We start from the raw sequence: 71,020 nt of genomic DNA, 5'->3' as shown, positions 1-71,020 counted from the left end.
TTGTTCTCCCTATCAGTTACTCCTATGAGATAGAAAACTCTCTCCTATGAGAGTGGAATTTGCGTGGCCCTGGGGGAGGAAGGGGGTTGAAGCCATTTCCCCAGGGCTGGGCAAAGGCCCAAATTAGCCCACTAAGCCAAAGGCAATAAATAATCCAGGGACCTATGAGGTCAGGGCCCTGGCCTCCTCTGGCAGCCACCCTGACCTGCATAATGGGCCATAGGCAGTTATGATTCATGCAGACGCCGGTTGGGCTCCTGCCAGCCTGGCCTGAGGAGGCTCCACAGTTGGAACTGGATAGATCTGAAAATATGACCCCCCGGGGACAGTGGAGGCCACGCCCTGGGGAGCTGGGCGGGCTGGAGGCCTGGAGGTTGGTTTCTAGAATCGGGAACTAGAGACACATGGCTGCCTCGGCCTTCTCCTGTCTGTACAGCTGGAGCCCCAGGGAGAAATCTACAGCCATTACCCAACCAGACAGAGCAAAAAGAAATGAGTTTAAAGTATCAGAAGGAGGACTCAGATAATAATAATGTAGTGAGTGGCTCGGGCAGCAACTGTTGCAATAATATTACCTCCCATTTGTGCAGGACTTCCGCTGTGCACAAAATGCTTTCACATATATTATCATATTTGACCCTCACAACAACCCTGCGAAATAGACCGTTTCCACCTGAATTTTCAAGGGAGGAGGCTGGCACTCAGAGTAATTCATTTGCCAAGAGTTGCACAGCCAGTGAGAGGCCAGTCTTCCAAGTTCACTGTGCGCAAGGAGGCCCATGCACGTGAGTGAAAATACTATGCAGCTCAGTGCTAAAGGAATGCCGGAGGCAAGAATAGAGGGCTCCTTATGAGTCTGAATGAAATTTAGGGAGAAATTTCAGGGGGAATGAAAGGACCCCCAGAAGCCTCAAGTCCACACCAGGCAGGAAGTCCAGAACCATGGACATGGAGTGTGGTGCTCATAATCAAACACTTACCCTCGTAGCACAACAGTGATGGCAACTTCGCTCCTATTTTTAGACACCAGTGGACGAGGATGATGGGGGATCAACAGTAGAATTCTCTGCCCAGGTCTCAGACCAGTCCCCAGGGTATATGCTTCTGTTGAACCAGTCTCCTGAGTAAAACCATTTCTGTTGAAATGCCTAGAATGGTTTCTGTCTTTCTAACTGGGCCCCAACACCTCAAGGTCCCTGAAGCAAAGTTGTCCCAAGCACAGAGTGCGCCATTCTCTCTTGTCCATGAGGCAAAGATGATGCAGACCAGGGCTGCTGATACATGCGGAGCTTGATGGAGGGGCTCCAAGGCTCAGAGCCATGTGACCCACCGCTGCTTGTATCTGGAGTTCGGAGAAGGGGCTCTGCAGAGCTGAAACTTCAATTTCCAAGAAGGGGCACTGCCTAGCAGGGCTGGGGTCTCAGAGGGGGTGTGGTGAGGCTGGTACTGAGAGAGCCAAAAAAGCCTGGAGACTAGAAACAATCACGTTCCCAGGGCCACACTGGCAGGAATAGCAAGTGAATAGGAAGGATCAAACCCCTCCTCCCTTTCCCTCCAGCTTTCCAGTCTCCGTCTAGCGCCTCTTACTGACAGGACCAGACAAGACCCTGCCCACCAAGGAGAAATGCAACTTGCAGAGTCCCCAACCCAGCATCACAAAGCAAAACATAAAAAAGTCGGTTTGGAGCTTAATAACTGGCATGGGGTCTTATTCCTAGAGGATATAGTAATGGAGGGATGTTTTCCAGATAGACACAAGGAGCTGCAGATGGTAGTTTGGACTCTTCTTATAGCCCATGTGCATGGCCAGCTCCTTGCGTCACCATCTCTGATTGCCCGGTTCTTTGATTTCTATGATGGGTCCTAGGGCCTTCATACCTGGAGTTCAAAAAAAAAAAAAAAAAAATCTAGGGTGGACAGATTATCCCTTCACCTTATCCTTTTTGGGATCATCTTGATCCTTTGCCCCTTACCCTAGACTGAACAAAGCTCACTTCCAAGGCATAGGAAAAAGGGAGATTCAAGTGTCAAACAATAATAGCAAGATATTATCAATGTAGGCCTGTGATTGTGTCATATAAAAAATAAAATACACACCAGTTAATCAAAGCACTACAGACACTTTTAAGTAATCCCACTTTGGCTTTGCATAACTCCGTATACCGCCGGCAGCGCTCTTGTCTACCACCAGAGACCATAATATACATCAAAAATTCTCCTTTAAATTTATTTTCAGTAAAGATTGGTCTTTTGAACTGCGGCCGTGGAGGCTTAAGGGTACAAAATCTTTCTCGCCTTTTTCTCTTTCTTTTTCTGTCTCCCCTGTCTTTCTCTTTGGTGGGGCGGTGACTCTGGGGCGGGGGATGAGAGCAGCAGTGGGTTCCACACATCTTGTCGAACCTTCTGTCCTTTGCATGGATCAGTTCCTCTCATCTGCCACTTGATTAAGACATTAAAGCAGGAAGGTGAAGGAAGGTTGAGCTGCAGCAAGGGGGAGTGAGAAATAATTCCCTCCGATCTCCATTCGCCTTGGAGAAAGGCTCCGATTGCTGGACCCAAGAAGGTGTGGGGCCAATCCAGCAGCAAAAGTGCAAACCTCAGCGCTTTCCTAGAACCCCAAATTTTGTGGAATGCACATCACCAAGTCCCTAGGGGGTACTCACCCCCCCACACACACCAGTGCTAAATTCCACCTTGCTGCCCTCACCCCTGGGACAGCAAATGGAAGAGGCTTCCTAACTAACGCAGGGACTGGGGCTGGTCATCGTGGTTCCAGTGGCTAAAGCTTAGTCCTAGCTTTGAACCGAAATTTATTACTTAATAGCTATGCGACCCCATGCCAGTTTTTGTTTTTGTTTTTGTTTTTATTGTGGTGAAATGTACATAAAATTGACCATTTTAAGTGTACAGTGCAGTGGCATCTAGTACTTTCACACTGTTGCGCAATCATCCCTACAATCCATCTTGACCCATCTTCGGAACTCATCCCTGTTCCCATCGAATACTAACTCCCCCAAGCCCCTGGCAACTACCATTCTGTTGTCTGTCTTAATGAATTTGGCTTTTCTAGGTATCCATACCAGCAGAATCCTACTGTATGTCTCCTTCATAACCGGCTTAATTCACTTAGTCTTCAAGGTCCATCCATGCTGTAGTTACATGGCCCTATTGTCAATTTTTCTTGTAAGTATACTGAGCATTGCCAGCTCATGCACAGCTTCCTTCCTGCCTCAGATGAAGAGTGGTTAAGTGAAACCGATGGGGAAAGATGAGAATATCTTTATGGACTCTAGGAGCAGGAAGGGGTCTGAAATATCATCTGGCTCTACCTTCCAGCATTGGAGACACTCTCTCTTCCATCTCTGTGTGGAAAGGTAGGCTGATAAGAAGATAATTCTCCATATTTTTAAATGTAATTTACCTTTTCTCCCAAGATGTTTGTCTCTATTATCTTACTTGACCATAACAACAGCTATAATGCAGGTCCAGGCAGGTCTTATTTTTCCCCATTTTTTTAAGGGGTATGCCAAAAGGTGAGACGGTAGAGATTAATTTGCTCCTGACCCATCATGTGGAGTCTCTTTTTCCACTCTCCTTACCTGTGTCCACGGTAACCCAGGTTTGCAGTCTTATTTCTATCAAATTCCTTATCCAAGGTTTCCTTATCTCCTTCCTTTCTTCTTGGGATTATCACCTCAGAGCCCCAAGTCAGCTTTTTGAACCTCTGAGATGACGTCCCAGAAAAGGAAAGGGGCTGGTTAGGTACTATTAGATATGAGCTAAGGTGAAGAGAAGAGCTCAGAGCGAAAGGGCCAATCGCACTTGAAAAGATTCTGCAGCCTCATCAGGCCGCCATCTTGGGAGTTGGGAGATGCTCTCTAGCATCTGGTCTAAATCCCCTCTACAATCATCATCCTTTTCTTCCCTCTTGTCCAGAGATCCGTAGGAACAGAGAGGAAGTTGTCATTTATGCTGTAAGACACAAACTTCTCACTGAGCCTCCTTTGCCCTTGGCCAAATCTCCCAATCCTGAGAGCTTCCATGGGGAGCAAAGAAATCCACAGATGGATTTTTCTCATCACCTCCACCGGTGGCCAGTGCTGGAGTGTGAGTGTCAAGGTGCCACGAGGGTCATCCCAAGGGCTTTCTCCCCAGGGGTCTCCCAAGTGTTGGGTGAAATTTCAGAAGCACAAGCTGCCTTCCATCTGCCAGTGCAGGTGTCCCCAGATGGTGCAGGACGGGTCAGGTCAAAGGGCAAGGGGAAGTGTGTCCAATGGAACATCAGAAGAGTGTAAATAAGAGCTGTTCTGTTCTGTTGGCCATCCATGCCTTTCTTTTGATCTCCTGAAAGGAAAGGGACCCTGCAATAAATACTCCAGCCTTATGTAAATAATGGCCAGCCTTCTATGGCCTCTTCTGCTGGGCCCCTGGATTCCTGAGAAGGAAAACACAGGTACAGTCCCTAGAACGGTGTCACAGTTGGGAACAACACAGGACACCCCGCAGTGAAGCAATGGGGTGGGCAGATAGATGGTGTTGAGGTGGGGTGGGCAATGGGGGTAAATACTCCCGCATCGGCTCCTCTGGACACAGGGAAGCTTAGAGAAAGTGCTGGCTTCCAGGCATTCTAGGTGGCAGCAGATGAGGCAGTCTTTGTCGGCTTGAGCAGCCGAAAGACTCTTCTGGAAGCGTGGGTCCCAGCCTCTGAAGCTTTCTTTTCAGCTGCTCCAGCTGCACATTCCTGAGACGCCGGCACTTGTGAGAAGCATCTCCTAACTCAGACATGAGTCACGGCAGCTTATTTTAAGTCCTGACCCCTTCCCGGGAAGGGAATCCGGCGTGGAAAGCCACGTGCTGGGAGGTGACCGTGGACCTGGGCCAAGGGAAACAGGGCCCCCCTACTGCTCCCCGACAAGCTCCTTCCCAGAAGCCCAGTGTGAGCAGAGGTGGGGACAGCTGTCGGCATGACACCCACTCCCCCTTGGGGGCAGGAAAGCAGGGGTCCCGCTGCTCATGTGGCCACTGAGAGCCTGCAGAGGGCTGGGGGCAGGGGCAGTGGGGCGGGCACAGGAGGCCCTGTTTCCCCTTTTGCTAGGGCTCATTTTTAAGTTCACCCCAAGTTATCCTGAGACGCTCTTGTCATCCTTTGGGGATAAAAGGACGGAGGGAGCACAGAAGCTCGGGCTCCCTCGGCCAAATGTAGTTAAGCCTTTTAATAATTCATATCCCTATTTCCATACACAGCGCCTCTTAAAGAGAGATCCCAGGGAAACCTAAAAGCTTTTCTGATTGCACAGCCTCATCCAGCATCTTCGTCAGAGGTCCTCAGCTGGCCCTCTCGGAATCGACGGCATCAACGCTTAGGAAGAAAACCTAATACTTCCAGCTGCTAGTCATTGAAAAGTCACTTAATATTTCTCAGTGCAAGGAGCTATACTTAATGGGACACAATGTTTTTTTCCCTAAGCAGTTGGAAAAAAACCCTTGACATCATATTAATAATGTCAAGTCTTATTGGCTCTCTCATTTGACACGATATTAAACTTTTCAGACTCCATCTCGAGTGAGGTACAAAGTTGTTAAAATGCCGACAGACTGGAGCCCTACAGAATGTGGCGCACAGCAGGGCCTCCTGGCCAGGTGAGCCGAGAGAGGCGGGGAGGGCCGAGACACGGGGCTCAAGGGACAAGTTGTCCTTGGTGGAAAACCTCTGAGCCTCTCCCCCCTTTCCCCACACCGTCTTCTTTCTTTTCTCTTAAAAAAAAAAAAGATTTTATTTATTTATTCTTGAGAGACACGACACATAGAGAGAGGCAGAGACACAGGCAGAGGGAGAAGCAGGCTCCATGCAGGGAGCCCGACGTGGGACTCGATCCCAGGTCTCCAGGATCACGCCCTGGGCCGAAGACAGACGCTCAACTGCTGAGCCACCCGAGCGTCCACCTTCTTTCTAACACTGAATGATGCCAGCATCTCAGGGCAAGGTGGGGGTTCCAGAACTATATGACATCAGGCCAGCTGTCATCCTCTGCAAGTCTCATTCTCTGGGTACTAGAATGAAGTGAAAACATCCGTTTTGAGGCACAGACCTGTCTGTGGAGAAGCACAAGGCCAGCCTTGCTGGGACAGGAGACTGCTGGCCTCCTGCTCAGAACCAGGAACAGCAGTGACAGCTGACGCTCACAGCGCCACCACTGGGCGGACACCGGTCTAAGCGCCTTACCGCCTTAACCCCGCTCTGCTTTTCCCAACAGCCACGTGAGATCAACGGCAATCCATCTCCCCGTCACGCCCATTTTTAAGATCCAAACCTGGGAGGAAAGATTTGCCCAAACTCATGGGCTAATAAGAAGTAACACATCCAGGAATCCCATCCAAGCAAGGCTGTGGCTTGGCACCTCTGTGCTGACCACTCTTAGAGGCAGTGGCACAATCTCCGAAGTGGGTCACATCTGCAAAAAGCTAGGGTCCCCATCCTGGCTCTCAGCCCTGTCTCTAGCCCCGGCACCCCTCCTCTTCCCACCGTTTCACTGTGGGTGCCTGACATGACAGCACGTGGGTTTCCAGCAGGCAGGCAGCGTTGACTTCGCTTGTCAGGCGCCAACACCATAAATAACATATTTTAAGCAAAGAACACCCCAGCAACCCAATAATGCATGTCTAAAGCCATTTTGATGTTGGAGAGATACAGTAATACTTTTATGCTTTGTTTAAAGAAATTGTTTCCAGCATATTTGTAGTGAAATCACTCCGAAGAGTTTATTTTGGATGATTGATTTATAGGAATCCAGCTCACACGCCCAGAGGATGACACTTAAATCATATCTTCTTTTCATTTATAATAAGGAACAAAATGATCATATTTTGACAAGTCTGATCATTTTGGGGGTTGAGCAGGTTTCCTCGGTGGGCTCCGTCTAGAGCTCGCGGAACTGAGAGACTATTATTACGTCTCATTAAAATCAGCTGCAGCTGCTTCGGCTGGCTGCCCCAAAGAAAACAAAGCTATTGGCAGTTCATCCTGGAGTCATCTACCTGCTGGTTTTCAAGAAGGGCACAACTGGAAGTATCTGGAGTTGTGATTGTCAAAGCCTGTCCGTCTTGGGTTTGAAATGAGAGCACCCCTAAAAGCAGAGCCCCTCCCTCCCCGACAAAGGGGTGATTCACCCACTCCTAAGCCATTCTGCACCCTTGCCTCCACTGCCCCAAACTTGATGCTGCTGCATTCCCTCCTGCTGACCTTCCCACCCTCTGGCCTCACACAGGCCTCATTGCTTTCCCAGGCCTCGTGGGAATTTTAACTGCCTGGGTGGTGGTGAAGCTGCCCTGTGCCCCGTTGGCACCTGTCACAAGTCGGCGATATGGCCTTCATGTGTTTCCAGATTCATAGCCAGGACAGAAGCTGTCTATGTAACAGCCCCAAATCTGGGCTGCTGCTTCTGCGTTCTTGCTTAGCTCCCTGGCGAGGCTCGGGGTCCCACTGAGGCCCTCCTGCCCAGTGTGCAAGGGCACGTCCTTCCTCTCATCCTCCTGCCACCGATGACAGGCCCCCTTTCTCCCGGTCCCACCCCCCTACCTCTGCTAGGGATCTGGCCCTCCACCACTCCCGCTTCTTGGGGAGAAGAGAGTTCAGTCTGTGACAACCACACAGTGAGAAGACCGGGAAAGTTCTCCCGGAACAAAACCTCACCAAGTTCTCAGGGTCCGTGGCAGTCTGTGTAAGAGCAGTCCAGCGAAAGATCTTCCTTCTCTCATCTCCCTCTTTCATCTTTCCTAATCCCCTCCCCTCCACTTATCTTTCTTTTTCCCTCTGCCCCCAGCCCCCCTCCTCTTTCTATTCACCATCAAGAACAGCCAATTTAGCGGGCGGCCATACGGCTCCAGTGCAGTCCCCGGGATCAGTGGCTGTAGGGAATGGCACTGCCAGAAGGGAAAATCAAAGATGAAATGAGCATTTGGATCTTGCTGAAACGGAAGCTTAGCACCCTCTATGCATTATTCATGTGCGACATTGTCACCCTGTTCTCTACACTCTCCACTGAGCTACAATAGAGCCCGGAATCCTAGTAGCTTTGAAATACTTTGCACCGTGACACAGATCTATCCCCAAGCCTGCAAATGGCCCAGGCAGGGCTGTATCCTGGTCTGGCTCAGGTGCAACTGCAGGCCAGGTGGGCATGAAGCGTCGTCTGTCAGGCTCCTTTGGCAAGACGCTTCAAGCGGTGGGTAATGGTCCTTGCTTGGTGTTGAGTGCTCCACGCTTGAACCAAACGTTCAAAAATCTTCCTCGAGCTACTGGCCTCTATGGGATTGTTTTAAAATGTGAATCATTGACCTTGGGCAAGTCATTAGATTTCCCGGAGTTTCAACTTTCCTTGAGGGGATGCACTAAGAACCGAAGCAGCTAATGTATGTAAAAGTGCTTTGTAAACTGTAAAATGCTGAATTAATATCAAAGCAGTTAAGGAAGGCTTTTAATTGTATTGGGCATTCGTGATGTGCTGGCCATTATGTGATGTGAGCTTGCTCGTTTAATCCTCACAGAAATCCCAGGGAGGCTGATAACACTGTGATTCCCTTGCGTACAGAGGAGGAGTCTCAGGGAGGTCGAGGGAAGGTCCAGTGCATGAGATGAGTGGCAGAGCCAGGATTCCAACCCAGCTCTGTCTCCAGAGCCCCCACTCTCACGATCCCAATAAGGCTTGATCGGTACTGTTATTATTACCCTCATCACTATCTTGCTCTTCCCGACCGCCCTGCAGGTACCCACTCCAGACCAAGAAGCAGGTTATTCTCCTGGCTTTGAACAGTAATGCAAAAGTTGATTTTACACCTCTTAAATATTTTCCTCTTCCCAGAAAAACCCCTGGACCAGAGACAGATGCCCTGGGCTTCTTGGCTTCTCGATTTGTACCGGTTTTCCACGCACCTGAAGGAGTGGGCCAGGGGCTGTTTGCAACGCGACTGGGAAGGGTTGACTCTAGCCTGGGATTCCTGGAACAGAGAAACTTTTGATGCCTTCCCTGCCCTCACCCCCTGTGGAACCTGGCACCAGAATTTTACCCATTTCCTCTGGAACTCATCTATGGGAACTATTCTCTTGGCAGGAGTAAGCCACTGTCTCCAAGAGCCAGCACAGAACTTCAGGAAAAGCTAAATGTAGAGAAGAAGAGGCCGTATGTGCAACCCCTTTGATGGAGCCAATGAGAGATCTTTCCAGAGGATTATAGTGACACGACACTTAGCCCTCTTCACGGGCACGAGGTAGGAATAATTACCCAGGGCAGACTCGCTCAAAGAGTCAGTAAGCTGGCTAAGGCTCTTAGAAGGCAGCTTGATGACATTGTTATGTATCCGTCCCAAGGCTCAGGACGCTGCAGGGTCGGGTATTAGCTGATTATCTGATTTTGTCAGCAGAGAGCTTTCAGCGAGTCCAAAAAGCCAGCCCCCAGATTTCCTCAGGGAGACGCGAAGCTTAGACACATGCAGTGGGGTCCTTATATGGCATTCGGCCCCGAGAAAGCCTTCCTGGTACTTCTTGCATCTGTGTGAACCGGGAGGTGGAAGTGTCGAAATGTCCTCTAAGCTCTCCGTGTTCCTGGAGATTAGGGGATGGGAATCTGTGGCTTGAGCCACAGACTCTCCTCTGAGCACCTTTTCCCAGGCTGATACTGGCTTCAGCTGTCAAAAGCTTCCCCCTTCAGCTTCACTGGGGGCTGTTGCTGAACGGTGATGCTGAACGGTTGGGTAGGACGGGGATGAGCTCAGGTCCAAGGCAGGAAGATGTGTTGAAGGATCGAAATCCCTATTCCTTCTGCTCAGGAAAGGCTCCAATGGCCGAAGGAGGGACTACGCTTAGCTATAAAGAAGAACTTGCTTGGTTTTGAAGGTAAGCCAGGACGCCTCCTGTAATTGCATTATAAGAACTACATTTTATTATTTACTCTATTTATTGTTCTAACAACTTTCTGATATTATCTCATTTAAGCCCCACTCCCCCCGAACCCCCAGCTGAGAGTCGTAGGATCATTAGTTTCCCATTTTACAGCTGAGAAAGCTGAGGTTCAGATGAATTAAATCAAGTATCCAAGGTCCGTGGCTAGAGAGGGATGGAGTCAGAATTTAGACCCAGATCCAGAATTTAGAATCCGATGCCAGAGGCTGCATTCCTAACTGGGGCTTTCCAAGCTGCCTCCCTGCTTCGTGTTCAGAAACGCTGGAGATAGCGCTCACTGGCCCTGCTGGACACACCCCGGGGGGCCCTGGGGTGGGTACAGGAGGACCCTGGGCATTTACCAGACTCTGATGAGAGTGGACATTCAGGCTGCCGTGGCTCCCTCTCCGCCTCCCCACACAGTTTCTCCTGCTCCGGCCTTTCCCTTGAGCTGGGGGAGGGAGGTGAGAATGAGAGAGCCCTGGGGAGGGGGTGGACTGAGTCTAACCCCGGGTACCTCTGCCCTCACCTCATCTCCCTGCACAGCCAGCCGCCTGACTCGCACCTGTTGCACCTGTTGCGTTAGGTCACTGACTCCCTGGGCCTGCCAAGGGGTCGGTCACCTTTCCCATGCACCCTCTGCCCCGATCTGAGTTATGTTGCACAAGTGGTGGCCCTCGCGGGTCCCGGGGCTGCTTGGCCGGGTTTTATCTGGCTCGAGTGGCCTTGTCAGTTTCAAGAGCCCTCTGACCTTTTCATAGACATTTCCTACGTTATCGCAATATTCCCTAATTCATTCCCTTCTGTCCCTGAAAATCTAAATCCTATTTAAGTTAATGCCCTTCATTTTCATTTATAAAGACAGATACAAAATAATTATTTCCTATCTCTGTGTTTCCTTATCTCCAGTCTTAATAATGCCTTCGGCAGGCGCGCACTTCCCGTCAGTTGCAATGGTTTGTTTTTTTTTTTGTTTGTTTGTTTTTTGTTTTTTTGTTCTTTAGGGAAGAAAAATAAAATGCTTGCTGTCTCTCGTCAGCCTCCCTCGGTGCCCTTCCTATCCGTGTCCCTGTCCCCCTGTCCTGTCTCCCGCTGCCAGGCCCTGGCCCCCCTGGCTCCTCTCACTTTCCTGGGGTGCAGCCTCCCATCCGAACATCCTCAGTCCCAGAGCCGGCCTTGGGGCTCACGTCCCCCCACCATTTCCGCGAGGAAAATTGGTCGGGATGAGCAGACACAGTCTCAAAAAGAAACATTCTTTGGTTTCCTCTCATGGAAACCAGTGAGCGGGGAATTCACAGTTCTCTTCTCGGGGCGTCTCTTTGAAGTGTTTGATTGAAGGCAGAAAGGATGAAAAGGGATGGGAGAGGGTGGTGGGCAGGAGGATTCCAGGTTTGAGCGGCAGCTCTGAAACCGGGGACCCGGACTTCAGGGACCCCCTCTGTCCTTTGACGTGTGGGCGGGAGCAAGAGTGACCGTTATCTTTGGTTGTTCTGTACCCGAGTCAGTCCTCTAGTCTCCTCGCTTTGATGCTGGGATCAAAACTCAACACAGATGACATCTGGGGTTTGGGAGAAAGTTATTAATGGAAGCAGATTGATTTTAAGGGGATCCATTCTCTTCTGGGAAGAGGGTCCCTCAAACCTAACCTCTGAGCGTCTTCCATAGGCCAACCACATAAATGATCTCATTTATTGCTCAGAACGACCCTGGAACCTAGCTGCCATCGTTTCTCGGTTTTACCTGTAAGGCACTGAGGCTCAGAGGTTGGGGACCTCCCGTCACTCGGCCAGCCCGGGGGCCACTGGGCTTCGTACCCAGGTCTGCCTGACTCTACAGCCTGTGCTTCCTCCTTCTTGCCCCTCGATCCCTAGCACCCAGGCCTTTACCAGGAAGAATGTCTGTCACTCTACTGCCTTTGAAGTCTCTGTCAAGGCCAAGAAAGCACCCTGAGGATCTCTTTTGTGGAGGTATCTCATGAACAAGCCCTGAGCTCTGTTATGATTCGTAAGAAATGCAGGTTAGGAGGCCCAGGGAGAAAGGTGTGAGAGAAAAACATCCGAAGAGATTGAGGGCCATTGGATGGGCACCTTAGACTTTCTCTAAATCAAGTCTCTCTACTGTATAGTCAAGGAAAACTGAGGCCTAGGAGGGGCGGGTCTGCCCTTTGCCTTCACTTGGCTCAGCAGCTAAAACATACTGATCTCGCCACAGCTCCAGGGCGCTCTATTTCATCTTCTGGAGGGACACACAGGAGCCACATTGGGATCAGTGGGGCAAGGCCAAGGAACTGGGTACTGCCCTCTGTAAGACTCAGACTTGGGGTAAAGCAGGGGTCTTAGGGAAGCCAGCAATGGCCCGAGGCTTCTGGATAAAGAAGGAGTAGTCACGGGATTAACACTACAAGAATCCCAAACTCTGAATGGGGCAAGTGTCTCTGAGGCCTCAACTCCTAAAAGGAGTGTCCACTTTTGGTGAGGGGCTGACCAGCCAGTGCCGTTTGTCTTCTGGTTCTTTGGAAGGTCCTGGCCTCCCTGGTGACCTGGCCACCCATGTTAATAGGGCTCAGTGACACGTGTAGAAACCATACAAAATATCAATACAGTCTTTGTGTACATCGGGCCAGAGGGCAGGAAGGATAGATAATCTCAACAAGGAGGGTCTCCTGGCTGGAGACAGTTACAAAGCAGTGTTAATGAGACAACTGTTTCTTAGGATGGGGCAACTGAACCTAAGACTTAGCCAGCTGAGATAGCATCTCCCAGTTGATATATGGTAGGTGAGGAGGCCCTCCTATCTCCTCCTCTGGGGCTACTGCCATTAGAACCATCCTCTCCCTCCTAGGAAGTACTTGTAAAAATATACATGTGCAACTAGCAAGGAGAAGCATATTAAACCACTGGTACAACTGGTTTGGAATGGGACCAGGAGAGGATGGAGCTCTGGGACAGCATGGTGTGGTGAGTGGATGCATTGCCAGTGAGGGGCAAGATGGCGCATTGGGAAATCTGAGCGTAAGTTGTCTCTGGGTGATTAGGACCTGGGAGGTGAAGAATGGGAGAGAGCTCAGGGAAGAGAGGGGGCAATCCTGAAACATGGCCTCCTGGATGCAAAAGGAAGTTGGACAACCTCCCCTTGTTCCTGACAGCCACTCTGGGTGACAGGAGAGGCCACATGGTCTGGAGGACCGGAAGCACGGTCTGGGGATTGCCAGTGCTGGGTTCTTTCCGGTCTCAAGAGCTGCCCCTCCCGGCTTCAGGTTCTGGTCCCCAAAAATGAGCGTGTGTGGCCCTCGGTATCTCCCAAAGCTGACTTCATTCCAACACTTTTTTACACAAGTTTTGTCAGATCTTCAAGTATTTTTCTTTCAATCGGCTTGCTTGCAGAATCTGTCCTTACTCTAAACGTGCCATCCGCAATACGTGGGTTCAGCGTGCAAGTCATATTGTTTTCGAATGTATATTAGAATCGACTTAACTGTGAATTTTCTTCAAGGCTCGTCTGCGTATCGCCTGGAATTACCTTTTGTACTACCCTCGGAGGAGCTCTGGGCCAAGCGATGGCAGGCTCCTTCCATCTCTGCGAGGCCATGATGCGCTCCTCGAGGGAATACCTTCCTCTTCCCTCTCTAAATGGAGAACAAGATTTGCAGAAGCTCTGAGCCCCCATTGGGAGAGAGAAAAGATCTGCATGTTTCACGGATGCTGAAGCCAGATTCTGAGAGGGATGACAAAGTCATCGCTAATTGCAGCCAATTACTCTATCGGGTGGTACTGGTAAAGAAAATGACTGCAAGCCCAGGAAAGAATTACCATACTGGTAAATAATTTTGACTCAAGTAATTTTTAATGCTGAAATTTGCTACAAGTACTTAGAGAATTAAAAAAAAGAAAAAAAAAAACACCCAATGTCTCCATTAGAGCTTCGTAAGACAGTTTTGTAATAAATAACCCACCAGTCACACCTGTAATTTGGGGTATGAAGAAGAAACATTAACTATGTTTTTTTTTCTTTTTCTGAAGGGCAAAATTACTTTACCTCAGCTTCCTGGGGCCCCGAGAGAACCCACTGGAAGGCATCTTAGGTTATTCCAATTTATCCCTTATCTACAGGAACGAAAATTCATCAAGTGGACTGCACGCTGGGTATCTCTACCTGGGCCCCTGATTCCTTCTGGGTTGTTTCCTGGCCTCTCTTTTCTCCATGCCTCAGTTTTATCATCTGTAAAATGAATTTGAAGTGCAATGGCTCGAGGGCTGTAATGCTCAATCACTGTGTATCTATCTATCTATCTATATATGCTATAAACTACTGCTGCGTCTTTAAGCAAATACTGAACCAAATTGCTTGGAATAATTTTATTAATTTATCACTTTATTTATTCCCATTCATTAAGTACCAATTAAACACTATCATTCATCACTCAGTCTATCCATCCATCTATCCATTGATCTACATTTTCAACAAATATTTAGCAAGCATCATTTACGTGCCATATCCTGCGGGAGATATAGAAGAGGTGTAAGGGAGTGCTCCCATCCTTTGAGACCTGGAATCCGTTTCTCAGAAAGAAATTGACAGATGATAGTTAACTAGCAGTACAACCTCGCAGGAGCTAAAGAGATTGGAATGATGCAGGGGAGAAACATTCTTTTTTTTTCTTTGATTTTTTTTTTTAATTGGAGTTCAATTTGCCAACATTTAGCATAACACCCAGTGCTCATCTCACCAAGTGCCCCCCTCAGTGCCCGTCACCCAGTCACCCCAACCCCCGGCCCACTACCTTTTGTTCGTTTCCCAGAGTTAGGTGTCTCTCATGTTTTGTCACCCTCACTGATATTTTCATTAATTTTCTCTCCTTTCCCTTTATTCCCTTTCACTATTTTTTATATTCCCCAAATGAATGAGACATATAATAATGTTTGTCCTTCTCCGATTGACTTATTTCACTCAGCATAATACCCTCCAGTTCCATCCACGTTGAAGCAAATGGTGGGTATTTGTCGTTTCTAATGGCTGAGGAATATTCCATTGTATACATAGACCACAGCTTCTTGATCCATTCATCTTTCGATGGACACCGAGGCTCCTTCCACAGTTTGGCTATTGTGGACATTGCTGCTAGAAACATTGGGGTCCAGGTGTCTCAGTCTTTCACTGCATCTGTATCTTTGGGGTAAATCCCCAGCAGTGCAACTGCTGGGTCATAGGGCAGATCTATTTTTAACTCTTTGAGGAACCTCCACACGGTTTTCCAGAGTGGCTGTACCAGTTCACCTTCCCACCAATAGTGCAAGAGGGTTCCCTGGGGAGAAACATTCTAAGCAGTTTAAGGGTTTTAAGAATTCAGAGAAGGGATGGGAGAGATCTTTGCAGGGTGGAGGATCCAGATATGTGTTTGAGGTGCAGGGGACCCTTGGGCAGGGTATTGAAAGATGATCTCTACTTGGGTTGGCAGAGGAGAGTAAAGGGCACTTTAGGGGATCCACTCTGCCATCACTTGCTGTGGGACTTCTGGCAAATCTCTTAACCTCTCTGATTCTCCCTGTTTTCATCTGTAAGAAGGAGGGTTCGATTGGTTGCTCCAAAATGTTATGATCCAATGAGATTCTGGACAGGGGAAGAGCAGGAGTGATTTCAGTACAAAGAAACAGGGAAAGCTTAATGACCTTCGAAAGACCTTGTCTGATTTGCCCAGAGTGACTGTTGTGTATCAAGAAGAACAGGCTCTTTTTGAACTGAGGGCCATAGCCTGGAGGTCTGATCCGAATTCCCTTTCCCTGGACTGGAAGAAACACAGTCTCACTATCTTGCCAACAACTGCCTGTGGCAAATTCAGTATCCTGCTTGATGCAGCATTTGGAGGAAATTTTTCCATGAAAACAAAAGTTTTTTGCTTAATTATTCAGCACACTCATGCGTTTAAAAATACTGTCCACTCTCTAACTAGCTGTCTTTTTAACAAAGCTTCTTGGCTTCTGAGGAGCCGGCCTCCATTGTCTGAAGCTTCCTTATAAAGAACTCAGGTCCAGGCGTAATCCCAGCTGTCCCTGGGCTCTGTGAGAAGCTTCCCCAGGCAGAATGAGGTGTCTAAAGCGCCTTTCTGCAGAGATACGAGCAAGGCACATCCAAGCTCCCCAGGGGCCGGTGTGGGCAGAGTGTGGATGGGGACGACACAATAAGACAAGGTCATTTGGCCCAAGTGTGGATGGTGAGTTTTAGGGGATCAGAGAAGTCTTTCTCCACTCTGTCTCTTGTTTGAATTTTATTTATTCATTCATCTAATTCCATCTAACATATTTTTGTTACCTGCTCTGTGTCTCACAGTGCTCTAGCTCCTGAGATCCCCCATGTATAGAAAAGATTTTGTGTAGGAGAATTTTCAAGGGAAATGGGGAAATTTTCTAATGGCCTGGAGGAAACCTTGCAATTTTTGCCTTGCCCGGATTTCATACCTTTGATTTCTTTGGAACTTTCTAGTTTTGTGGCTTTTGGAGGAAGGTTGGCTCACTTGATGGAGGTTTTCTATCTTGAGGAGGGGTCAAACCTCAGCTCCCAGAGGGCAGGACCATGTCTGTTCCATATGCAGTTCAGTGCAGCACTCAATCAGCAAAATTCCAGTGACCAAAAAGTTTGTGTGATGAAAATACTATTTGTCAAAACAGTAGCCCATTGAGATGCCATGATACAGCATTTAATGTCATCACCAGCCTACGTGTGTCCCCTTAATATTCTAGCCTGCTTCCCCAGCCTCCTTGAGGAAAATGACGGGAAGAGCAACATCAAAAGGGAAAATGCCTACAGGTGGAATTGTGAGTCATTCTAGAGAAAAGCCAGAGGGTCAGGAGGGGTTGCCACTTTGCCTGTGACCCTGCCAGAGGGCCTTTTCACCACCACTCACTTTCTGGGGAGCTGCCTTCTTTCCATCAGGGGTGGGGGTGTGCGTTGAATGATGTGCTGCTGGGGTTGGAGGGTGGTGGGGATGAGGAATGGGATTGGCAGCCGTCTCCAACCTTGAGCCACAGAAGGCAGTTCGAGCTTATTAATCATTTGGTTTCCATAACTGGACCAGAAGACAATGAGAGGAAGGCAGCATTAAGAAAGCATTTAGGGAGGGGTGCCTGGGTGGCTCAGTCAGTTAAGCGTTGGGCTCAAATTGTGATCTCAGGGTGATGAGATGGAACCCCACATTGGGCTCCACACTCAGCATGGAGTCTGCTTGAGATTCCCTCCCTCTTCTTCTGCCCCTCTTCCTGCTTGTGCTCTTTAATTAATTAATTAATTAAAATCTAAAACATTTAGGTAGACATCTGGTAGGACTTCCTGAGTATTAAGCTCCCCCCAAGAGACTAATTATTAAATTAGCCACGACACTTTCCTCAACAGTTTCCTCAACTATTAAATTGGGTTAAGAGTACCTGTCGTGAAGACATTTATGATGATGGGATTTATTTCTTTTAAATTTTTATTTATTTATGATAGTCACAGAGAGAGAGAGAGAGGCAGAGACACAGGCAGAGGGAGAAGCAGGCTCCATGCACCGGGAGCCCGATGTGGGATTCGATCCCGGGTCTCCAGGATCACACCCTGGGCGAAAGGCAGGTGCCAAACCGCTGCGCCACCCAGGGATCCTGATGATGGGGTTTAAAGAGATAATGTATATGAAGGTAACTAGCACGGTGGTGGGTACATAACATGCACTTCCTATCTGCTGCTTGAATCTGAACTGGAACCCTAGAGCAGAGACAAAGTCTTCTCAAAGGAAGTGCCTCTAAGCTGGACTATATAAACTCTTCAGAATATTTTGGTCAAGAGGAGGCTGCTTTTCAATGATTCCCCTCATGGACAGTCCATCTTACAAATGGCTTTTCTGATATTGACTTTAAAAACAAAATGATTACCCTGAGCCCCTTTTGGAAACATAAAAAATACAGTGCAAAGAGATCCTGCCTTCCTCAGATTCCAGGCAAGAGCCAGGAGGTCTCATGGGCCATTGGCACTGAGCCCTGGGCGTGAACAGGTGGGGAGAAAATAAAAGTCCAGTATTTTGTCAATAAGTGTCTCAACTCTGTATTGCTGAGCTTATTCTTGACAATTCTCCATTCTTTTCTTACATCAAAAGGTGAGAGGGCAGAGATTCGCCATCCTCACTAAGGACAAAACAGTAGAGGACTGGCTGACACTGCAACAGCAAGGATGTAAGGTAGATGTTGGCAAGCACTTCCAAATAGAAGAAAAGGAATTAAAATTGGAATGGATAGCCAGGGCCAGCCCTAGATTCTTTTCTTGGCATCTCCAAGAATGGAAGAGGCTACCAAATACTGTCTACTGAATGCAGGTGCATTAGAAGACCACCTTATAAGATTTCTTTCAGATTCGGCCAGAGACTAGGCTGGGAAGCAGCTGTCGTGCTTAAGAAGCTGCTGAGTGTGGTTGGGGTCAGAGGCAGTCCCTTAAAAAGGCTGCTTTTCGCTTCTGCTGCCATTTGGTAAAGGAAGGCACTGGGCCAGGAGATTCATTTGACAAGAGAGGTCAGGAAAGTGGCAATTGTTGATCCCAGGTGGCCAGAAAACCTCCCAGTGAAGGTAAACAGAAGTGGAGCTAGATCCAGGGGTGAGGGGGTCACCTTATTAGGAGGCAGAGAGGCCAGCTGCCTTCTGGAGTGTCTGGAGGGATGGGCACAGGCTTGATGGGTCTCAGTCTCAGGATGGGGCGGCGGGGTGAGGGGCCAAGGCCAGAGCCGCAGGTTGCAGGCAGGAGACCCCAGCAAGAGTGAGAAAGGGGCGTCTCTACCCCCAGACACTATTTCTGCTGGAAGTATGGATGCTGCTAGCTTTGGGCAGGTACGCCTTGTGCTGCAATCGTGCCAAATGGAGTTGAGTGGTTGGCTAAAAAAAAACTTCCACTTACTCATTTGCATGCGGTTTGCATCTCATTTGCATACTATCCGTGTAATGTCATATGCACACACTTCCAGGCTCCAGCTTCTTCTGCTCTCCAACCCCCCACCGAGCTCTGTCATCTCCTTCCTTTCTCAACACCTCTGCCCCCATGGTTTTTCTTCCCAGTTCATGCTCTTCGTCCTCCAAAGTAGTAAAAAGAGCAGAGGCTTTGGGGCTGGGTAAGACCCACACTCTAATCTGGCCTCTATTCATCTATGTTTTTGAGCTTCAGCAAAGCTGTAAGGTCTCTTGCTCTCATCTGTAAAATGGGAATACTAATGCCGCTGCCACCGGATTGTTGCAGAGGATAAATTAAGCTAACAAGAGGCCTGTGGCCCTAGAGGAGGAACTGGGTGAGGTATGCCGGTGCTTTTTCTAGCTGTTTTTTTTTTTTAAAGATTTTATTTATTTATTCATGAGAGACACAGAAAGAGAGGCAGAGACACAGGCAGAGGGAGAAGCAGGCTCCCTGTGAGGAGCCCGATGCGGGACTCGATCCCAGGACCCCGGGATCATGCCCTAAACCGAAGGCAGACGCTCAACCGCTGAGCCACCCAGGTGCCCTCCAGCTCTGTCTTGATACCTTCCACATCAGCTTGGGAAAACTATTTGTGCCTCCGGAGGCCCTACTGGCTGTATTCCTTGGAACTGATGGCTAAGCCAGTTGCTTCTTCAAATTCTCCTCTTTCCTGGTCATGTGTCTGAGTTGTGCGTAGGGCCAGGATGAGGGGAGAGGTTTTGTGGACACCAATATTTTCTGACATTTTCTAGCATTCTCCAGCATCCTCTGATGGTGGGTTTTTCTCATTCATCTTCCCCAGCACTCCAAGCCTGAGGATGCCCTGGTCACTAATACCCAGGGCAGGCTTGCTTTCTCCATAGCTTCTACCCTGGCCTCACATCAGCCTGAGCCCCAAAGCCTGGGGCCATAACCTCCAATCCCTGGCTCCACCAGTGTCCCTGATTAGACCCCCTGTCCTGGCCTCCTGAAGATGCCCAGGTTAGCGTCTGAGAACCCCTTGCCTCTTTGTCCAAACAGCATCCTGGCTTCTCTCTAGGCATTAGCTTCAGAGTTTATATTTTGAGAGATACGCAGTGAGGAGAGAACTGTTAAATCTCCACTCTGCATCCTGAGCGGTCGCTTCTGTGAAACCCTTCTCCCACCTCCTCATCACTTTCATTTTCTCTTTTTCTCCAAAAGCAAGTGTGAGAGGCTGTATGGCAAAACAATTAAGGGTAGCTTACCCTCAAGTGGCATTTATTATGTGCCACGCAATGTTCCAAGGACTCTGCATATGATTTCATTTGATGCTCACCACGACCCTATGGAGTAGCTACCCCATTTTCCAGGTGACAGGGAGAAGTTAAACAACCCACCTGAGGTCTTGGGCTACAGAGGGTGGAGCCAAGGTTCTAATCAGGTCAGCAAGCTCCAAAGTCCATTCTCTTGGCCATTCATCATAGTAGGTCAACAGAGGGCAGATGTGCGGCAGACGGAAAGCGATTATCCTTGATGCTTTCCAAACTGGAAATGAGAAAGAGCAGGCTTGGGGCACCTGGGTGGCTATGTGGTTGAGCATCTGCCTTTGGCTCAGGTTGTGATCATGGGGTTCTGGAATCAAGTCCCATATCAGGTTCCTCACAGGGAGCCTGCTTCTCCCTCTGCCTATGTTTCTGCCTCTCTCTCTATCTCTCTCTCTCTCTCATAAATAAATGAAAGAAAGAAAGAAAGAAAGAAAGAAAGAAAGAAAGAAAGAGCAAGCTTTTGCTGTCCCAAGTGGCATTAGGCGAGGCATCAGGTGGAACTACCTGTTTCAAAGAATCAGCAGTGGGGCGAGCGCAATTGTATACATGAGATCACCATGTACCAAATGGGGACTCGCTTGGGGTCTCCAAAAACCATGCATCTCCCAGCATGGCAGAGACTCCTGAGTGAGAAGTTGGGCCAGGGAGAGGAGGAAGGACTGCTGAAAGGTGCCTGGAGCATCAGTCCGTCAGTCACTTAGTGGGTTGACGGATATTTGTTGAGTGTTCTGTAGAAGGTGCTTTAGGAAGAATTTGCTGACAGCCATATCCCTGATCAACTTCCCCAGGTTCCCTCTGAGGGCTCCTCTAAACCCTGTCTAGTCAGTTCCTAGGACAGTTGAGTGTCTGTTCTTTCTGACTCTATCATCCGGTCATAAGTTTACAGGGGAGTCACGCATTCACTCAGCTATTGGTTCACACTCTCTACAAACAGTTATTAATAGTCTCACATGTGACAAGCCCTGTTCTGGGGCCCAGGGATATAAGGATCAAAGAGTTCTGGATGCTCCTGCTCCCAGAGGCCTAGTTGTAGTGGGGGAGACAGAAAACTCTGGAACTGGTTGCAGCATATTCCCAGATCCATCCTGGCTTAGGGTGATGAACTAGAAAGTCCGGCCCTTGGTCAGGGTCCCTCACCTCTCCTGTATTTTTAGTATGGCTGCATTTGCCATCCATCATACCAATTAATTAATTAATTGCATTTTATTTTATATTCTGGGAGTTTGGGTGTTTTGAAGGCAAAAATGCAAATGTATGCAAATCAGCACAGAAATTTATGCAAAGACAACATGGAAATGTGTCCCCAGATTTCCTGGGAAAAAAATCTGGAGGCCTCAGCCAGTCCCTCAGCAGTCTGCTTGTCCCCAGGCCCGTCCTATCTTCCCTTTTGTTTGGGTTCTTAATCTGCGCTAGGCTCCCTGCCTGGCCACTCTGAGGTCAGTAATGCAGGTGGGCAGGCGGCGGCCTGGCCATCCATTATCCTGAAACCTCTCAGCTTCCCAAGCCACCAGAAAACTCCCTCACTCCCTGTAATCGGCTTTCATTTGAAACAATCAAGAGATTTCCTACCACTTTCCCCTATGACCAGATCTCATAAAACACCCAGATGCTGAGTTTCAGGTTTGGAGCTTGGCTTGACTAAGGGACTTTAATGGAAGAGGTTGGCAATGTCTGCTTGTTGTTATTGAAAAATAAATCCAAACCATTTTATTGACCATCTTCCGTCTGCACAGCCTCGGTTCCCTGGAGAGCTGGGAGCTGATGTTGAGTCCGGGAGAGGCAAGGGATGGGGTGGTGGGGGTGGTAGTGGCTGCAGAGACCCAGTGGCCGTGCAAGGTAAGGCTGCCCAGCAGGTGTCATAGTGATAAACAGCCTGTCTCTGACTCTGGACAGAAAGCCTCATGGAAGCTGCGTGCTGGGAGGAGGGGCTGTAGGACAGAGGCTGACCGGGACAGCACGAGAGGAGGATCAGCCTTGTCAACTTGCAAAGTGTCATCAGTTTGGCCCTGCAGCCAGAGAGCAATGGGAGCCTGACGAAGCAGGCTCGGGGCAGCCAGGGTTGGAAAGGGCAGCGGGAGGAGGGCTGGCCAGAGGGATGAGCGAGAGGCTTCTGGCTCATGTACCCAGCTCTCGCCAAGAGAGAAGAGACACGGCCCTAGAGCCAGGTCTTCGCTTAGGCACACAGCAGCTCACATGCCATCAACCTCCCAAGCGTGGCCAGACCCTCATGGAGACGTGGAAGCTGAAGACCGCCTGGAGAATCTGATTTAGGCTGAATGCAAAGAGCTTCCGGAGGGTGGGCGTCATGAGACACTGGAACAGATGACTAAGAGAGGATGGGAGACCTCTTCCTTTGGAGAACCTTTGAAACAAACTCAAAACCCATTTGTTGTGTGGGAGAGGAGACACAGCTCTGTCTGGAGGCAGGGGGATGGACTAGAAGATTTCTCAGAGTCCAGGGAGACTATGGTTAGATCCACCCATGTGGATGTATGTCCGGTATCAACTTGCCTGCCACGCATGGCCATGCCAACAGATATACTCGGTGTCGCCCTTCTTCCCTCCCTCCTTCCATAGAGAGTCTACACAGATCAGTGGGTCCAACCATCCCCTTCAGAGTGAACTGGAGCTCTGTTGCATTTGGCCACTTGTGCCCTTTCCCTTCTCTGTCTGGATGCAGAGCCTCTCCCGTCTCTGGGGGAGCTTCCCTCTGGGCAGCGTCGTTGCCATTCCGGCCAGAGCCTAGAGCTCAGCCCTCTGGAGGGGCACAGGGCAGCGTTCTGGCAAGCAAGCATGTCAGAGCAGCTCTGGCGTTTCCCTAGAACAATTCAAATTGCTTTTTTTACACCTCACTGCACTATGCCAACCCTGATTCACATTATTTGTGCACTCGCTAAGTGTACATTATCTGATCCGTCACCCTGTAAAACGCTGCAAGAGGAATCCGTGGCTCCTGTCTGCTGCTGACTGTGGGTCAGGCACAGAAGTCTCTGTACAAATATTTTTGCAAAATGGGAAGGAAGGACTAAACCCGATGCCACCACCACCAATAGCCCACCATGACCGTGGGCTGGGAGAGAACGTTCAAGCCTCCTGCCCCAGTTACTCAGACTCTCCTGGAAAAGACAGCTCAACCAGAAAGCTCCAGCACCCTTTCTTCCCATGGCCTCCTTTCGGTGTCACATTATTTAACAGGAAGAGACAAGCAGGAGGGGAAATAAGTCTTTGAACCTAGCTATGCAGATTTCCTCTGACTGGAGCTAACAGTCTGGAGAGAGCTGAAGGCAAGAGGTAGCTTGGTAGGGAGCATGCATGAGGAAGAGCAAGAGGGACGATACTCTCTGTCTTGTGACTACCTCAGCTTCTCTGGGGGTGAATCAGGCTTCCTGTCCATCTCAGCCCAAAGTACTTTGAAAATTGATCAAAGACCCTGGAATCCTTCCATCTGAGGTCATCTGGTAGCTTAGCTAACTGATTATCGGGTTCCTCTACCAATCCCTTGAGATAACTTATTTCTAGAAAACCCAAGTCTCATTAGAAAATGAATGGATTCCTACCTTTGACCAGATCATTCCACCCTTCCCTCTCCTATAATCTGGGTAAATGGGATGCTTTTCTTTGCCCTTGGAGATCCCTCCCTGTCCCAACTGGTCACCGGAACTTTGACAATCCATCCCATGGCAGATCAGGGTCTTCTTTCCAAATGGGAATAGCCAGGACTTCCTTGCCATAGCTTGGATGGGAGCCCCTGTGCAAATCTGAAACTGGGTCCCTCTCTTTCTCTGAAGAGAGAACTTCAGGTTCACCATGTATTCAAGATGAGTGACTTTCTTTGTGAGATCCAGGTTTCCCACACCATGTGAGCTCAGAGCTTAACTCACCGCATGCGTGTGGAGAGCACCCAGGGCCCACGGGATGGAGTAAGGAGAACAAGAGAAAGACCTGGTCCCTGCCCTGGGGTTGCTTATGATCTGGTCGGATTGACAAATAGCTATCTTTCCCAGCTGTTCCTGATTTGGCTCCAGCCCCAGGGCTCCTGAAAGGCAATTGTGCAGCCATGAAGCCCAGGGGTCGCCCAGCCGAGAACCACATTTGCTTTCTTTTGGCAGGAGCCAGCAGCTTCCACAAGGGAGCTCACATCTCAGTGAAAACAAGAAATCTGATGCCTCCCTGACAACTCATTTTCTCAACCTTCATTCTGGGGAAAGGCAACTTTGTGTTTTAGCTGCCATATTGTAGCCGCAACCTCTGATGCACCATCAATTAAAAACAGCAATAATTATGCATGGGGAAAAAAAGCCACAGATAATAGGCTTCCATTAGATTAAGTAGTTATATGAATAAAAAAAATAAAACCTATACTTCGGCTAATTAAACCCACTCACCATCTGATTAAGATGTGTTGTGAGACCATGGAAAAGAACCAACCACTAACTGTAAGTAATCCAGCACAGATGGGAATTAATAGTATATTCCCTGGCATAGAGATAATGGATCTTCGAAGAGGTTAATCAGAATCATTAATAAGCATTGACAGGATGGACGGTACCAAACAGCTGGTGCCTAATGATGGGGTCAGGGTGGGGGGTGCTCCTGAGAAGAATGGCTTCTCAGTTCCTCCCACGCCCCCTACTGAGTTCAGGTGCTGGGTAGGGAGAGACATGCTGACCCCTTGAGATGCCATCAGCTTGGAGGTTCTACTATGGTCCTGCACCTGCTGCCTGGCCTCAAGTGAGTGGAAGAGGAATTGTGACTCGACCAAGAGCCTGGTGTCAGGACTCAGTTGCCCACCCTTGCAGGGGTCTCTCGGCCAGACCCTAGTGCATCAAGGAAGACGCAAAGCAGGGGGCACCCCTGGAAGGCAGCAGCCCCCTGCCCAGAGCCACGGTCTTCTGGGGCTTGCCTGGGTCAGACTGGGGAGTGGGCCCTTCGCTGGCCAAAGGCACCAGAGCCTGACTTGGATGACAATAGCCCAAGGCCGCTGTTTTGGGGACTGGGAATCGAAGACAGACCCTAGAAGCAGCTGTGGGGAGCAAGAGGAGCGCGTGTGCCTCGTGGGGACTGCAGCGGGGAGCCGAGGGGCAGGAGGTGGCCGCGGAGACCTCTCTCGGAGTGTGTCCAATTCCCATTTAGCAGCTACTCTGGAGCCTTCCCTGGCCTTAGGAGCAGCTGTGAGGAGAGCGCCAGGGCCTTGCCTTCTAATTACCACTAATTGAGTAAATGCTGAGATGATCTCTCTCTCTCTCCCTTCCCCCTCCCTCCCTCCCCCCAGGAAAGCAAGAGAGAGAGATCCAGAGAGGTCAGAAAGAGACTTTTCCAAATGGAGACAGGCAGGGATGACACGGAGTGAATACCAAGCAGCCACCGCCCCAGGGAAGGGAGAGAGCACCGGAGAGAAATGGGGCTCTGGAGAGTGGGGCCAGCTTCTGGGGGGGGCCCTGACCTCCTCCCTAGGGAGAAATGGGGCAAGGCGTGGGGGCTGAGCTCTCTCTCTCTCTCCCTCAGCCTGGCTTCCTCTCTCTGCCCCATGAAGCAGCAGTGATGTCTCGGGCAGGTGGGAAGTGATGTGATCCGTCTTGGGTGAGGGTCTTGCTCCTTTAAAAATCCTCCACTCCGTGAACTCCAGCTTTCCAGGGCTGGTTCTTCTGGCGGTGTGGATGGGAGAGGGTAGGGGCCTAGCCTGCTCAGGCTTTGTGCAGGGTCAAAAGGCACTGTGATCACTAATGGAGAGCCTCGGGGCAAAACGGTAGACACTTTTCCCTTCCCCGAGGCTTTGGGTGAAGCAGGCCAAGAAGCTCAGCATTTTTAAGTTTGAGGCAAGAGGTTAGTTTCAGAAAAGATGTTGTGGTTTGTCTTCGTTTTTCTTTGTAACAGGGATCCCTTCTTCATCTTCTCCGCAGGCTTGTAAAGCTGGGAGGCAAAAGAGGGGCTTTACACCCATTATACAGAAGGAAAAACTGAGGTCATGAGTGCTGTGGCTGGGTAGCTGTTCATTTCTACTTCAGAGCCAAGGCAAGAGTGCCAAGTGTTCTCAAGTTCCAAGACAATCCACTAATAATCCAGAGTGTTGAGAAAAACGTTGCTTTCGTTTTAAGTGATGCAAAGAAATTATGCTTGTTTAAAAAAATAATTATTCAAATAGTACAGAAGGGTTTAAAGTAGAAAGTAAAAGTCCCCCAAGCCCACTCTTTCATCTCCTAGGTCCCATTAGTTATTTTTTCAGAAATTTCCCTTGCAAGATAAACAAGCATGTTTATCTACATATTTTCCTCTTTTCCACAAATTAAAAAGAATACTTGAACAGTGTCGTATGACTTTATTTTTCCATCTGTCTATTCTAATTTATTACTTTACAGTTTTCAAAGCACCTTCACTGTCACATGAATCTATCAGAGTAAGTGGGACAAGCATCATTGTCCCGGGTTTTGAGACAAAGCCACAGATTCAGAGATTGAGTCATCTGCCTGCTGTTGGGTGGCTGCTTATTGTCGAGGGCAGAATTGAACTCAGTTGTTCTGGACTAATGTCCAGTGCTCTTGCCACGATAACAACAGCAGCACGGACTGATACGGGACTTCAAAATAATGATAGGGAACACTCACGGAACCCTCACCAGGTGCCAGAGACTTCTCTACGTTCACGGCATCTATTACCTTGTTGACGCTCCGTGACACTACGGGATAAGCACGATTACTATCCTCAGTTTACAAATGAGGAAACCAAGTCACAGTCACCAAGCTTAAGTAACTTGCCCAGGATTGCACCTCCAGGAACTAGCGTGCTGGGGTCCAGATCCGAGGTTGCTCCCAGGGTCTGTATCTTTCACTTCCACAGCACACCGCCACTTTGTGCTAGATGCTCTTTACATATGGAAGCTCGTATAATCCTCACAACAACCTTGTATCAATTATTAATAACAACATTGGGCCATTGGGTATTTTCCAAAGTTCCGAGCTCAGAAATAGCACATCTCCCAACAGTGCTGGGAAACTTCTAGGGCTATTTGACTACCTGGAAACCAAACAACATCAATTAGTGGCCCAAAGAAACATCCAAGCAGATCTTAGCTGGAGACCCTAACAGTTATAGCAACTATCATTGATTGAGTGCTTGCTCCACACCAGGCCTATATGAGGGGCTTTCCATACCTTTTTATTTCATTTTATAACAGCCTCATGGTGGAAGGATTGTCACCCTCATATTACAGATGAAAAATCTAAGTTTCAGAGGGATTAAATTATTTTCCCAAAGACACACAGTCAGTAGAAGAGCTGAGATTGGACCCAAGCCTATCCGATCTTGAAGCCTGACTTTGTTCCTTCCCAGCCTTTATCTTGTGTTCTAGAGTGACTAGGGGCAGTATCTTCTTTCTTTGCCATTCCAAGGCTTGGGGCAGCCCCAGTTACCGGCCCATGGCCAGACCATCTTTTATACCAAAGAACAATGGGGTCCCACCATAGAGTCAATCTGCTCCCAACAATGCTGGAAAAGCCGTCCCCCCAAGCTATTTACAGACGTAGGCTGGTTTGGCTGGACACATTGCCAGTGTCTGAGTATCTTGCTTGCCCTTTGAACCCTTACAGCATTTGGGATGCATCTCCTGCCACCCTGCTCTCTATTACAGGTAGTTGGGTCCCTGGCATCTGCCCTCTTAGACTATAGGCCCTGCAGCTCATCCCAAAACATGCAGGCAAGAGCATGCAAATAATCAGCACTCAATTAAATGAGCCCTCCAAGTACCATGGTGACCTGAACTTTCAGGGTCAGACTTTTCTGGCAGAAGCGCTGCATGGAAACATTCTTCACGAAGAGCCTGGGTTTGAGGTTCCATGTCCAATGTCCTTCCTCCGGAGGAGAAGAGAGACTTCATGTGGGCTCTCCCCTGGTGCTCCTGGATGGGAGGCTGGCCTGGTTCCCACCGTGTGGACTGCCAGCACCCTGGCCTCCCTTACTGCAGGTGGCAGAGGCTGTGTGTAAGGAAGGCCCCGGTAAGAATTCATGGGTTCCGGCCAAGGAATCTGGTATCATTTGGGTTTCCCAGCATTCTCAGGGGCCAAAGGGTTAGAGGCGTGCGAAGCAAGGCAGCCCAGAGATGCAAAGCCTGCAAGTTGATGAGCAGCTGTACTTTTTTGTGTGCGAGTCAAGGAACATAACTGTGTATGTGTGTGTGTGTGTGTCTGGCAAACACTGTTCATGCGCCAGAGGCCAGACGCAGCATTTCACTGGTTATACTGGGGCAGGGGAGGGCGAGGATGAGTCGTAATCCCACCTTGGGCTTGCTGAATGCTAGGGGATGAACTGAGACCCCATGTTTGGGAGCTGCAGGGGAGGGGCAGGCTGTTACACGCCATCGGGAGCCTTTAGGGAACATTCGAGGTCTCCCCTCGGCTGTTCTGCCCTCTGGGGAGCCTTCCTGGTCATTCCCCTTTCTGTGTCTGAATTTCCCCACTCTAAGTACTTCCTACAGGTGGCATCATACATGGTTTATCCTTATTTTCCTGAGCATAATATCCTCACTGTTCATCCATGTAACTTGTCTCAGAATTCCCATCTTTTTAAAGGCTGAGTACTATTCCATTGTGTGGGTATATCGTACCGTATTCCATTTTCCATTGTGTTGATGGGCACACAAGATAAGTTTCAAGCTCCATCATAATATAGTTTTCTTCCCCTTCTGCACAGCCAGTCACTCCCCCGCTCCCGTGTCTATGCATTCAGCAAGACTGGTGGAGCATTGACGGTGTACAGGGACCTCCGACCAAGCCTTGTCAATTCTGAGTGAGGTTGGAGAGGACCCCTGCTCTCCAAATGCTTACAGATTTAGCAAAGAGCTAGTTTTTCAAGAAATGAAGGCTGTGTAGAGGCGGAGGGCTTGGCTTCTCTGGTGGGAGAGGCAGGGGTGTGGATCAGGAAAGGCTTCACAGAGGAGGCAACCTTGGAGCTGTGTCTTGACAAATGAGTCGGTGATTGGCAGGCAAACAGGCTGGGGAGGCATTCCAGGTAGGGGGCAGTGCGGTGTGAGGGAGCAGCGTGGGGTGGAATCCCCACTCCCTGGGGTCTGTGAGGCTGTAGGGAGTGCCAGGTACTGGGGGTGCAGGACAGGGGAACATGGCACAGGGACAGATGGAGCTTCAGGGGCAGGAGGGGGCTTGCTCACTACACAGAGGGTTTTAGGGTGGTATAAAAGAGCCAAGTCTGGAAAAGCCTCATTGGGAAGCTTCCAGGGAAGGAGTTTAATCCACGTTCAACATTCTCCTCCGTGGGATGGGATGCTATTTCGGGAGGTAGGGTGTTGGACAAAATGAATGTCAAAGTTATTACTACTTTTGAACTTAGTGATTCAAAGATGCAGGATCCCTGGGGCCCACGTGAGGAGATGCTGGAAGTGCCAGCGTGTTCAGTGGGGGCTGGTGTTGGCATTCGGTCAGTAGGGAATACTGCCCACCTACGTCCTTGAAAAACCACGAGCTTGAAAGTGTCCAGACACTTTGGGCCAAAGTAGCTAAGAAAGCGAACCCTATCTTCTACCTAGGGAGGAAGCAAGAGCCTCACGGAGTCTCAGACGTCGCCAACCTGAACAGGTAAGGAGCAAGCTGAGACTATCTGAAACTCACCCAAGAGAAGGGAAGAAGACCTGATTCAGATCCTGGTTTGCTTGGTCACTGGCTGCGTGACGCGGGAAAAGCTGCTTGATTTCTCTGAACCTGTTTCCTCATCTGTAAATAGGCACCACATCCATTTTGCTCATTTTTTCATTAAAAATACAGGAATGGTTCCGAATAACGATCCGAATAAATAAGAGGATGCAGGTGATTACAGGGAGGAGGTGGCACTGCCATCACTTCAAGCCACACCCGGGTCTGATGCCGACAAGAGATCTGCACTGGAGATGACAGGCAGGGGGTGGCTTGCAGAGCACGAGAGGGAGGAATCTGTAGGAAAACGAAGGAGGGCTCCAGGGGCACAGACATGGGTGAGAAATCCCCAGCACATGGGAGCTGGCAGCAGAAATTTACGTGGTGGTGACTTCAGGACGTCCTGCCAATGGAGCCGGATTCAGACCTCATGACAGGACACGGCCTGGGACCTGTCTCTGCAGGCAGAAGTCCCGCAGGGCATTGAGAGTCAGTGCCAGGCCAGGCGATCCTAGGAGCAGAGAATCAGATCCGAATTCAGGAAGGGAAGCTGGAGGTGGAGTCATGGCCCTGCCCCCAGATGGTCCACACCACCTCTCCATCCAGGGTTCCTCATCTGCGAATCTCAAGTGGTACCTGCTTTACCTGGTGGGCATTAATGTCAAAATGCTCTTTAAACTACAGAGAGCTGAAGAAATGACTGCTTCTGGTCCTGCCCTCCCCACCCAGGCAGCTAAAAGATGGTGCTGTCTTCCCAAAAATACTTGCAGCTGTTGTCATCAGTTCTGGGTCTACAGGGCCCCCCCCCCATCTGCCCAAGACACTTTGCTGTTCGCCAGCTTTGGCTGCCCAGCTTGCCTATAAAAGCTAAGAAGATGTTATGAAACCTGCCGTAAGGTTTTATGAGCCTTCTTTCCTTCCCAGGGACCAATCTCGGTGCTGTGAGTCACAGCAGATTCCATGTGAGGGGCTCAGAGCGTGGGGCCGGCAGGAGGAAGCAGCGCAGATGGGCAGATGGGACGGGGACAGGGGGCTTGGTGGGGCGTGCTGCCTCAAGTGGGCTCTGGCTCCAGGTGACCTTGGCTGACACTCCTGCCACCTTGGTTGGGCCATCCAGTCTAGCCCAGGGGAGAGGGAGGAAAAAGAAAAAAGAGAGAGAGAGAGAGAGAGAGGGAGAGAGAGAGAGAGAGGTGGGGAGCGAGGGCAATGCCAAAGAGTGGAATCAAACAGGCCTTGGTGCGCAGCTCACCTCCTGCACGTTCTGGTGTGTGACAAGGCAGCTCACTTAATCTCTCCGAGCCTTAATTTTATCATCTGTCCAATGGGAATAATGATAGTACCAAGCTCCTGGGGTTGTTCAGCTGAGATAAATTGGGTAGGGTGATCAATATGTGCCAAACATTATTATTTTTTGCACAGTGTTTAGCAAAGTAGCGAGTGTCCAATAAATCTTTTCTAAATGGGTAAGTGAAAGAAAGAATAAACACAGCCACAAAATAGAAACTTTGAAGAAGAGGAGCAAGAGAAAGGGAAGAGGTCTCACCTGAAACCTTAACCAGCTCCTGCTTCTGTTTCCCTCGTCCGCAGACAGAGGGGCTGAGATCCGCTCGGCTTCAAGCTCTCTCTCACTCCTCTGCTTGAGGCCTCTTGATTCTTTTCCTTACGCCCCTCCTTCGTCCATTATTTATTGAGCACCTACCATGTGCTAAGTAGTGTTCTAGTCACACTGTGCACAAAACACAGGAAGCCCCTGCCCCACCCTCCCCTTTTTAAAGATTTTATTTATTTATTCATGAGAGATACAGAGAGAGAGAGAGAGAGAGAGAGAGAGGCAGAGACACAGGCAGAGGGAGAAGCAGGCTCCATGCAGGGAGCCTGACGTGGGACTCGATCCCGGGACTCCTGGATCACGCACTGGGCCAAAGGCAGACGCTAAACTGCTGCGCCACCCAGGGATCCCAGCCTCTGCCCTTTTGACACTTGTGGTCTGTTGGTAGCAAAAGGGAAACTCCACAAAACATGATGAATAACCAAGTTATATAATGCACTAGGTGTCATTAAGCGCTAAGGGGAACTGGAGAAGAGGGTGAGGGGGTGGCGAATGCTGGAGAGGGTATTACAGTGCCGAGGGGGGAGGTCAGGGGAGGTCTCCATTGCTGCCTTGACATGACTCTTTTGGGGCAAAGACTTAAAGGAGGTGAAGGAGTGAGTTGTGCTGATATCTGGGAAAGTCCAGGTAGAGGGAAAGCCAGTACAAAGGCCCTGGGGCAGGATATTATCTGGCATGGCTAGAAGAACAGCAAAGAGTACCAACCCCATCCTCCCTGAAAAAGAGAGCAGAATACAAAGTGCATCCCCCTTAGTTGACCAGGAGATGACTCCAGCTGTGGTCCACCACCTGTCTTCCCAGCCTGTGCCCCCCCCCCCCCCCCCCATTCCTCTGGTTCCCAGTCTCTCTGTGTCCTGTCCTGGCCAAATCTCTCCTACCTGAGAGCAGATGGGGTTGAGGAAATTTCTTTTTGAATTGGATAATTCAAACATTATCCATTTCTCACCCGGACAGCAATGAAACACGAAACCTTTGTTTGGGCGGGAAGGATGGAGGAGCAGCTGCTGACCATGCATCCTCACCTGGAAGAAAGAGGTGAGTGGGGAGGGCAGCCAGGGCTGGGCAAAAGCAAGGACGATGAGCCACTCTGGCAGGGCTAAGTGACAGAGCCGGCTCCTACTTGATTCTGCCTTGTAGGGGAAGAGCACTGGACTGGGAGTCAGGACACCAGGTTCCAGCCGTGACCCCGCCCTCAGCATGCTGTGACACCTGCCCGAGGCGGTTCCCTCGAAGCCTCTCCGCTATGATTTCAGGCTGTTTGATGTGGAGATGTCTAATGTTCTCCAAGCTTAGCAGCCATGGGGCCCCTCAGGCACAAGACCACAAACTGCTAACAGGGTGACTCCCATCCATCCTTACGCCTCAGCATCCAGCATCCGTGTCCCTGGGATGCTTGATGGGTCAGTGCAGGCCTTGGTCTCAGGGGAAAGGGGCTTGCTCACAGCCAGGGGCTTGCTCACAGCCCGGCCTTGGCCAGGCACACCTTTCTCAGGAGACAGCCTGGACTTGAGCCCTTGGCCTGTTCTGGTCTCACAAGCCCGCTTGACCACAGACTTGCACCTCAGCCCACAGGACTTTCTATCAGTTGATGGGAAAACTCTGTTTACTTTTCATTGACTTTTCCTAAGTGGGCTGTGTGCAGGGGGAGAGGCTGCTGGGAGCTGGGTAGATGGGTGGACCGGGCGCCGTCAGCCTGTCCCTCAGAGAGGGTCTCTTTTCTTCCTCACTAGTCCTCAGGTCAAAGCCATGCCCCCACAACACCCCCCAGCCCCCAATCCTAGAAGGGTCCAGGCTCACTCTGGCCTCACTTGGAGGCCACCTGCCCTAATAAAGGGCACCTATGCTTCTGCATGCGTCCCCACGCGCCTCCGGAGTGAAGCCCTGCTGGCTGCATGCAAGGCCTAGTAATTGCCCTGGGATTGATCTGTGGATGGTAATTCTGAGGCAGCCATCCGTGCTCCATGGGGGAGCGAGTGGTGAGGATGGGGTGATTATGGAAGAATGGCCTAGACTGCCAAGAAGTCTCCGGGAACTTGCAGTGGCCCTCAACCCTGCGCAGCACTGCCGAGGCGCTTGGGGATGGAGCCTTCGAACCTCCACGCTCCCCAGCCCCAGGCAGCAGAGGGTGGGGAACAAGAGGAAGGGTCTCACTCCTTAGGCTGATTGGTTGACGAAGTGTGTGGGGGGGCAGGAAGTGGACTTTTCATCCAAGACCTGCCGATGCCTTTTTCCATCAAGGGGTTGAGGTCCTATTGGTGACCTGAAAGTGATATTTCAGGCTAGTGTGCCAAGTAAGTCCCCTCCCGTGGGAAAGCAGTTCCAGATGCCTGGGCCACATCCAAGTGGAGAGAGTACCTGAGCCATTGACTTAAGAACATAGTGAGTGTATCCGATCACTGTGCTGTGCACCTAAAACTAATGTAACATTGTGTGTTGGGCAGCCCGGGTGGCTCAGCGGTTTAGCGCCGCCTTCAGCCCAGGGTGTGGTCCTGGAGACCCTGGATCCAGTCCCGCGTCGGGCTCCCTGCATGGAGCCTGCTTCTCCCTCTGCCTGTGTCTCTGCCTCTTCTCTCTGTGTCTCTCGTGAATAAATAAATAAAATCTTAAAAAAATTTGTATGTCAACTCTACTTCAATTTAAAAAAAAAAAAAGATGACAACACCCTCTACCCATTTTGTTGGGTATCCACCAGGGCCTTTGCACCTGTTTTCTTTCCCTGATTTATAGGGTCCGGCACAAAAAAAAAAAAAAAAAAAAAAAAAAAAGTGAATGAGACGAGGAAATGAAAGGTGGCTTCAACACCTTACTTGTATGTCCTCAGTCCCATGCAAGAGAAATCCCTGAAGCTCTGGCGGGTCTCCCCAAGAAAGGCTCTGAGATGAGATACGGTGGGAAGATGCTGGGCTTGGGGCCTTAGGTGTTCCAGTGACAGCTTGTGCCCCGCCTACCCCCCCCCCCCCCCCCCCCCGCGCCCCGGGGAGTCCTCGGCCTTGTCTGAGTCTTGATTAGCCCTTTGGAAAATGGGGATTCCCACCAACAGGATAGGTGAGAGAATCCTGTGAGAAAGTAGATGGGAAAACGCTTTATAAACCATAAAGTGCTCATGAAAGTTAGCTATTGCTGCTGCGTTCACTTGTAGCAGTCACCAACGAGAAGCATTTCAAATCAAGATTTCTAATACAAACTAGGATTTTCTACCTGGGTCATAGAAGCCCACCACAATTTCCGTCCCCAAAAGGCAATAGGGCTGCTAGGGCTTGGATAGCTAGCTCTCGGCTCTCTTGCAGGCATCCACCCTCACTCTCCTCCACACCTGCCAGCTCTAAGACCTTGGATAGTGACCTAATCTCTATGGGTCTCATCTTCCCTAAGCTTTGCTAGCGATGACATTATTCACTTGGAAGACGGACTCGACTTATCTTCTGTGACCTCTCTCCACCCCTGCATTTCTTTCCCATCCTGCCCGAAACTTTTTCTCCTCTTCCCTGGGGAATGTACTTTTGCCTTCCGGGATCTTCTCTTTGCTACCCCCCATCCACACACCCCCTTTTCTCTTTGGTCTTCCCAGGTTTGGACAAGAGAGATCTGTGTCCTTCCTCAAGAGATGTCCCTGCGAGTTCTTCAAGTGGCTGGGAAGGGAAAAGGATCTCATGTATTTTTGGTACCAGAGATAATCAGATAATTGTGCAATTAGCAGTAATTTTATCGCTCCTGTAATTTCCTTTTAACAAGAGCCCCCTTAAAAAAAAATAAGAGGGATTTCTTCCTTTTATTTTTTTTTTCCCCTTGTGTTGTTTTGTCTGGAGTGTCTGTCATCAGGAGTTTGGTCGGACACCCACGCGCTCTGCTAGGAAGCGGGAGAGAAGGGGAAAGATGCTGGAGGCAGCCCCCCCGGAGGGAGAGAATCTGCGGTGGGCGCAGGCTGGGGGAGCGGGCCCAGCGGGCGGGAGGGGGCTCCTCTGGTCCCCAGGGACCCTCTCCGTCTCTACGGCCGCTCTGCACGCCTGTCTCCCCGCGGTGACCCCGCGCGCTGGGAGGGATGCTCGGGGCAGCCTCCAGAGGCCGGGAGGGTGCAGCGGGGCTCACGCGGGACTCGGTGAGCGGGAGGGGGCACCGGCCGCCCGGCCCCGCGCCCTCCTCCCGCCTCGTGGGCTGGGACACAGCGGAGGCCGACACCCCTCGGGTCTCGTGCCAGGTGATTACCCAGCGCACCCCCCCCCCCCCCGGGCAATTTCCTCTCCTCCCCGGGGCAGTGCCTGCGGGGAGCTGGCAGTGCCTGATTCGGCCCGGGCTGCGCAGTCCGCGCCCGGCCACCTGCGGGGGCCGCGTCTTCGTGCGCAGGTGCCCGGGACCCTGCAAGGTAAGCGCTCGCCGCCGCGTCCCCCGCCCCGGGTGCGCACCGCGAGCCCGCGGACACCCCCACCCCGCGTCCCGGGCCCCACGCTGGGTCCGCTGCGCCGGGCCAGGGGGAGGGGGAGGGGGGGAGGAGGAAGGGGGAGGGGGGAGGAGGGAAGGGGAGGGGGCGAGCTCCGGTGCGCGGAGCTCAGACCGCCGCTCTGCGTGCGCTCCCGGCCCGGCGTGGAGAGGCTGGCGGGGACCCGGGCGACTTGTGGCAGGAAAGGGGCCACCTCGCCACGGCCCCAGGAGGAGGAGGAGGAGGAGGAGGAGGAGGCCTTGGCGGGACATGGGATCCTCCCGTCCCTTCCCTCCGGTGGAGAGGCGCCTCATTGATGAGCCTTGTCATCATCCTTCAAGTGTAATTTTTTTAAATTGCAAAAATCTTACAGAGCTATTAACCTCAAAAGAGTTTAACATATGGCAGACCGAGTCTCCCTCTTACCCTAATTATAAGGCTTGCAGTAATGGGGCTGTCTTTTAAGTTACAGCTGCTGCGCTTTTGGCTTTCGCTAACATTACATCCTATTAAAGAGCTACATTAAATGCATGCAAATTGCCGGAGCGACCGCGCTCTCCCGACCAATGAGGGGGACGGATTGCAGCCCAGGCGGCGATATCGAGGGTCAGACTCACCCTGCTGCGAGCGCCATATGATCTATCAATCAAACTCCTCTCATTAATTAACTAATTCATTAAATATCTTTATATATGAAGGCCCGGCCAGGCGGAACATTGTGTTGACAGGGACGTCCCGTCAGCACTTAGCCCAACGTGCGCCCCTCCCCTCCCGCACAAATCACCAGATGACTAAGAGAGGTCAACTTCACAGAGTCTGCAGGGATCGCAAGCTACGGGGCCCACCCCCTGGTGCCCTCCTTGGGCCTCTCTGTGTCTGATGCCCCTGTGTCCCACCTTCGCGTTGTGCACCTGTCCTGCACTCACCAGGCCATGGTTGTCATGAGCGCTCTATGGGTCTGGTGCCTCATCTTCTCTGATCCCCATAGGGGCCCGGGACTGGACCGGATCTTGCTCATCTCTTACCCCCAGTGCCTAGCACAGAGCCTAACACATGGTAGGTATCCCCAGTGTTTGTGAAATGAAGGAAGACATGCTGTAATGAGTGCTTCCCTCTCTCCAGTACCCCCAAGGAGGCACCTACCTGGCCCTACCAGGTAGGTACCTTCCAGGCCTGGTACCTACCAGGCCCTCCGTTGCAATGCTCTTTGGGTAGACTGGTCACTCTAGGGAGGAGAGGATGGTGTGTGAGCCGGTTGCATCTGTAGAGAGGGGTGGGGGAAGAAAGGAACTCCTGAGGTTCAGAGCTGGTAAGCCATGTAGCCACAATTCACAGCTTCTGAAGCAAACCCTTACCGGAAGAATGAATGTATGAATGTGGAGCTTCTGCCATTCTATGAACAGCAGAGACGGTTTAGAACCAATAGTGGGCTTGGAATGAATAGTGGGCTTCCTTAGTTCTTCATACGGATGCACACACTTATGTATATGGGTATATCTATTTGCTGTGTATACATACATAAATGCATATGTATTTCTGTGGAGCAACTGTTACAGAATCATTCTTTTCCTGTATTTATCTCATTCAATATTGACAACTTGGCCAGGTGGTTATTTTTACTTCCAGGCTACAGGAGAAGAAACAGAGGCTCAGAAAGCACAAGTAACTCATCCAAGGTCAAGCGGCAGAGCCCAAATTCAGACGTGGGCTGGCTCGCTGGATCCAGGACCAGTGCCCACTGGTGTGTCATCAGCACGTCAAAAAATGCCTCGGGTGGGGTGGGGGGATCAGTGGATGTGCTGCTCTCCCGGGGGCCTGCTGTTCCCCTTTGTCCACAGTTGTTTTTCTCTCCTTGCATTGCAGCAGTCTCTGCACCACTGCCTTCTCTGCCGGGCTGGTAGGTTTTTGCTCTGTTTGGGAAGATGGATGTCACAGCACACCCTGTGATCAAGGCTGCTGGCTCTTGACTGACTTGGAATGATTTTCCAAATAGGACACCTAGGGCGGACAGAGCAGGCTGTCTTATAGCAGTGTGTCTGCAAGGATCTGTGCCCTGAGCCACTGGGCACAAGGAATGGGGATGGGATGGGCACCCCCAGGCCGGCTCCTTGGAGAACACTCCCCAAGCGGGCTCTGGCCCCTGTCAGAAAGGGCAGTGGCAGGTGAGGGCTGCACGGTCAAAATCATAAGGGTCTGTATAGGCGTTAGCTTTAGGTCCTGCTATTCAGCTCATGCAAGTTCCCAACCCACCCAAATGAAATGAGATGTGCAGGCAAACTTCCAAACCCTAGAAATACCAGGGGGAAAACACATGCCCAGATCTTTTATGCTCCTCTCTCCCTGTCTCTCTCCATCTCACTCTCTTGCCCTTCTGAGACATGGGGCTAATGGACTTCAGCTGTTAGCGCCTGTGATGTTGGGCACCAACCTCGCCGTGGGCCTCTATAGCTTCCTCTGGCCCCCTTGGATCCCAAGAATAGTTTTGGAATGGGGCATGCTGTGCTAATGGGGGTTAATGCTAACCTCGGAATCAATTTTCCCTCCCAGAAGAAAATTCTCCTGGCTTAGGCCGCGCAGACCGTAATAGTGAAAATGGCTCTAGATTTGAAAAATTGGCACGTTGTAGTCCAACAAGGCAATTTTTCAATTGTTCTGTGCGGCTGTGTGCCTCTGGATGCTATGCCGTTTGTGTCCTGGAGCTATAGGATGGAGAACGCTTTCCAGCCAAAAAACAGCTCAGAGGTGGCCTTTACGTCTCCCACACCAGCCTGAATTTGTTTGGCTTTGTTGTTGTTGTTGTTGTTGTTCACTTGCCCAAAATCCTTGGAGCTTTGTCCTCTCTACCTTAGCAGCGACCAGAGCTGTTGGATGAGGAAAGAGTGTTGTGGCTCTCTGCAGGACCTCACTCCTGAGGGCAAAGGGCCAGAGGAAGAGGGGTTCCTGAAGACCATGGGTCTGTGCTCAGGCAGCAAGGAAAAGCCAGCCAGCCCAGGAGCCCAGCTCCCAACCAGCTTTTCCTGGCCAGTGTCATACCAGTGTCCTGGCTTTTCTCAGGCTCAATGATGAGAACCCAGAAGAGGAAATGTCTGTGATCATTGTGCAGGACCCTTGGTTTTGATGAGCTGGGTTACCTCTATTATAAAATGCAAATCATTTTGTCTTGTTTTCATGAACATTAAAATGCAAAGCAAGGCATCTTAGAATAAAAATATAGGATATGTATCTCAAATACGAGAACTTCAGGGTGGGAGCACTGCAAGGCTACCAGTTCCTTAGTAAATGTCCTCATTGTACAGATCGGGGGGGATGGAGGTTGCCCAAGGTCACACATCTGGTCGGTGGAGAACGTGCTGTCCCGGCGTGTTGGGTAATGATCCACGTTGCCAGGGAATGCCGTGGTCGGCTTTCTTTCTCCTGTGGCCACAGCTCTCGTCTTTCAGATCATTTGCCCTTCCGTGAGTCCTCTTAAGGGTGCGCTTATTTGGTGACTCAAGATCAGAAGCCTGTGACGTGTTGAAATGGAACACGGGACAAGGCTGAACTGAGACCTGGCGGCTGGCTGGTGTCCTACCGCCGGCCCTGCTCCCCTCTCCCCCGCTTCCCACAGCACATCCTGTCATCTCCACCGTGCGGGGATCACATGGTCCCCTTACTTCTCCATGCAGCACAGGCTCCCTTCTGTGGCTTTCCCCGTGATTCCCCAGGTCTCATGACCACTTGCCTTCTCACCTGCACTGCCCTGTGTCCACCCCTCATACCCAGGTAGCCCCTCACACAGACGTTTCTGCATTTCCTTACCTGCATCTTGCCTTTGCTCACCTTCACAGTCCCCATTTGCCTTTGCACATTCAGTTATCCCCTCCTCCCAGAAGTACACACCTCCCTGGTCCCCATATGCCCAGCAGCCACGCTCGCCTCCCATCACCTGGCTAGGTCCAGATTACCCTTCAGGCTCTGGAAATACCAGTTTCTCTTCACTGAACCCCAAAGTCTCTACCAGTCGCTCCTCCTATGAGCTCCTAAAGCACGCCTAGCTTCCCCTGGGCTGTCACTTCTGACCCTGTGTTGCGATGATTGCCTGTTGACCAGTTTGAATCTTCCATTAGAATGGGAGCTCCCGGGATCCCTGGGTGGCGCAGTGGTTTGGCGCCTTCCTTTGGCCCAGGGCGCGATCCTGGAGACCCGAGATCGAATCCCACGTCGGGTTCCCGGTGCATGGAGCCTGCTTCTCCCTCTGCCTTTGTCTCTCCCTCTCTCCTTCTCTCTCTGTATGACTATCATAAATAAAAAGAAAAATTAAAAAAAAAAAAAGAAAAAAAAAAGAATGGGAGCTCCCAGGGGGCGGGGCTGTGCCATGGGGTCACTGTTTTAGGCGGGTGAAGATTGCCTGGCTCAGGGCAGGCCCTCCTTGCGTAGTGGAATGGCTTCTGTAGAAACCGTGCTACTACTGTTAGAACAAGTAACAGCAGCTGATGCTTAGTGAGGCTTTCATGTGCCAGCAACTATGCTAAGTGCTTTCTGTGCATCATCTAATTTATGTTAGTTTCTGTATGAATTGAGTGAGGCGAGAGACAAGGGTTCTAATTCTGGCTCTGCCACCAGCTGACTGTGTGACTTTCCACAATTACCGTGGTTTTCTCATCTTCGGAATAAAGGAGAGAGAAAGGGGGCAGCCCAGACTTAATTTCTCCGTTCTTTTTTTCCCAGGCAAAGAGGGAGCCAAGAGTCAGTCGACGTGGGCCTAGGGGACTCAGGATTCAGAGAACCAGCAGACAGAGGGTCAACTTTCTAGTCTGGGAGCAGGAGGAGAGGGACATGGCTGAGAGGCTGGGAAGGGCAGCGGGTTGCTCTCTCATGCTGTGGTGGAGCTTCCAGATAGAGAAGCCCGCTGCTAGCTGAGTCATTAACGCTGGTCTCCTCGCCGTCACCTCGGGCATTGTCTGATTTAAGTGTAATAGCTTGTTTGGTGGATTTTGCCTTCTATAGAAATCCCCCCAAGAGTGAAGTGCTTCATTCAGCCGGGAGAGCACAGGCCTTTGTGTGCTGATGGCCTGGCCTCGGCTGAACGTGTTTGGAGTTGGTTATCAAAGGGGAGGATAAATTAGAGCTCAGAGCTGAAAGGAGAAGGAAGAGGGGGCCCTTTCATGAGCAGGGCTGAACACTTAGGCAGCTGACTTGGGGCTGGGAAGCCCCAAGGCCAGGCCTCTTGCCTTTTGGCAGGGGTGGTGCTGGAGGCAGGCCTGGCTGGGCTCTGGCAAAGCCGAAGCTCAGACTCAACCAGGCCCCGCGGCAGGAGGAGGGGTGGCAAGTGAGGTTCCTAACAAAATGGCCTCTGGTACCTGGAAGGTTCGCTGCTTCCCCCCACCTCCTCCGCCCCCCGCCCCGTGCCACTCGCCCTGGTGGCCCTGTTCACATAGTTCATTTATTGAAATCAATTTCCGATGGTGCCCAAGGGTCCAAGGGGCCTTGTTAGTCTGTGGGGCCCCATTCTGGGGCTTGGGCCCTCTCTTTATTGACCTATCCCCATCTGCCTCCCTCTTGTCCCCCAGTACTCACAAACAAGCTGGTCCTCAGGATGGTTTTATGGAGTGCACCGATCAGCCAGGAATATGGAGCTCCTGGGCACCCATCCCTCTCCACGGATGTGGCTTCTGCTGTCCAGATTCAGAGGCAACACTGGGCACAGCTGTTAGCTGAGTCACAGGCAGGGCAACCTAAATAGGAAATTGCACCGAGCGCTCAGGTTTTTCCTGCAAGAATGCCTCTCTCTGGTTTTTGGTGGGTCTTCTTCTCCATCAGTGACAGGTGCTTGCCACCTGAGATCTAGAGCCACAAGGTCATTCCTCAAGACACCAGAAACCTACCTGACTTACGTTTGCCCATTGGCGACAACGTCTTAGGTGCAGATCTGTTTCCGGCAGGAAGGAACCCAAGACACCAAGCTGTAGATTTGTTTGGAGTTACAGACATTTTAAGGGATTGTCTGAGAGTGATGACCCCGCACCCCAGCAAAACACATAGATTCTCACGCAAACAGAATGCAAATGCATGCACAAAATGCACACCTGCCGTTTAGGGGATGGGGGTACTTCTACCCTCCAAATCTATGAATACATCCCACCCTGGCTGCACATTTTACAAAATTCTGAGGTCTGAGCCTCAAACACAGAGACTCTGACTTAATCGGTCCAGGATGGGGTTTGGGTGTTAGTATTTTTTTTCTAGAACCCTCTAGGAAATTCTTATGCTGCCAGGATTGAGAATCATCACCTTAGGGCCTCTTAGCAAACCACCCCCCTCAGATTACGAACCCCAGCTGTGGACAGTCAATGCTTGTGCAGAGAGACACATAGGAAGGCGCATGCTGGGGCAGTTGCAGGGAGTGGGTTATACACCATGAGCAGATTTATTATTTTGCCCACTGTGTTTAAAATCCTTTCCTTCTTTCTTCACCCCTTGAGGGGTGCTTCCTTGGTGTTCACTTAAAATAATTTAAGCACACCACAGTGGGAAGGGAGCCTGGTTGCCTTGATGTGCTTCTGTCATTTCAAGGAGCTCAATAAAAATTTAGTTTCGGTGTTCGCTCAATGTAACTTCCACATAGAGGTCTTATGTTGCAAACCAGATTTCTCTTTTCATCTGGTCACCCCCCAGGGAAATTGTGTATTTGAAATTCAAACAATATTTGGGCAAAAAGAATTTCTCATTATATGTGGCGAGGAAGGCCAATGAGAGGAAAGCACTGAGAAATGATTGAGTGACATTTCTATTTGCTGGTTTGACTTTTCCACCAGTGGCAGCCGTGCTTTGGGGCTGCCAGAAAACTCCTGGTGTGGACTGGAAATGCCAGACCCCTGGAAAAAATAATTTGGAAGAGAAAAATGTGAGCAGGCGGTTAGACGTGGGTTTGAAGAGTCAATATGACCTCCAGCTGACATCATCCACACCAGTAAGTGTAAGATGGAATTCTGTGTTTTGCACTAAGGTCTCTCCAGGGAGGAGGTTCCTTGAGTTCTAGACTCTCAAGGTTGAAGGGAACTGAGAAGTCATCTGGATCTTACCATCTTTGGTAAGTGAATCTCCTCTCTGCCATCCTGACACTGGTCAAGCCTTTGAAGTAATTGACACAAAAAGCATTTATCGAACCCCAGCAACGTCTGGCACTTGGCATGGTGTGTACGGGAATTCAGAGACTGATGCTTAATGCCTCCCCTAAAGTGACATTCGGTTTTCTGAGGACCCAAAAAGCCCAAATGGCGGGGAGAAGTGGTAAATGCTGTGCAGTCAGGAAGCAGAGGTGACCTTGGCTGAGAGTCCATTAGGACTCAGGTACTCTCCCCAGATGACTTTCTTGAATCATTACAACAATTTTGAAAGTAAGTACTATTATCATCACCCTCTTTTTACAGGCAAGGGAACTGATGGTCAGAGAGGTGAATTTGCTTTCTTACGGTGACAGAGAATGAGCATTTTAACCTGGGATGTCTGAACCCAACGCTTTTGCTGTTATAATAATCTGCTTTCCTAAGATAGGGGAACAGGGTTCAGAAAAGGGCAGAGTGGCTTTGGGTGGGGGTGGGGTATGGCAGGGAGGGCTTCGGGCAGGTGGAAATGGCTGAGAGAAGATGTGTCCAGAGCACAGGTACCCAGGCTAGACAGTGCTCGGGGAAAGGAGGACCTCCCCTTGGGCTGGAATGCAGTCCTAGGGGGAGACAGAGGAAGGTAGGTGGCCTAGCACAGATTTTTGAAGGCATGGAATCTAAGGATTTAGGATCTGTGACAGGACAGGCAGTGGGAAGTCCCTAAGAGTTTCTGAGGAGAGACAGAGTATAGAGTGATCATTGCTACTCTTGATTTAGGATTAACAGGGGAGCTTCCCAATCCTGGTGCTCATTGCCTAGCTGGGTGATTTGAGCAGATAATTTTATTTCTATGTGCCTCCCTTCCCCCATCTGTGCAATGAGAATGATCAACAGTGGTCACCTCGTGGAGCTGTTGTTAAGGATCAAAGAAGTGATGTATGGGGCAGCCCCGGTGGCACAGCGGTTTAGTGCCGCCTGCAGCCTGGGGTGTGATCCTGGAGTCCTGGGATCGAGTCCCACGTCAGGCTCCCTGCATGGAGCCTGCTTCTCCCTCTGCCTGTGTCTCTGCCTCTCTCTCTGTGTCTCTCATGAATAAATAAATAAAATCTTAAAAAAAAAAAAAAAAAGAAGTAATGTATGTGAAGCGCTTAGGATAATGCCTGGCACACAGTAGGCTCTTCCTGTAGGTTGGATATGGTTTTTACCCTTTGGGGAGGTGATTCTGATAATGGTGTGTGTAGGAGGTGGGGAGAGAGGTGGGCCTGGAGTTTAGCCAGGAGGCCACTGCAGTGGTCCAGGCCAGAGAGTCTAAGGGCTTCACCCTGAGTGGTCAGGGTGGAACTGCAGAGGGGACAAGAACACGAGGGTCAGCATTACTCTGCCTCCCATTGGCTGTGGGGGTGCCCTGAGAAGTGCAGAGAGATCTTTGAGCTGGGAGAGCAGTAGTGCCAGCACAGACCTTGGCCCCGGAGGAGCTGCCGGCCAGTGGGGAAAGATGAGAAATTTGTCTTAAGCTTGTGTTAACCTAGAGTGAGAAGCAACCCTGAGAGGGAACAGGGGACCTGGGAGGACAGTCTAGCCTTGCCCTTGGCCTCATTCCGCATGGCTGCTCTGCTTCTTTGCATCCCCATCCCCATGCTGCCCTTGACTCCTCTGTTCCTGCCTCCTCAGAGCCCTACCTGGGCTCCCCACATGCCTGTGCCCTCTACAGCTGCTGCCCAGGAGCTCGAGGCAGGGGGACCCAGGGTCCCCATAAAAGCAGGCCAGTTTGGATGCGTGGGTCTGACACCAGGTCTGACGCTGGCTAGAGGGATGGGTGGGCTGACTCCCCAGGGTGTGTGTTTAGGAGGCAGAGGGAAGGATTTAGGAGACGGTGGTAGGTAGCAATAGGAAACAATCCTGCCTTAGGAGGAGGAAATAGGTGAGTGACCAGCTGTGCAGCTTTCAGGGTCTTCCCGCTGCCACAAGAATCTCTGCATGTGACATGCGGTGCCCTCCCGTGCGCCCGAGCCTGCGCCTGTCTGATGCTGCTTGTGTGGCATTGGGAGGGGCGGCGGGTACAGTGACAGGCTGGGAGCGGTGCCGCCAGAGGCAAGGTGGCCTCTGGTGAGTCGAGGGTGCTCTGCCTGGAGGCCCCCATCCCAGGCCCCCCCATCTTCCAATGGATCACATCCTGCCTACCCGCTGCCTTGCTGCCGCCACCACCATTGCCATGGATTCAAGTGGTTCCCGGCCTTGCCCATCAGACATTCAGAGAAAACGAGGCCTGCATGGGGAACGGGGCGTCTTACAGCAGCATCACCAGCCTGCTGTCAGCCAGGCGCTCTGCCTCTGCAGAGCAGACTCCAGACAGGTTGCCGTGTGTCAGGCCGGGCCTGCCTGGGCTTGGCAGGGGGTCTTGTGGACAGGCACAGTCAATTACCCAGAAAGGTTCCACTTAACTTCCCCAGCTATTTGCAAAGCCTGCCCTGGCCTCTGCGGCCGTGCTGGCCTCCGCGGCCGTGCTGGCCTTGGCCAGAGCTCCATCAGCCTGTGCTGGAGGCAGTTGCCTGACAACCCTGTCCTCAGACGTGTCCAGCGCCACCAGTTCAGGGGCAGGGGTTGGGGGGAGGCAGTGGGGTGGGCAGACTCGGGCCCTCGTCAGCTCTGGGGCCCACCGGTTCTGGTCCCAGCCAGTGGATTTCCATTTCTGCCCTGCAGACCTCCCGGAATCGTCAGTGGAGGCTGCCTCCCCTCCATGTCAACTTTTCTCCTCTGGCAGGCATCCCATGCGCTCTCATCCTTCCCAGTCACTCGTCTAGCCCAGCGGATGATTACAGTCTGGGCTCTGCAGTCACACAGCTGTGGGTTTGAAGCCTGGATCAGCCACATACTGCTGTGTGGCCTCGCATTTCATCTGTGAAATGAAAATTAATAATAATAATAATAATAATAAATCTCTCATGAGATAACTACAGGGATCAAAGGAGATACTGGGTGTTAAGTATCCAAAGTACCCAGCACAGGATAAACGCTCAGCTAATATTCTTACCCCCTTCCTCTTCCTCTCTCCTCTTCTTCCCTTCTCCTTTTCCTATTTAATTCTTTAAGAACCTCACTTATCAGGAAGTTGGCCGTTTGTTTCCTCCCTTCTGCTATAGAAACCTGAATTAGCAGAAAACCCAGCCTCTAGCCCAGCCTTATCTACCACATCTCTCCATACGGAATTTAGTCTACAATTGAAAAATATACCATGAAGTGAGACTGTGTTTCCTCCAGCTGCCTAATGCGTGGGTCCAGGACTTTGGGATATTTAAAGTCTTGATGGCTCTACCTGCTTTCCCACTGAAGTTTTGTATTTCACGGGCATTTCCTCTCTGGGCACCACCCCCAACCAGCCCAGTCATCTCCCAGATGTTTGCTATTGGGCAGAAACATCCAACAGGTGCCATGTGGGGCTCAGCAGGTTTTACACGATCCTGAGACTGCAGCCTGAAACATGCGCGCGATGGCTGGAAGGCAGAGAACGCTCAGTTATTTGGTCATTAAGTCATTCAACAAACATGGAGCATCCACTATGTGCTGAGGGTCTAAGGCAAAAAGACACAGCCTGGGCCCTGAGGTGAGCAGTCTGATGGGGAGGTGGAAAAGCATGCGGATGATTGCAATACAACATGCTAAGACAGACGTAGGATAATGTGGCTGAAAAGGGGTTGGAGAAGCTTGTGAGACTAAATGGGAAGCCAAGTCTGCAAGGTGAGTAGGAGTTAGTTTAGATAACGGGGAAACCCAAACCATCCCCCCAACCTTTGGTGAGCAGCGGTGTAGCTCCGAAGGGAGCAGCTGACCGAGTCCAGCGTAGCCGCCAGGGAGCTTTCCCAGCGTGGACTCGTCTTGCAGCCCGTTCACAGGGCTCTTCGTCCCAGGACCGACCCTGCTGCTGCTGGTGACGCGTGGCCAGTGCAGGAGGCTCCCCTTGCGTACATCTCAGGTTTGGGGCGGTGTCCCTCACCCCCTGCCTTGCTCTGGAGGTGGGCTGTGAGGTGGGACTTGCGGATTCCGGGAGCAGTGGCTGCACCCCAGCACTATCCTAATTGTGCCAGACAGAGCTGTTTAAATACCACCAGATAGAATATTACTCAAATTAAAATGAGGCCTTAAATGTCATTATTTGTGTCATTATTAATAGCCCTTAATTGTGTTCTCTAATCATCATGAAATTATGTTAGTATTAATATTCACGTCAAAGCTGCCTAGGGAACTTGGAAGATTTCAGAAAAAAATTATACCATATGTCAGTTCCCATGAATGTGAAGCAAATGCTGGTTTTAGAGCTTAGTTGAGGCTGGAGATGAGACGGTGCCCTTGGCACCTGGGGGCCGTGACGGCCGCCGATGGCCAAGGTCACTTGGTTCCTGCTCCCTGGGTGGTGGCCTCCCGGACCCCTGCACCCGGGGGGACCCCTCGAGGTGTCAGTAGGACCTGTTCTGGGGGACCCTGCGCAGGACTGGGGCCAGCTGCCCCGGCTGCTCAGGGGATAGGGGTCCGCTCAGACGGGCGGGTGTCTGAGGCCTCCTCTCCTCCTCTCCTGGAGGTCTCAGACCTTCTGGGTGTAGACACCACAGGAGAGGACCACAGCCACCCCGCCTGTCCTCCCGCTCCACCGCCTCGCGGACCTCACCTCCGCGGATCCTGGGCCCGGCCCACAGGGCCCAACGTGGCTCGGGGAAGCAGTGCAAAAGGCGTCAGGCTGACTTTCCCAGGGAAACTTCTGCACAAGCAAAAGAACTTTGAGAAAGTGAACTCAGAGACCTGGAATTTGAAAGGAGTGTGTATGGAGTGTCCCTAAAAATCTGGAAACAGGTGAATGGCTCTGTGTCCTTGGGGATGTCTTTCTACTGTAAGGAATAAAATAACACCATCCGTGTTTCCACACTTTGTGGACAACCTGGGCTTTGCCCCCCGCCAACCTTGCCGGGGCTTCTTTGGGGGGTGGCGGGGTGGGGGGACACTACCTCCCAGTGTAAGGACGGCAGTCACTTCGGATGCTTTCTTTTCTTATCAGAGGCTTCAGGAGTGAGGGCCTCAGTTGGGGAGGAGCAGGATCGTGCCTCTCCTCACGTCAAGCGGGACTCCAGCTCTGCCTCTGCTCACAGTGACACCGGGTATAAGAGGTGGGGTGGTGACAAGGCAAGCGATATTGCCAATTAGAGTCTCCCTCCCCATGGGGATGTGTGGGGCGAGTGCCCTGGGACCCCCAGAGGCATCAGCCTCCTGCTGACATCACTCACTGGCTCCTCTTCATCATTTCTACAACATTCCTTTAGGCTGCCTGCCTAATGCCTCAGTCATCCGCTAATGGAGTCCACGTGACCACGATGTGTCAGACAAATCTGGGGCAACCGCCTCACTCTCTTCCCAGAGCCCTTGGAATTCTCTGGAACTGAGAATATTCAAATGCCTTTCTTGGTGAAACAGCAGGCTTCCAACCCCCCAAATATTATGACTTGAGTTAAATATAACCCAGAGCATGAAAATAACGGCACAACACTGGGCTTGGAGAAGCCACGGAGGGAGCGGCTCATACACAGTCACACTCTCTGTCACCCTGGGGGTGGCGGGCTGTCCACAGGACCCGTGGCCACGCGGGCAGAAGCCCACAGAGACACGCGGAGGCCTCAGGGCATTCTGGGCTGGTGAGCAGCGACGTTAGCTGGGCTGGGCCTTACGGGCGTTGGTTGCTGGATATATTCACTCTCTCTTCTTCTAATTAGACGTGTGACTTCAAGGATGGGGAGGAACTGTCTTAGCTGTGGTGTGGAAAGGGAGACTTGCCAACTTTGTAAGATGCAGAGGAGACCAGCGTGCCAGTGGGACACCAGGCCGGCTTGCCGATGCTTATTTCCCAAGCCGGAGGGAAGATGCCATGTGCCCTCCGTGGGCACTGGATTGCCTCTCAAGATAACCCAGAAGGAGGGGAGGCTGGGGAGATGCCATGTTTGGGACCCTGAGCCAGGTTCTCCAGCCTGCCTCAGTTTCTCCTGTAACCGCACTCAGAAGTGTTCGGTGAGAACTCAGTGGGTGGTAGATAAGCACCAGGTCATCTGAAAGTCAGACTCTCTGAAGTCCAAACCCAATGATCCCAGTCATCGTTGACATGGAGCTGGATGTGAACCCGTGACCCTAGAGTAGGAGTTGGACTAGGCCCCCGCTCAGGTCCACACTACCAGCCGGTTACCCAGCAACATGGCCACATGGCTGTTCCTCTCTCGTCCGCTTTGGGCCAAACAGCAGATAGCTCAGGCCAGTCCAAGAAAGCGGATAAATTGGCATCTCCTTTGTGTTACGGACACGTTCTGCGTGTGGGAGGGTTGACGGCATTCCTTTGGTCCCTGGAAGGCAAGCAGGGCGGATAAAATTACCCTCCACTCTGCAGATGAGGAAACTGAGTCTCAGCACAGGTATGAGCCCAAGGCCATATGGCTTACAAGCGACACAAGTGGAGTTGACCCCCAAGTGTTCTGATTGCCAGGGCTGTGTTCTGAATTAGGTACATCCCTCTCCAGCCCCAGCCCGCAGTCCCACGCAGAGGCCGGGTGGGAATTCCGAGGAAAGTCTGGGGGCTGGCTCACTGGCCCATGAATTCTATCAAGACGGCAGCAACAATGTTATTAAGCTCTCTGCCTTTCCCCAAATCTTTGCTTTTTTCCCAGCTCTCTCCCTCAGGCGTGCATGGGAGGAAGTCCAGAGCAATGTGTGGGAAGGTGCGAACGCGAGGTGGTAAGAAGGACTCTGTCCTGTCAGGGTCTTTGCTTTCGTGCTCTATGGTCCTTTTCTTGAAGACAGCGGAAGGAGGCCCTGCTCCTCTGGGGTCTTAGAACAAAATCACAAAGGCACCTCCTCTCCCCACTGTGCCCCCCACCCCATCACCAAATCCCGAGATGCCTTATCCTGAGAGGGAGCTTGGGTGATGATAAGGGGATTCCTACTTCCTCTGGCTGCTGGCCTGAGGGTCTTAGGTGATGACAAGAGCCATGGTGGGATAGCTCCCCTGGACTCACACGCAGAGCTGCCTGCCCTGCTCCTTGCATGAGGAAGTAGACCTCACGAGCTGTTCTGGGGGTGCACAGAGCACCTCCCTCGTCCATCCTGAGACCCATTGTCCAGCTCTCCACCTCTGGGCCCCCCTAATCCTTCCTCCACCCCCATCTTCCGCCGCTACAAAGCCCCTGCTAGAAGTTGACAAAGCTGACTGGCTGTTTAATGTGCCACAGGTGTTGTTGCTAGGCAACCACCCCACTCGGTAGCTCAGACTCTGTCAGCCCAGATCAAACCCCTGGTAGCACTTAACCCCATAACTGCTTACCGCAAATGCTAATTACCCAGGCCCACCGAACAGCAGATTTAACAGTGTTTATTTATTTATCAAGGATTAGGAGGCTGAGTTCTCAGCCAACACTCCTCACTGTGGAGCCTTGGGTCAGGCTGCCCCAAGCAGGATGTGGAGGCCTCGAGCTTGTAAGTGTCTGTCTTCTTTTCTGGCCGTGTCCGGTGGACGTAGAATGGCGTGTTGGCCACTTGACTCCACAGGATAGGATTCTCCCTCAGCCAGCCAAATGCCTTGACTACTCTCTGGTCTCCAGGGTAGAGGTTGCAGAGCTGGTTCCTACATTGTTGACTACTTCCAGGTTCACATTCTTGATCCAGAGCCTCATAGTTATGAGTGAAAGTCATTTCTTTGGTGTTGGTACTCAGCGGAGTAGGGGATGATCATCAATTTTTGACAATTCTTCTAATACCTGAGTGTTTTTATGCACTCCTGTTCTCGGGTTTCGCTTCCACAGGAGGAGATAACTCACAGTTCTTTAGCTCGACCAGGAATTACGGGAAGCTCTAGACATACATAGATATTTATACTAGATATACATCAAACTCTAGTAGAATTGATCTATTCTGGAGCTGGCCTCCCTGTCTCAGGCTGTGATCACCACGCCCAACCCATGATAGGTCCTCAGCAACCACTGTTGGATGCATGAACACAGCCATGTTTCTAATTATTTTCTAACCCATAGAATAGGGTTGGCAGGAACAAGAGAGACCATCAAGTGCCGGAACAAACTCCTCTGTCCCTTCTTCCCCCCTCTCCCCCCAAGAAACTAAACTCTGCCCATAAGCCAACTTGTAGGAGACTCCCCTGTGGCACTGAATCTCCCTTCTGATGGTGAGGTGCCACACAAGTGTAGTCCTGGTTGTGAGGGATAGGTCTAGGCCTACTGGGCCATGGGAGTGGAGCATTCCACATATTCCCAAAAGGCAGTTTCTCCCAAGAGCATGTTGGCGTCTCCCTCTAGAGCCCTGGAATAAGTTCCAAAGCATCCCTAACTGCTCTCCTGTCTAGCTAAAATAAAAGTCAGTGAACCCTTCTGTTGCTGAATGTTGTCTAGTTATTTAGGGTTGGAGGGGAAGGGAGACCTGACTTCTACTGAGCACTCATGTTTGTTATTTAGAAACAGACAATTCAACCCTGGAGCCCCACTGTGATGTAGGTACCATGCTTCTTGTGAATGCGTTATGTCAGGTGCCGCACTAGTGCCTACATGCTTAACCTTTACTGTAGCTCCAGTATGTGGATCTGTCTCTATCCTGCATGTGAAAAACTGAGGTTCTGAGAGGTGAAATAACCTGCTCAAGTTTGCACAACCAGCAAGGGACACAGCTGGCAACTCTGTATCACATGATCTCCTTTGAAAACCACAAATGGGGGGAGGTTAAGTGACTGGCCAGAGACCCCATAGCCAGGGAGCGATGGGACAGAGATTTGAATTCTCTCATTGCTCTGACTCTAAAGTTCTTTTCATATTTTGACCTCTGCAGTTTTTAAGAGTTGTCCTTCCAGTTTCTGTGTTGGATGGCGAAAAATTAATGTGTCTAGCATGGAGGAGGAATGAGTTCTAGGGAGCAGCAGAGTTTGCGTCATGAAAAGGCTGTATCCTGAAGTCAGATCTCTTGTCTGCCTCTTTCCTGTGGCCTCAGAGGGATCACATTGGAGAGAGCTGAGAGGGGAAGAGAGAGAAAGAGGAGATATGGGGAGGAAAAGTGGGAGGAAGAGGCAAAGGAGGGAGGGAGGAAGGGAAAGGGAAAGATGCGCAGAGAGAAAGATGGAGAGGAAAAGGAGGGGGAAAAGGAAGGGAGAGAGAGGAAGAGATGAGATGGAGGGAGAAAGAGAGAGAGACAGGGAAAGAGAGATAGGAAAAAGGAGGAGAGGAGGAAGAGGGAGAAAAGAGGCGGCAGGGAACAGGCACACGTGCACATGGACGTGCACACATACACACACGCAGGCCTGCTCCCAAACCCCTATGGCTCCCTGCTTCCCTCCAGCATCTGAGTCAGCAATGCCTTGGCTTTGGGCTAAGCCACTGTTGCCAGCTGGTGGCATTAAGAGTTGGGATTGCCAGTTCGGTCACAGGTGACAGGATTGGGAACATCATCATAGCCCTGGCTCCTTCCCAATAGACCCAATGGGTCATGGAAAACCCCAGTTGGGGAGTGAATTCGGGGGCAAAGAGAGATGCCATATTCCGGGTCCCAGTTGGGAGAGGGGGGTGACTGGCTCGCCTCATGAGTTTAACACTTTCCTGCAAGTGGTTTCTCCATAAAGTATTAATAATGTTCCTATAATTGATACTTCAGGGCAATAACCTCTGACAAAATGGCCCTGATTAGCAGATAATTGAGTGTGTTGGATTGTGTCCTGAGAGAACTGAACGCCAGGCAAGGCCCATTAGCCCATCATAATGACCCCTTTTGCCAGGTATTAGTGTCATTAAGAGCCTGCTCTCTGAAATCAGTCCCTTTATTTAACTCTTTTCCCTAATTATATGGATCATTTTACAAATCAAAGCAAATGTTTGCATACAGCCCTGGTCATACGGTGGAGTGAGGGGCTGGAGGAACAGGCTGGAATCTCTGAGTGAGTGGAGAGTCCTTGGTGAGGAGGGTACTTGTGGTCACGAGGAGTTTCCAGAGGAGATGAGCCCCCTGGGGGAGCTTGCCACCAGGGCTGGCCCACCTTGCCGGCTCAGGTGCTCGTGTGGGGGAACACCTGGATAGGGGGTGCCTTGCCAAGAGAGCTTGCAGGCCACACGTAGGCCAGCACCTGCACACTGAATCCATCTTGGTGAAACATCTGGCTTCCTGGACTCCGGAGAGCCGGATCCTTGACACAGAGGATGCTAGGACGGAACAGGTGGACCCTAGGGTCCAGACGCAGGGCACCCAGAGGACACAGAACACCTGGGTCGATCATTGAGTTATGCTCAGAGCTGGCTCACATCTCTATCTGGAAGCAGGAACCTCTCTGGAAGCGGCCAGGGAGGCCAAGGAAGGTCCACAGCCTCCGATCAGGGAACATGTGGCCACAGTGGCCGCGCGTCCACGCTTACAGCTGGCAGCTAGGTAAGCAGCTACTGCTCCTGGGACTCCCAGGGCCTCAGACTCTGATCAGCCCCCAGGCCACACGCACAGAAGCTGACACAACAGCAGGCTCAGGGGACAGGAAGCTGCTTCTGACCTGTTCTCCCTAGCGCCTTCTCACTCATTAAAAAGTATGGACAGTTTCCCATTTATGTGAGTCCACTCACTGCTTGACACCTGCCCACCCCCCACCCCCCCAGCTCTGTACAAAGCTTTTTATCCCAGGGCCCGCTCAGTGTGGGGGAATCAGAAAGCGGTCCCGGTGTCTAGCATGAATTGCTTAGAGACGAGGGGCTGATAGGTTGGTTGTTGGTAGCTAAGAAGGGTATTTTTTTTTTATATATATACCAAAGATGAAGCGCAAGGGATATCATTTGTCACTGGCAGGCCCCAGAGGTTGCCGAGCTGGGATAATTTATTTATTTGGCCGAGGGATGGGTGGATTTCCGGAGGAGAGTGAAAGGCCTGCCGTGGGTCCTGGGCTGCGGCGTGTGTGTGGACCGTGTCTCCTATGCCGCCCCCTCTCCGCAAAGGCAATGCTCCTTGGGTTTGCTCTCCCTTGTTTTAATCACAGAGGAGCTTGTGCTCCTGTGATTTGCGTTGGGCCCGGTGGATTTCCCAGCGTCGGCCTTGGGTGGAGAGCTGCCAGCCGTGCAGAGAAACCGCCGGGGTTTCTGCCGAGGAAGCAGAATTTCGGTGGTAGAGTGTGACATTCCCCTCTCAAAAATAATACCTTTCATTTAAGGTAGGAGAGAAGTTTGACGTCCCGTGAAAATATGATTTTCAGCCCGGTTCTGCTTGGGGCCGACTTTTTCTTCAGGACTCGCATTGCTGAGGCAGGGCAGGGGAGAGAGCCTGGGAGCTGCAGGTGGGAAGAGGCCATCCGGGCACACGATGGAGGAGGCCTCTGAGAGTGGGCCTGTGCGAGTGGGAGCCCTGCTCCCTGGCTGGGGCTCCCTCGGGGGTCCAGGCCAGTTCTGCTCGAGCTCCCAGGAATGCTGCTCCCAGGGAACAAAGTGTGCACCTCACCAGTCAGAACGCGAGCTGAAGCTAGAGTGACATTATGTGTGTTGAGACAAATGAGCAACTATTCTATGTCACAGGCGTTTCTGAGGATTAGCTTAGAACTAACGCGATGGGGCAGCCCGGGTGCCGCAGCAGTTTAGCGCCGCCTTCAGCCCAGGGTGTGTGATCCTGGAGACCGGGGATCGAGTCCCACATCGGGCTCCCTGTATGGAGCCTGCTTCTCCCTCTGCCTGTGTCTCTGCCTCTCTCTCTCTCTGTGTGTCTCTCATGAATAAATAAATAAAATATTTTAAAAAAAGAACTAACGCGATGTTCATTGACACATGTGTCTTGAACATTATACTGCCCAGACCCTGACCTAGGTGCCAGGTGGACCTAGATGAGCAGGATGTGGAACCCGCCCTTGAGTAGCTCACGGCGTCCAGGCTGCATGCTGGTGGTGGTGGTGGGACATGCACAGACACTGAAATGGAAGTGTGGGCTGGGTGTTCTAGGAATGCACAGCAGGAGAGAGAAATAACCCCCTCTGGCAGGGAAGGAAAGGGAAGGCTTTTCTGAAGGTGTAATACTAAAGCTCAGATTTCAGAATTTGTCAGATAAAAAAAAAAAAAAAAGAACTAAAGCATCACAACAAAGAGCAGCTACATTTATTAGGGATTCCAGTCTAATAATCATAATACCTAATCTTATAGAGCAATTACTGTATGCCAAAACACTTTGCATAATTTATCTCATTTAATCCTTACAGCAACCCTGTGATAGGTATTATTGATACCCCCACTTTCGAGCGAAGGAAATGTAGATTTTGAGGGAATTTGAGGAGATTAAATACTCTGCTGGGACCATGCAAGTTTGTGAGTGTGGGGAATCAAAGCTGAACCCAGACTTCTGAAGTCAGAGCGCATGCTCTTTTACATGCATCCTCCTGACTTTCTACACACTGCCCACATGTAATCCATTTGATCCTCACAACAGCTCAGAGAGTCAGGCATCCTCCTCCTCACTTCCAGGTGAGGAAATTGGGAATGCAGGGGAGTTAGAGATCCGCCGTAGAAGAGGTAAAAGAGGCAGAGCGTATTGGGGGAACTTTCAGAGGTAACTTATGGTTTCCTACAGATCCCCATTCCTACAACCCTGGATCTTTAGAACAATGGCTGTACGTCTCACCATGCTTGTGGCTAAAACATGAAGTTGGGAGTGACAGGTGGAAGGAAGTGAGCTAGGTGATAGGCAGGATAATTAATGGTCCTCCAAGGCTAGCTACCTCCCAATCCCTGGCACCTGTGAATATGCTGGGTTACACGGCAACAGGGTTGCATGTGGAATCAAGGTTGCTGATCAGTTGACTTTGAAATGAAAGAAGACCTCGGTTGTCTAGATGGTCCCAGTGAAATCGGCAGGGTCCATAGAAGTGGAAAGGTGAGGCAGAAGAGAAAGAACTGGAGAAAAGGCATGAGAGAAGGACTCCTCTGATGTTGCTGGCTGCGAGGATGGAGAAATGGGGTCAAACGGAGCAAGTGACTTCTAGAAGCTGGGAAAGGCAAGGAAATAGATTGTTCCCTAAATCTTGCAGCAAGCAATGCAGCTCTGCCACCATCTTGATTTCAGCCCAGTGAGACTCCTTTGGGACTTCTGAACTCCAAACTATGAGATAACAAATTTGTGTTGTTTTAAGCCACTACATTGGTGGCAACTGGTTTTAGTAGCAGTGGAGTCGGAAAGCAGAATAGGTCAGCCTGAGGATGGCCTTGTATAGTGGACTCATGAGTTTGGTTATTGATTAATCCATTTTATTTTTAAAATTTATTTTAATTTATTTTAATACATTTTATTTTATTTATTCATGAGAGACACAGAGAGAGAGGTGGAGACATAGGTGGAGGGAGAAGCAGGGAGCCTGAAGCAGGATTCGATCATTCGATTTGTCGAATTCGTCGATTTGATTCGTCGTCCCAGAATCGACGCTGGGATCATGACTTGAGCCAAAGGCAGATGCTCAGCCACTGAGTCACCCAGGTGCCTGATTAATCCATTTTAAAAAATGAATAAGGAGACCTCAACTCTGCTGAGTTTGTCTGGGACTCAGAGTGGTTCACCTCTAGGAGATGTTACTCAAGTGCCCTCAGAAGAAAGTGCAGCCAGTCCATCCTAGGCTGTCAAGATCGTATGTTCTTTGTAGAACAAACCCAGAAACAAAAGATCATTGTCACTTGGTCATAAAAACATTGGCACAGTGCAAGATGGTGGGCACATGGTAAGCCAGTTCTCTTGCAGGCTGCATCTGCTCCTCATGGAAGGCATATGGGCCAAGAAGTTATCTTTTCATTGGATTTAATACTTATTGACTGGTGACTTATTATATACCAGATACTGTAAGTGGGAGATACAATGGTGAGCAAGCAAATACTCCACCATAGTTGTCATGGAGCTTATGGTCCTGTAGGAAGAACTTCAACAAGAAGTCAAAAATAGATATGTAATTATAAATTGTCGTAAGCGCTACAAAACGGAAGAGTAGGGTGTGATGAGACAATACACCAGAGGGCCTTTTTATATTGGAGGTTTTGTGAACGGTCTTTTGGGAGGTGACATTTAGGCAGAGAACCATGCATAAGAAGGACTTTGTGGGGTAAAGGGTATGAAATGAGCATTTCAGAGAAAGGGAATGACATGTTTGCAAGCCTGCATCTGGTAAGAGCAAGCACCTTCAAGGACCTCAGAGAAGACATGTGTGGCTGGAATGTGGTACATGAGGGGGAGCATGGCACAGGATTTCGCTGGAGAGGCGGGCAGAGGCTAGGTTGTGGCCCCTTTAAGGACCTTGGACACAACCTTGAGCAAGGTGAAGAACCACTGAGTGGGAGAAGGAGTGGCATGATCTGATCTGCACTTTGGAGAATGTTCTAGAAGACAGAGAAGCCATCTGGAGAACAAGAAGGAGGCTGTGGCAGTAGTCTAGGCAAGAGATGATGGTGTCTTTGATAAGAATGACAGGGCTAGTGATACCAGGGCAGATCTGCCATTATTTTGAAGATAGGCTCATTCAGATGTGGTGATGGGTCGGATATGAAAGCAGAGGGAGGGGCCAGGAATAATTCCCAGATTTCTGGCAGAAGTGGCTAAATGGATGGAGGTAGAACTTGTCGAAATGCGACAGGTTGGGGGAGGGAGAGGTTGTCATGAGGGAAAACTCCAGGGGTTTTTTTTTGAATATGTTAAATTTCAGAAGCTGTCGATACCTTTTGAAAGCTGTCATGTAAGCAGTTACACAGATGAAACTGGAGCTCAGCAGTGAGGCCAAGCTCTGGGCTGAGGGGATGTGTTTGTGAAGTCTCATATACAGACCCTAAAGCCATGGGAACAGACGAGGATGGAGTGACACCAGATGAGGCTGGAGAAACTCCAACATTAAAAGTTGACTCTTGCAGGTATTCGCTCCCCAGTGTTTCCCTCCCCACCTAGTACTCGTTCAGTGAAAATGAGAACACCCACGTATGATTTTTCTGTCTTTCCCCTTCCTTCCTACAGCTATAAGTTGGTGGGGCCTTTATGGGTCTCTGAGTGACTGCATGGAGCCCGTTCCCTGCAGAGATGTCTTGGATCCAGAGCACAAGATGGAAATAATAGCTTGTTATATTAAGCTACTGAGATCTTCAGGTTGGTTGTTATTGCAGTTTGTTCTCTCCTAACCTTATTAATGCAGTCAGGTAAAGAGACAGCATCGTGTAGTGATTAGCAGCATAGAACACAACCCAAAATGTCTGTTTCAATCTTGCCTTTCACTAAGATTTCTAGCTAAGGAAGCTAGGGGAAAGTTGCTCTATGTGTCTTCATGTTCTCCTCTAGCAAATGGAGAAAACAGCCTCTGTATCACAGGACTATTTTGAGAATTGAAATAGTTAAAAATATAAAGCACTTAGAATTGGATAAATAATAAGGAGTCTATAACACTCATTCAGGAAGGAGGAGGCTGCAAAAAAGCACAGCAACAGAGTTAGGGAAAATGTGAACCAGGACCAGGAGAATGTGACATCACACAAACCACAGGGAGAAGGCCTTCAGGAGGAGGGAGGGGTTAACTGGTAGGTGCTGTTGAAGAGAGGCAAGAGGATGGAGACACCGGAGAGTGTACATGAGATTTAGTGACCTGGAGGTCATGGGTGGTCTTAGCGAAAGCAGTTTCAGTGATGTGTAGGGTGTGTGGTGGGCGGGTGGGGCTGTGGCACACAGTGGAGTGGGCTGACATAAGAAGAAGGGAAAGGCATCTGTATACAAGCTTTTGGGGGCAGCTTGGTTGGGAAGAGACTAAATGGAGAGATAGGAAGGTAGAGGTGCGTATAGGGTCTATGAAGATTTTTGACTTTAAGATGAAGGATTCTAGAGCATAGAGAGGGGAAGTTGAAAATTTGACAGTTCGAGGGCAAAGTCAATGCCACAAGCCCTTGAAGTTGTTTTGAGGTAGTGGGGTCAGCAACACAGGTAGAAGGAGTGGCCTCTCCCTCCACTGTGATGGGAGGTGGGCGGACAGGATGGGTGCAGGTGATGGGCACAGGTGCAGGGAATGTGTGGGGTCTGGAGGCACGAAGAGGGGCGGGGCTCTTATATAAATCATGGAAGTGCACGGAATGGGAACATTTGCTCCTGCAGTGCTTACGTGGTCGTGTAAGGCTCCGATTGAGAAGTGAGGAGTGGTCCTCAGGAGGGAGGCAGAACGGGAGCTCTGCTGCCGGTGGAGGGTGGGCATCCACTTGGAGATGCATTTGCCGCAAATCTGTGTCTGAAGCTTATACGTTAATTCAAACCCGAGATCCTTCTGTCCTCAGTAGGAAGAGCTAGGACACGGTTCTCTGATAGAACAGGGATCAGCCTGGGACTCTTCAGTGGGGTTTGGTCCTCAGCTTACATTTTCAAACAGGTTTCCCATCTGTGTAGTGTCTCCTGAGCATTTTCTTTGCCTTTCTGATCGGACCCCCTGCCTCATGGGATTTGACCCTCCTGGAATGTCTTCTGCACCCATCTCCTCTTAATGAACCTCAGATCCTTCTAAACTAACCTCGAGTCCCAGGACTTTGGTGAAGCTTCTCCATCCCTTCATCCACAGTAACCCCCACCCTCTGCCCCCACCATTTGTGTAGTGCCTAGTGTATACCTCCTCCAGCTGTGAGTACCATGGTGGTGGGCATCACTCCCAGGGCCATGTGCTGTGCTCCACATGCCCAGGAGTTGTTCGGTTCACACCTGGGTAGCCACAGCCATGCCGAGGATGTGTCTCCTCAAAAAAAGTCTGGAGGACAGGAATCTTGTCTCACACATCTGTGAGTCCTCTGTGATGTCTCTTCCATAATAGATGTTCACTAAATGCTGCTTGGTGGATTTGCAGCAGTCAGTAGGTGTGAGAAGAGCTCAAAGGTGAGGCTGCCAAGGCTTCACCTGGATTTGTTCTCTAAATGGCAGCATTTTCCTTAAGCTCTGAGCCTGGATTGTAACATCTTCAATTTGAGAGAGGAGTAACTCTATCTGGACCTCCCTCACCCCCAAGGAGTGGGCCAGGAGAGGATTCTTGTGGGCAGGATCTGTGCTGACCTTGGGCAGAAAGGCCTGGGGTGATGGGAGAGGTGAGCAGTGTTAATATGCTCTAGTGCGTTGCTCGGGGCTCGCTAATTGCCAGCAAAGAACGGGAATGGGCAGGCGGATCGAGGCAGAGAAGGAACCTGTTTGTGCAGAGTCAGCAGCAGGATGTGGGTCCCCCTCAGCTGTCAGGCTGAGATCTTGTCCTCTCCGCTGGCTTCCCAGCCGAGATGCTCCCTAGGAGTGCTGTGTGGGCGTGCAGTTTAAAATAACACTGAGTGTCTCGGGTTTGTTTGGCTTTGAATGCGGAGCCCTGGAAATCTGTAGCCAGCATGCCCACCTGGAGCTTGTCTGGGGCCCGGGAGTCATCTCCAGGTGAATAAATCGATGCAGGTGAGCTGGGGGAGCTATCCAGCTCTGCCCTGGCTCAGCCCCGACCTTCAGGGACTGTCAAGGTCGCCCGGTGCAAGCTGCACTACAGGAGGCACCCTGATGCCAGGGACAAAACCAAGTCCGGCAAAAGGCTGATCACCAAGTAAAGGACATAATGTGCATCACCCTCTCCTTTGCTTACATTTCTGGCCCGGCCACTGCCTCACTCTTCCTCTTTCACTACCCAGAGCCATTGTTCTCCTGAGGTGGGATTCTGGTAAGAGAGAAATCGGTGTTGTTGCAGCAAGGGAAGACGTCCTCAGTAGTGAGGGGAAAGAGGGAGAAGGCACAGAGTCGGGGCTCAGTGACTTTGCTGAAATGGCCTGGGGAAGGCTCAAGGGATGGGCTCCGAGAGGACTGCTGGCTGTCTGGAAGGGGTTCCTTAAGAAGGGAGCCAATCGAATCGCTGATTGGGGATTGTAAAACCATCCCGTTAGTTCTTTCAAAGAGAAGTTCTTTCTGCAACTGAGACCCCACTGGGAGTGAGAAGGGCCAGGCTGTCTCTCCCCAGCCCATTCCCCCTGCTGATGGCTTCCCCAGGGCTGCCTCCCCACCCCGCTGCCCCTGTACCCACAAGTCAGCAGGCTGTCTTTTATATTTCTGTCGGTTTTAGCTGCTGGGCTGTGTACGGGCAGGTTCCCTGCCTCTGCGGAGGACTGTTGTGTCCACACTGAAAGTGCCTCTGTTCTCCTTGGAGGATCCAGAATACATGAGAGTGGGCTCTTGGGACAGGGGGGACCGTCACAGGGCGTGGCTGATAGGGAACCACTCAGATTTGGGACAAGGAGGAAAGTGCGTTTGGATCACAGTTGGAAATTGCTTACATTTCTGTCCTTCTCGATCCTTCACACACTTGAAAGGAGCAGAGAATTCTGAACTCGTCTTTTCTGAGAGGCGCTCCTGGTGAACTAGCTCCCAGAGTCTGAGAGCCACAGTTCATCTGAAGCTTGGAATTCAATTGCCCAACAGTGAGGGGCCTTGAGGGTAGGCTGGGGGAATTCTTTGGGGATTCATTGCCCATGCTTTCCCTGCTTCTCCATCCCTGCCCACCTGGGAGCCTGAACTGTGTTTTGACAACGGGGAGCATTCTTTGTGTTCTGACCCTAAGGGGCGGTTTGTGGGTACCTTGACCTCACCTCCACCATCACTGGCCCAAAGAACAAAGCAGACAGCAGAGGAGATAGGAGGGGAGATGGGTGTGTCAGAGTGAGGTCAGGAGTGCCTGTTTTCTCTGTTCCTCCCACAAATGACCTCATTCATTATGAAAAAGGTTTAACTGATATGGAGTCATAACGTGCAAGAAGAAACAGCCCAATCGATAGCTCCGGAGCACCTGGGGTGGTGGATTGCTGGGGGTAGTGGGGTGGGGAGGAAGCCGAGGGGAAGGAGGGAGAGTATTTAGAAAGTGATCTGGCTTCAGAAGCAGCTCTGGAGCATCTGTGCTTCTGTTAACCATGGAACATGCGCATCTAATCCCAATTAACTTCTGCCACCATCTTTAATCTCCGCTTCTCTGTTCACGCCAGTGACAAGACGTTAGCTGCAGGCAAGGAAGCTGGGAAGACCTCATGTTACCTAGGTGGGAAGAACCAGATGGTCCCTGTGTGCTGGGGCCTTGGTGGTGGTGGCGGAAGTGGCAGAAACAGTACTTGGGTTATCATCAAAGGGCTTATCCAGGCCTCCAGCTCTTCCTAATTCAAGCAGAATCTTTGGCCTTTGTCCTCAGGCCGTGTGTAGGGACTATTAACATTTCTGGATGTGAATCCCCCTTCCAAGCGCTGTTTATGTACCAGAAAGCCATAGTAGGATCGAGTCTTAATGAGCTGCTCATGTAAGCCCGCGTCTGAGCTTGGGTGATGTCCAAAGGCTACTTTTTCCGGGCCTCAGTTTCCTGGGCCGGACATAGAATTTCATTAGATGACCTACAGCTGTACTGTCTCATATGGTAGCCACTCGCGCCATGTGGCTATTTGAATTTGAATTAACTGAAATAAAATTTAATTAAAAACTCGGCTCCTCAGTCACATTTCAGATACTCCACAACCCCACGTGGCTAGTGGCGACTGTGTCGGAAAGTGTGGATATGAAATATTGCGTCACGGGGAACATTTCTATTGGACAGCACCCGTCTCTAATGTGGCTTCCTAGCCTGCCATTGCTTTACTCTATAATCGTGTTATTAAGAGGCCCTCAGAATTATTTCCCTGAGTTTCCTCCTCCCACCAGCCGCTATTCTGCAACCGCATACACAGCACACACGTGCACACACACGCGCACACGCACAGAGCCCATGCACACTGCTCTCTTCCATCAGGACAGTGTGGAAAAAGCTGATAGCCTGTGCCAAGGACAACTGCCTAACTGGGTGTTGCTCCTGACTTCTCATGAAATGTTATGGACCTTATGGGATTACGCATTGTATACACATTTCCTGAATGCCCACTACGTGCCAGACATCGTTCGGAGCACGGGTGGAGTGCGCAGTTGGGGGAAGGTCCTTTATTATATACAACTCCTTTGCCTGTAGAGGAGGCACCATCGCCAGGAGCATCAGCGATCGCCTTTGGCGTCTACTTGCCAGCTGTGCAAAGAGAGCTCTGCAGAGGTGGCCTCGCCCTGGAAGGACTGGCACTGTACAAACCACTCTCTGACTGTATAAATACTTGATAGAAACAACTGGGGAGGCTGTGAAGAGTTAATGGTTGTGGAGTGTGGTAAGTACTCGGCTGGAGGCATGGACAGTGTATCCACAGAGGAGAGGAAGGTGCACCCTCTCGGGCCTCAGTTTCCCCATGTGAATGGAGGGGCAGGGTCCGTTGACCTCCGAGGCCTCTTCACTCTAAGATGTCCCCTTTTGGGAGTCTCGATGTCTGAGAGCTCTTTAGAGGAAAAGGCTTTCTCTGTGCCAATTTCAGGTTGCACAGGTTTTTCTGTATCTCCCAACGGCGGTGCCCTTTACTTCTTTTAAATCCTGAGGAGGCCTGGAGGCGCCTTCCCTCCCCAGCACCCCTCCCTCCTCCCAGGTTGCACAGCCCCAGCCTACTTCTTGTCATATTTCCTACTGGATCGGGTGTTTAATTAAAATCATAATTAAAATTGATCTCCTCATTAGCATGCACCTGCTCTGCCTCTCATATCCTTGCGTTCCATTATCCACTGAAGATGTCAGGTCTGACAGGCGAGAGCCAGACCCCAGGCCAGCCCTGCCTGATGGGGTTGGCCGATGACAACATCTGGACAGAGAGGACTTTGGTGGAGAAGCTGCATCTGCAGCAGAACAACACACAATTAGCACCAGGTGGGCTCTCCGGGGAGAGGCCAGGCCTTGTGATGGCCTGCAGGCAGCTGGCTAAATCTAGTGGTCCTGTGGGAAGGACACCTTCCTCGTGTGCTTTCCTGGCCCGCACACGCGTACGTGCACCCACACGCACACCTGCAAGGGTGATCTGTGACAAGCCAACAAACTCCTTGCCCAGGAGAATCCAGAAAGTGAAAGAGGAAGGGGGCTTCTGAATTCCCTGGGGTGAACCCTGGCTCTGCCCTCAAGGAGCCTCCAGCAGGTCTCTGTTTCCACTGCCTCGGGGACTTGCTGTATTCCAGGCCCCTAAAACAGAACCTGGCATATAGTATGCACTCACTTTAGTTATTGAACATTTGTTAAGTTAAGGAATACCTTTAACTCCCGGAAATCACTAAATGAAATAAGATTTTTCCACAAGGGTGGTGTGGATATGCATGTGATACGAAATGGGATATCCTGCCTACTGTACCTTTTTGCAAATCCTGTGCAAGGTCCTTATTAAAGGCTAGGTCAAACTGACCTCACATCAAAGGGAAGGTTTTTTTTTTTTTTTTGTAAAGATTTTATTTATTTATTCATTAGAGACACAGAAAGAGAGGCAGAGACACAGGCAGAGGGAGAAGCAGGCTCCATGCAGGGAGCCCGATGTGGGACTCAATCCTGGGACTCCAGGATCATGCCCTGGACCGAAGGTGGCGCTAAACCGCTGAGCCACCCGGGCTGCCCTCCAAGGGAGTTTTGACCATGGTAGCAGGAATTTAGGCTTTGGGGTTAGACCTCATTTCACATCCCAGAGCTCTGCATCTCACGGGCTATATGGCCCTGGGTAATTTACCTCTCTCAGCCTCAGGTGGCAAATATGCAAAATGGGACTCATGAGGCCTGCCCAATGGGGTGGTCACAAGGAAGAAATGAGGCAATAAGTTCCAGCAACTCATGATTCCCTGTCTTGCTTTTCTTCCTTGTTATTCTAAAACTCTCATTATAACATCCTGCAAGTGCCAGCACCAGGACTTACATTGTCCGTTGGGTTAAGTACATCGTGTCTGTCTGTCCAGCATTCTGTATGTGATACTGCACTTGGGAGGGAGGGGGCTCAGCTACGGAGGCCGGGGTGCCAGGGGAAGGTGAGGCCAGGGTGAGGAGGACAGCTCGAGCTCACAGCTGCAGCTGCCCTGAGCTGGCTTTGCAGGAAGAGTGGGGGGAGCCTGACAAGGCCAAGAGAGTTTTCTGAAGTGGGAGGCATGGCCTGAATGTCAGGCTCCTGTGTCTGTACCTCCTCCCACCCAGTGGAGGCCACTGAGAGGGCCTGAGCGGGGGCAGAGCAAGGTGAAGGCTGGTGAGGACCAGCTGGGCTGCAGAAGAATGCGTGGAGATCAGCCAAGGAAAAAGAGCCTCCACGCCATGGGGAAGTTCTTCCTCTGGGCTACTTGAATTCCTTCTGCTGGAATCTTAGTTTGTTTTCTCTTCTGCAGTCTTCGGGGGAAGGAGAGAAATGCTAATGACTCTCCTCCATTACCCAGCATTGATTTGTGGGAGGGGAGCTTTGCCATTGCCTGGTCTTCCTTTCCCCCCGCGCATCCCTCTGGATGTACTAACAAGGGCTTTACCAGAGATGAATAAGCGCCAAGCAGTCTTAGCTCGCAGCGCTTCTCCAAAATTCCTCCTCCCTCTCCTCTCCCTCTTTCCTCTCCCCGCTACTCCTCTACCTCACCAGTCCCTGTCCTTGGGGGGCGCTCAGGGCAGAGGTCCCCGTCCTGGGGGAGTCAGTCCCCGCAGCCCTGCCTGGGTGGGCTCACCTCTGCTCCTCCCCGGGAGCCACCAGCAGACAGCCCCGGAGCCCTGGGAAGTCAGGTCAAACGCAGACGATGCAGGAGCAAGAGCCACGGGGAGGCGGGGTGTCCACCAGGGAGGTGATTAGCTCCACGGCGCCTCTAATAATAATCTGCGAGGCTAACAAACAGCACGGAGGAGGAGGCGGCGAGGGCAGGCTGTGTGCCGGCTGCCTCTGTCCTTGTTAAGGTTAGATGAGGAGGGAGCCCTCGGTAATTGCAGACTTCGCCTGATTACTACCAGCTCGCAGCCAGGGAGCCGCGGGAGGCAAGGCCAAGGCTCAGTGAGGAGCCTGGGAGCAGCGAGAGCCTGGGGGGGTAGGGTTTCCCCCTCGCTCTGGGGACCCAACTTGTGAAAAAAGCCTGGATTCACAAACTCAGTTCGTTCATTGGTCAGTATTGACGGCTGCCGTGGGTTCTATAGAACATTCAAAGTAGAGCTGAATTTCATTTTTTGAAGGATAGGAGACGAGCCAACAAAGATGACTCTCGGGGCGCCTGGGCGGCTCAGTTAGTGAAGCGTCTGCCTTTGGCTCAGGTCATGATCTCAGGGTCCTGGGATCGAGTCCTGGGATCTGGCTGTCTGCTCAGCAGGGAGTCTGCTCCTCCCTCACCCTCTGCCCTTCCCCCCGTTTGTGCTCACTCTGTGTCAAATATATAGATAAAATCTTTTAAAAGAAAGATGACTCTCCAGCTATCTCATCAGAAGACTCCCTGCTACCACACACACACACACACACACACACACACACACACTAGCACTCATGCACATACACTCTCACCCTCACACACTTGGTTCTGAGCCCTCTAAGTTAGACACTATAAATATCCAAGGCTCGGAATTAAACTTGAATTTGCACCTCGGGTGAAGGGATGCGGCTGTCCTCACTCTGGCTTCCCTGGCCCCTCTGCTGCTCAAGCCTGTAGCTGGCTGGGGAGGAGGAGAGCACAGGGTGAGGTGGGAGGACCTTCCTCAGTTAGGAGGTGGGTAAGGCCTCTGGGAGCCAGCTGGCTCACCATGAGGGGCAGGAGCAAAGGCAAAATAAAGGCCAGGCTGGGAGCCAGGGGCTGGGAGAGTGAGGACAGGACACCACACCCAACCTCAATGCAAATTCAGGGTTGGATCATGACCAGAGCAAGAGCCCTGCTTAGCCTCCTATAGACATGACCAGGCCAAGCCCCATGAGCGGGAGCCGAAATGGCTGAGTAGGGGGATGACATGTAGGCAGTGGATGTTGCCGGATGTTAATACGGGCAAATCTGGAAAATGCAGTTCTCTGAGGCTAGCCTCTGACAGAGAATGAGTGAATCTTACCCCAGTGGATTATAATTTAAAGACCTCAAAGGGGCTCCTAGAAATAAGAAGCTTTAAGGATGATGCTGGAGAGAAATAGGTAGAATTTTCTCCTGTTGGGTGGAGGTTAGTCTTATGCAGAAATCGCCTCATCTAACTGCCTCTTGTATCTGGCCAGCACATGAGAACAGCATGACCCTGGGGGTTCTGAACTGCCCCGTCAACTGCTTAGACTTCCCCTTCCTCCCCTCTCTCCCTGGGCAGCCCTCCCTTCTCTGCAGACCTCACTGCTGCCTGCAGCGGCCCGGAACCCATCTCTTTCCTCGGCTTCCAAATCTGACATCGTCTCCAGGATCATTCTTGTGGTAGTAGGACCAGGAGCAGTTCCATTAAATAATAATGACAATGAATGAATGAATGACAATTTATTAGATTCTTTGTACGTGCCAGGGCCCTGAGCTAAGTGCTTTAAAATGCCTTGTATCATGTAATCCTTCGAATAATCTCATGAAGGATGATTTAATCTGTTTATGAGACTTTGCACAACTTGCCCAAGGTCTGGAGAGGACTGGGAAGCAGGGAAGGCTTAGTTCGGGCTCTTCCTTCTGAAGTCCCAAGGGTTTAGGGTGGCTTATCCCCCCACCCTCCAGTCCCACCTCTGGCCTGTGCTGGCCAGAGCCTACTTTCTTGGTCTTGGTGCAAAGTACTTCCTTCCCTTGGTCGGATAACCAAAAACTCACCACCAATGATGATATGTGGCTTTTGTCTGTTTCTTATGAAACTAATGAATACAGACTTTGGAGGAAGTGACTTTAATCCTTCAACCCCCCCTTGTTTTTGTAGGGAAAAAAAAAATCTCAGAAAGTATGTTCTGCAAGGACACCAGAATGGGGCATGGGATTCTTTTGTACAATTGGCCCCCAAGGCGAGAGGTCCCAGGTAGGAGCCTCTCTGGGGAGTCCCTCTCCAGGCTTCATGGCCTTTCCCCCGGGACCTAAGTTCCTTTAATACTTTTTTCCTCACTTCCCAGCCTCTCACTCTGCTGGCCCTGCCCGGAGAGATCATGAGTCATCACTGGCTCAGAGCAGGTGAAGGCTGGGAGAGGCCGCCAAGCCGGGAACTTCCCCACAGCGCCCTCCTATTCCCCCTGCACTGGTTTTTCTAGTTCCCTTTGACGACTGTGGTTATTGCGTATTGAACAGCTGGTGCTGTTCTGATGCCTTACTGCTATCAACTCATTTCATGGTCACATTAATCTGTAGGGTATGTGTTGTGCCCATTTTGCTGATGAGCAAACGGTGGCACAGCAACATCAGTAAGTTGTCCAGGGACGCAGCATGGAAGTGTCGGCGATAGGGCACGACCCTCCACAACCCTTGCACGGCTCAGACTCCTACTTCTTGGTACTGGATGCTGGGGACAGTTATACGTGACTTTTTTTTTTCTTTTTTTCTTGGCAAGCTGGCCTAGGAAACTTTCTACTATGAATAGCAGCACTCTATATGCCAAGTTCCTAGGAGCTGACGTGCTAATGAGTAGAGCTGTGGCCTGCCTGCCTTTTTGTGTCCCCCTCAGACTTTGAACAAAAGATACGCTCCATGGGTGTTGGGTGGGTGGTTGATTGATTGAATTTTTATACCTGCGGGAAGCTCCATTGGCTTCCACAGCTGCTGAGGTCGGAAAAAGGAAGGAGGGGAGGAGGTGTGGCCGTCCGTGTGAATGGGTCCCCCATGGGGGCTGCGCTGTCCTGGAGTGCATGCCAGGCCTCCTCCTCAGGTAGGTATTCAAGGCAGACACTGTGGGTGGCTTGTGCCCCCACCTCTCTTTCCCAGTGGACACCCCGTTCCTCTCTGTGAGCCTGGGAAGCTGGCCGCCCTGGGAGTGCACCTGTAGGATGAGCTGAATTGGCCTTTACTCAAGGAAGATAATCCTTGGGGCCAGCTGTGCTTGCTTCTCTCTGCTTCTCTAGGGCTGGGGCTGCCATGGGTGGGAGCCCCCATGGATCTCCTGGGCCCCCAGGCAGCAGGGGTAGAGCCGAGGAGGCTGGACTCCTGGCCCCCAACCCTGGGAGGGAGGCCGGCCTATGTGCAGAGACACACCGGTTGTTTTTTTCCTTTTTTTTTGTTTTTTTTGTTTTTTTCCTTTTTTAAAAAGATTTTATTCATTTATTTGACAGAGAGAGAGCAGAAGCAGACAGAGCAATAAGTTGAGGGAGAGGGAGAAGCAGGCTCCCCACTGAACAGGGAGCCCAATGCGGGGCTTGATCTCAGGACCCTAAGATCATGACCTGAGCCAGAGGCAGATGCTCAACCACTGAGCCACCCAGGCGTCCCATAGGGTGGTCCTGACAGGCATCTGGGTTCCACCTCCAGCTTGGGGGTGAGGGGCAGGCCCTCCCCTGCTGCTACCTGTCCAGGTACCCCACCTACTAGAACGCCACCCACCCGACCGTGGTGGGGCAAGCTGGGGAGACCAGGGGCAGAGCTGGGAGGAGGGGGAGGAAGATGTAATGCACCAAGCCAAGAGCACACTCGGGGAAATAAAAGATCTATTTTTTTTCCGTTTGTTCTCAGCAAACATTTGTCATTTAATTTCTTCCTAATTACACAATTACGTAATTATGTAGTATTAGTAAAATAAAGCCTAAAGACGTTTGAGTAAAGAATTACTTAAGTAAATAATGTCTGACTGAAGTAATTATTTCCTGGGTTTTCTTTTTTAAAGTCGAAGTGGATGAAGTTTGTTCAGGCGTTGTTGTGGAGCTGAGTGCGGGTGGGGGCCACACAGCCAGGGGGGCAGCGCCGGGCTCCCCTCGGTCCCCTGGGCTTTAGTCCCTGGTACCCTGGCACCTTCCTCTCTCTCTAGATGGGACTCTGATGGCAGATTCCAGCTCTGTGATTGGCTGCGTGGCTGGGGCCCTGGCTTCTGTTTGGAGCCTCCCTGGGCCTGTCAGAAGCCATAGTTCCTACCTCGGTGGGGGGGACAGGATGAGGGAGAAGCTCAGGGCAGAAGTGGGTGCTCAGTTACCGAGGGCTGTGCCTCGGCCTCCCCCAGCTTGGCGAGCAGCAGCAGCTACACAGGAGGCCACCGGGTCCATAGAGAGACCACGCCAGCTGTCGGATGAAGGACGAGGTCCCAGGACGTGCTGCGTGGTGACATGGTGGCAGACGTGGAGGCAGTGTCTCAGGCTGCAAAGCTACCTGGAGACCTGACGTGGGCAGGCCCTGGAGTCAGGCCACTGTTGTCCTGGGTGTTTTCTTCTTGGTCTGTAGTGGTGCAGAGAAGACAGACATATTCAGGGTTGGCCTTCAGCTCTCCAAAGCCCCCAGGGGCCTGAGCAAGTTCTTTGGTGGACTTGGACCTGGTAGTGTGCTGGAGAGGTGAGGAACCAGTCCTCCTGGGAGAGCTGGCCTGGCCTGGGATTAAGGGTGCCACCCTGCCTCCTGGATGCAGGCCCAGCCCAACCCGGGAGGACCAGAGGCCAGCTCTCAAGCACAGGAACCCACTTGGAATGTGATGATGGAATGACCCAGCACCTTCTTAGAGAAGATGATTCCTGGGGAACCAGGCCAACCTGTGCCCCCTAAATCATTCTCCTATTCCCATCCTGCCAGAGCTTGCTCACCCTTCAGAGGAGATTCCTTCATTCCTTTGATCCCGAAGGCCCTGGACAGGGTAAGTCCTTGACTTCTCAGCTCTTTCCTTAGGGCAGTAGAACCAATATATTCCTCCCCCGAAGCCATTTTTGAGTTTCCTGAGGCCTTGTGGTTGCTGCTAAATCCCTCCAAGGCTGAGATACAAGCCCAGAATCCTCAGTATCCACGGAGGTGGTGCGTGTCAGTGAGGGCTGACACCAGCTTGGAAATGCAGCAGGTAAGGATGACTCAGTCTTCTCATGGGGCCGTGGCTTTGGGCCTTGGATGGGCAGCTCACCTAGACCAGCATCCTGTGGGAAGAGGACACCATAGAAGCTTCTGGAAAGTGACTGGAGCCACCAGGACAGAACTGGAAACGATTGCTGACACAATCTTTCAAAAACCAGTTAAAAACATCAGCTTTTCTTGAGTGCTTTATCTGTTTCCCGAGCAGCAAAACTTTGGCAATATTTAGTAAAATTGAAGATACATTTCCCTGCAATCCAGCAACTCTACTCCAGGCATATGTTTGGGAGAAATGCATATAAGTGCATAAAGAGAC

The 71,020-nt window shown here is 51.0% G+C and overlaps 1 long non-coding RNA gene across 1 annotated transcript; it reads left to right on the top strand.

Moving 5' to 3' along the window:
• Positions 1 to 35,673: 35,673 nt before the first annotated feature.
• LOC112920374 (uncharacterized) lies at positions 35,674 to 63,510 on the top strand. Its single transcript, XR_011995815.1, has 5 exons — positions 35,674 to 35,782; positions 42,822 to 42,905; positions 57,623 to 57,824; positions 57,925 to 58,053; positions 62,924 to 63,510. It is a non-coding gene; the product is annotated as an uncharacterized lncRNA (long non-coding RNA).
• Positions 63,511 to 71,020: the final 7,510 nt, after the last annotated feature.

This window comes from Vulpes vulpes, chromosome 12 (genome assembly GCF_048418805.1).
Source record: "Vulpes vulpes isolate BD-2025 chromosome 12, VulVul3, whole genome shotgun sequence".
In the NCBI taxonomy this organism is placed as follows: Eukaryota; Metazoa; Chordata; class Mammalia; order Carnivora; family Canidae; genus Vulpes; species Vulpes vulpes.
Note: the sequence above shows the minus strand (reverse complement) of the source record. Positions and strands in the feature narration are given on the sequence as shown.